General features: G+C 36.4%; 2 protein-coding genes and 3 pseudogenes across 2 annotated transcripts; all 5 read left to right on the plus strand.

Annotated features, from left to right (window-relative positions):
• Nucleotides 1–10,848: 10,848 nt before the first annotated feature.
• LOC116001130 (primary amine oxidase-like) lies at nucleotides 10,849–14,920 on the plus strand. Its single transcript, XM_031241022.1, has 4 exons — nucleotides 10,849–12,302; nucleotides 13,083–13,467; nucleotides 14,465–14,562; nucleotides 14,713–14,920. The coding sequence occupies exons 1-4, from the start codon at nucleotides 10,849–10,851 to the stop codon at nucleotides 14,918–14,920; spliced, it is 2,145 nt and encodes a 714-aa protein (XP_031096882.1).
• A 10,619-nt stretch (nucleotides 14,921–25,539) lies between these two features.
• Nucleotides 25,540–27,778, plus strand: LOC116001131 (flavonoid 3',5'-hydroxylase-like). Its single transcript, XM_031241023.1, is given in 3 exon segments — nucleotides 25,540–25,545; nucleotides 27,094–27,600; nucleotides 27,603–27,778. Coding segments are annotated over 3 exon segments (597 nt in total). The 3' UTR covers nucleotides 27,687–27,778.
• Nucleotides 27,779–34,892: 7,114 nt separating this feature from the next.
• On the plus strand, nucleotides 34,893–36,083 carry LOC116001132 (annotated as a pseudogene).
• A 2,564-nt stretch (nucleotides 36,084–38,647) lies between these two features.
• LOC116001133 lies at nucleotides 38,648–39,838 on the plus strand (annotated as a pseudogene).
• A 1,536-nt stretch (nucleotides 39,839–41,374) lies between these two features.
• LOC116002944 lies at nucleotides 41,375–46,692 on the plus strand (annotated as a pseudogene).
• Nucleotides 46,693–57,512: the final 10,820 nt, after the last annotated feature.

Below are 57,512 nucleotides of genomic sequence, written 5' to 3' on the forward strand. Positions count from 1 at the left end.
ATATATATATATATATATATATATATATATATATATATATATATATATATATATATATATGCGATGTTCCCGGTCGCCTAAATGCTTTTAAGGAAGTGTTAGTCTATAACATGACACAACATTGTCGCTTTATTCGTTTCTGCAAATTCTTCGCCAGCTTAAATTAACTTGTGTTTCATAAACACATACAGTTCATTCTTGTTTTTCCAGTTCGTGATTTCTCCACAAAACCCAACAATTAAAAGCATTTAGCAAAACAAGAATGTCTCACCAACCCAAACCCAACAGCGATGTTACCTCGGTCGAACCTCTTACCGGTGGGCTCAACTACTGGAGATGGGCTGCAAAGATTATCATGCTATTGGAAGCTCAAGATGTGGATTACATAATATATGCTGACTTTGAAGCTTGCATGCTGCCACCGGCCATTCCATCCATAGCCACTCATGTTGTGCAACCTCAAGACAAAGACAAGCAAGTCACCGAGAAAGAAAAGGGAGCCTCCGAGGAAGATAACCAAGTTACTGTCGTGATCACTCATCTGGTCCAAAAACGTCTGCGCCACAAACAGCTGCCATATGCCCATATCCCAACAGGTTAGTCCTAAACTTGAAAAGGATAATAAGATAGCCCGAGCCATTATCCTTCAGCGCATGTCAAACTCGTTATTTGACATGTTTTCTGGCCATAAGTTTGCCAAAGTAATATGGGACTTATTGCGCCACAAATATCCCACTAACGATGCCGGAAGAAGAAAGTATGTTGTGGGGCGATGGATGAATTTCAAAATGGTAGACACAAAATTCATAGTCGAACAAGTGCATGAATACGATAATCTAGTTGCTGATATGAATGCCGAAGGAGCAGAGGTAAATGATGTATTTCTAACTGATGCTCTTATTGAGAAACTCAAAAATAAAATGAAGCATGAGAGACGCAAGTGCACCCTACAACAGTTGGTCAATAGCCTAAACATTGAAGAGGAAAACCGCATAATGCTCAGGTCTGTTGCTTTCTCTGACAATGCCAAAGCTAACGTTGTTGAAACAGGTGTTGGCGTTGAAAGGCCAAAAACTGGTGATCAAAATAGACACAATAAAAAGAACTTCAAGAATAAATCCAATAATTATCAGCCGAGGAGTGGCAAAATCTAGAAGAACGGAAAAGATTCTGGGTGCTTTGTTTGTGGAAAAAAGGGCCATCGAGCTGCTCAATGCTACTACCGCAAAGGAATTGAACGAAACAATCAAAAACTCAAACACTGGAGGGTCCAAGAACTAAGCTCACCTGTTGGAAGACACGGAGAACACTGAAGTGGTAGCAGCGGTGATAAATGAAGCCAACATAGTGGGAGACCCAGAAGAGTGTATCGTGGACACAGTTGCGCCTCCCACTTCTGCACTTTCCCTTAAATTAAAGAATCGCTTTTGCGTATTAATAGTGATTAAGATATACAGTATTTCACAAGCTTTTAATTTCTGCTAGTGGTGACAATTCTTTTGCGTCTTTTTCTTTTGCATGCCTGTCATGATAGTGGCATGTGAATTGGCACGTGCTTCAAATTGACGAGGAACGGCTACTTGAATTGCTGCCAAGCAAGGTTACAACTATCATGTCTTTCTGTAGGGCAGTTACCCTTGTAATTTGTCTTATTTCTTGATTGTAATAAAGATTTGTTAATTATTTAATGAGTTTATTACTGAAATGGTCCATCGACTATTGTAAAATTATCAATTTATTTCTCGACAATTTTTCTTGCCCAATTAAGTTCTCGATTTTGAAAATTTTAACCAATTTAGTCCTCTGTTTATTTTGGTGTTAAACAACCGTTAAATCGGAATCAAATTAGTAATTTTGCTATAGTTAAAGGACTATTTCAGTAATTAATTTTTGACTGAAATGGTCCATTGACTATAATGAAATTATCAATTTGGTCTCAATTTAATGGATATCAAACGGTAAAATAAACGGAGGACCAAAATGGTTAAAATTTTCAAAGTCGAGGACTTAATTGGGCAAGAAAAATTGCCGAGGACCAAAATGGTAATTTTGCAATAGTCGAGGGACCATTTCGGTAATAAACTCTTATTTAATTAATATACTTATTACCTACTTTTAATAATTTTAAAACCTAGCTTTGAGATTTCAAAGTTTTTTTATTTTTATTTTTTTTATGGGATATATATTCATTTATAATTACGAAATTTACATATATGAATAATCACTAAAGTTCCAATATAATTAATAGTCTTATTATAATGCATTTTATTATTTGTGTTTTTATTTTATTCTTATTCATTGATTTTATTATTATTATTTTTTTAACAAAACTGTGCCATTTTATTACCATGTAACCAAAACGTTCATACAATCAAGGCCCAAAAGTGACCTTTCCTCGAGACTAATCAAAACCCAAGGCAAGAGATTACTACAAAGCCATGCTTTTTTCACATAAGCCCATGATCATCCTTTTCCCAATTCACACAACACATGCACAAGCTTGAAATAAGATAATGCTCCTTGCCCCATACATCAGGGTGAGACCGATGCTCAAGCGATTAGACTCAACTCCTACCCACCACCCTTAAAGTCCGGGCCAGCCCACTGAGTACAGATCTCTGCAATTCATTGATTAGTTAGTGATCCTAGGAGTTAGACATTTTTTTTTTCTTTTTAATGCAAATGAGAAATACACGAGAATAATACACATGGGAAGAGGCTTCACATATCACATATTATTAAGTGAGATCTTATTATTGGTTGTTGAAGACATATACATATACTTTTTATTTTTATTTTTATATTTATTTATTTATTCATTTTTTGTTTTGTTTTGTTTTTTTGTTTGTTTGTTTTTTGGGGGTGAATATGGCTGTACGCCTGTACGATTGGGGTGAGGATAAGAGAGCTGGGGAAATTATGTCTTTTGTGAGGGAAAAACATTAGGTACAAAAAGGTCACGAGAGTTGTTTTAGAATGGTTGCCAACTTGCCTAACTCACTAAAGTAATTGTGTAGATTTTATTATTATTATTATTATTATTATTATTATTATTATTATTATTATTGGATTAGAGGAAACCTATAGTAACTATTCGAAGGTGAGTATTGGATAAAATCTGCTCATTTGTAATGGCCTGCAAACTACATAAGAGGGATAAATCACACTAAAAAAGCTCTGTGAAACAATTTGACCAATCAAGATGATGTTAGCAAAAATTGAATTAGTGACCTTTAGGTACAAATTAAAGTTATGCTCCACCAACTCGACCACATTGTTTTTGGAGGGGTTGTGAATTTATAGGTCCAAAGATATTTGTTGATTAAGACAAGGACTCATCTTCGTAACCAATGAATTATGAGTTTCGTTCTCATTGAATGTATAACTGAAACTTAGTTAAGTTTTATGGATGTAACATAGAAAAAGAACAAGATATTATCAACTGTAGAAATGATGACGAATGGAGAAACGCTCTCGGTGACGAGGTCATTCGGAAGATCAAGATCTCCTTAAAATGAGCAAATCATTAGCTTAGAGTTAATAGAGCTTGAACAAATCATTAGCTTAGACTCTTAGAGTTAATAGAGCTTGGTTCTAATAAAGAGTTGAAGTTGAACCATTCCTGAGTTCGTTCTCTTAGGTTCTGAAAAAAGATATACACCTAACTTCATCATGCATTACCAACATAAGATATAGATCCTTGATGTTGTTGGAAAACATTCAAAAGCAAGGTTGAAAAAATCGTTAGGTGCCCTCTAGGCGGGGGCCTAGGGCTTTTTTTTTTTTTTTTTTTTTTTTTTTTTTTTTTTTTTTTAATATTAAGTGTTAATAATTGTAAAGTGTTTAATATTTTATGTCTTTTACACTTTAATAGTTAAATAGTTAATACTTAATAAGTTAATAATTATTACTTATTAAGTTATTAGTTATTAGTTATTATTTATTAATTCTTAGTGCATTACTTATTAGTTTAATTTAGTTATTACTTATTATTTTATTAAGTTATTACTTATTAATTATTAGAAAATTAGAGTATTATTTTAATACATTATAACATTAATAGTTTAAATGTTTAAGATTTAATTTTTTTTAAAGAAAAAAAAATCGCCCGGTCAATCGACAGCCTAGGCGCCCGCCCAAGCAGGCTAGACACCGCCTAGTGCCTAGGCACCGACAGGGACGGCGCACAGGGCCCCCAATTTTTTGGGGGCCTCTATTTATAAAAAAAATAATTAATAGTATATATAGTATATAACTGCAACTGCACAAGATGTCCGCACCTAGCCAAATTCTACAAATATTAGTAATCTTTTTCCTTTATGTTCACGCAATTCTATGTATTTATATATATATTATATGAATCTTTTTCCTTTATGTTCACACAAGGCATCCCTTTTCCACAGTTTCCTTCTGCAATTCTGCACCATTAGTCCATTACTCTGATCCCGTTAGCCTCTCGTCGCGTGCTCTGCTCCCACCATCGAGTGAGACGACAGACGCAGTTCGATAAGACTGAAGAATTCTTCTTGATCGTACAAAGTCACAAATTTTCAAGTTTTTCAATTCTCTTAACAGGTAATTAAAATTACTAAATATTTCACATTTTTTGTTCATTGTTTTATTTACATGACTTCATAATTCTTATTTCAGAATAATATATTTAAGAATTTGTTTCTTGATTAATTATTTGTTCATAGAGTTTCTAAATAAATTTTTATTTTTTCTTTAGGATTTTATAATTATGTCTTCTAGAAAATATTCATCTGGGTTTGAAAAGCGTAAAAATAAAAGAAAATTGAGCAACTAACTCAACCTCAAAAGGGAGCTCTTGAAAAATTCATTACAAAAGAAACTCAAATAGATCTGCAAAAAAATGATGCTTAGGAAAAATAGTTAAATGAAATTTTAGATTTATTTTTTATACAATATTTATATTTTGACTTTTTGAAACAACTTTTTGAACAACTATTATTTATATATACAAATTATTTGAAAAAGGGGCCCAATTTAAAATATTGCACATACCCCATTTTTTATTGGAACGGTCCTGGGCACTGATTAATCGGCGCCTAGGCGCAATTTTTGCAACATTGTTCAAAAGAGTGTTTGTCCCATATTACTTTCTAAAGTGTATTCTACCCACATTTAAAGTAGGGACACTTCTAGGAGAATTTGAAATGTTATGGAGGGAAAATAAAGGGAAATCACGCATGGATTTGATTTTTTGTGGCCATATGTTTATTTGTGTTACCCACCGGAAGTGTACCATGTTATATTTGTTGGCCATATGGTTATATGTGTTACCCACCGAAAGTGTACCATGGTATATTTGTTACCCATCAGATGTGTATCGCGTTTAAAGACATCACAATCTCTGAAAATCGCTTTTAAGGCAGTGTTGCATGCATGACAAAGATTTCCTTTTCTTTTTTTCTTGTTTTGAGCCAACCAATATTAACGTATTTATGATATGACATTTCCCTTTCAAATTCATAATAGTTAAAAGCGATTCCCTGAAAATGCAACCTTTGTTAGCAAGGATGTTTGTCAATCTCTCAAAAATCAAGCCTCTTAATTAATGGTCTGAACTATCATCGGTGGTGAATCAAAATTGAAAATCATTTTTGAGTCGATTGAGCTCGACTATGTCCTAATCACTAACGTTGAACGATATCAACCTTTTGTCTAGCCCAATATACTTGTTGACTCTTATTTTATATCATATTTGACCCACCGTAGTCTTACAAAAACGCACTTTACTATTTCCAAAATCCATAGCACAACCCTAACCCTTCTTAATTACTACCGTTAAGACCAACCTCAAACTTCATACCCCCTCCCATGGCCACCATGGAAGAACTTTCCATCATCTTGATGGAAGTGATGATGTTGTAAAACAGTGAGGCTATCTTGAAGAGTCGTCTAGAATTCCGAGTGGGACAATTGAAAAAAAAAAAACCTTAATTGAAAGAGTCCCCAAAGAGATTTCTAAACCTCAAGGTGATAATTTGATTCAAGGTGGAGGAGATGTGATGCAAGATGAAGAGGTAAATCAAGATGTAGAAGTTGTAGAATGGGATAGTGAGAAAAGAGAGGAGGTGGAAAGAAGAGAAGAAGAAAAGGTCGAAATGCAGGGAAGTGGTGACAAGGAGCCCATTAAAGGTTATCTTTACGAGAATGGAGTGCATGAATTGAATGAAAATGCTCCATTAATGGAGAGCATTTCTCTTTGGGGGGGGGGGATTTTAGGGAAGTTATAAATCCAGGAGGCATTGAAATTCTTGAGAATGAAGGACCACATTGGTTTATCTTCATATCTAACAATTCCCACTTCTTGTTGGTACATGCAGATGACCCAAGATTTTCATTGCTTGATAAGGATAAGAGTGACGTGGATAGTGGAAAGGCGAAAAGTCAAGAACACTTTCTATTCTAAGTGGTTCAGAAAAAGTCTTTGCCGAAGTTTTTGGTTGATAATGAAATTGGAAAGAGTGGAAGCAAATTCCTTGAAGTAGGATGATGCAAGATCTTTGAGAAGAGCACAATGAACTTTAGCTTCAAGGAATTTAATGATTGTCATCATTTAAAGGCATACTTGGAAAGGAAATTTGGAAGGATGAGTTGTTCTTTTTCTAGTCCAATGATGGTTGACACTTGAGAGGTTGAGTCGAGCTACCGACATTAAACCTAGCACTTTATGGGAGGCAATCCATGTTATCTTACTTTTCGAGCATCATTATATCTTGTTTAATTAATAGTCTTGTTAATAATGAGATCAATCATAGCTTTTTTGGTAAAGTAAATTGTGTTCCGATTGATTCTTATAGTGATATGCTAAAATATTGACTTGGTGAGAGAATTAACAAGTGTATTTATTTATGCAAAAGATACACCATAGGAAAGGTGATTGCTTGCTAAGTGCTGACAATTTGCAGGAGTAAAAGCAAGGAAATCAGAGAATTCCATAACACACCACACGAGCATGCACGTGTGGGCCGTGCAGGCATCTGTGTGAAAAATTCCACGAAAATCTGAGCACTAAGTTTTATGCATGGGCAGTCGCATGCTCATGCGGCACAATTATTATTGCATAAACCATGGTCTACACAGCTGTGTGCATCATAATTAAAAAGTATATTTTTAATATACTAAAAGTACATTATTTTTGTACATAAAGTATATTATTTTAGAGTACATTATTTAAGTAATGGAAGTACATTATTTTATATATACTATGAAATAATGTATCTTCAGTACAAAAATAATGTACTTTTTGTATAATAAAAATGTATCGTATATTTATGGTCCACACAATAATTTGCCCGTGCGGCATCCGTGCCGAAAGTGCCTCCCAGACAAGGAGTATTTTGTTTCCGCACTGGCGATTACACGCCCGTGCAGCCTGACTCCTTTGCGAGATTTTTTTAATGTTCTTTTTTGAAAACCAACGATAAGTGCATTAATTCAAATGGGAGAGGGGAGTGTTACATATGATAGGAGGAGGGTCCATGAACCACTCCGAACAATCTGACATAGAAACAGAATGCCTAGCTAAAAAATGGGCTACTTGATTCGCGAACCACGACTCCCAATATCCTTTTGGGGATTCTCCACCAAGGTGCAACAATCATAATCGTAGAACTTTTGCAGAAATGGGAGCAGTTCTCACTTCCGCAATACAACCCACAATCACCTCAACCACAAGTTCCAGCCTCACCTTCATCATCTTCACCTGCGTTACCTCCATCTCTGCTGCGAAAATCTCCAACCCCGTCACTATCTGCATTTCCAAGAAGTGTAAGCACTTGGTAGACTCACCAGAGCACGAGATAACTTATCGAATCATGCAGTATGCCCTTTATAGTGACCGTCCTCATGATTATTGAACCAAGATTGATAAGAAAACAAGGTCTTTTGTTTGGACTGTTATATGGATGATTTCCTTAAGGGTCCTTTTTATATGAAGAAACTGAGGATGTTCCCAATTTTAATTGGGAACAACCCCGAAATCCTGCTAAGCGGGGCGATATGATTAGACTAGTTTGAACTTCATTAGTACTCTGTATAGATACATGAATAGATACTTAATAATAAATGTAACGTACATATTTGATAATTTGTATGGATCAGAGTTTACTCAAAAGAAAAAACCCCCCAAAAACCTAAACCCTAAACCTAAACATAAAAACCCTAACACCCCAAACCTTAAACCCTAATCCTAAACTCTACTGTACAACTAAACTCATTTCTTTTTGATGACCCACATATTAGAGCATATTAGAGCTAGGATCAGAGCATATTTAAGCGCATTTCTCGTCGTGAGACTCTGGAGATCAAGTTTAGTTGATCGAAATAACACTGTTTTCCTTTCAGAAAACTCAACACTTATTTTCTTTTAGAAAATTCAACACTTCTTTCCTTTTAGAAATAATGGATGATACTGATTTCAACACTGATGACTTCTTCGTCAACCCCTATGGCACCCCTCCTGCTCTCCATCCCTAATGCACAACAGCTACTACTCTGATCTCTGTTCTTACTGCTGACTTCAACTCGTTGGGAATCCTTACCCTGGCTCTTTTTGATCGCTACTGTGTTAAGGTGAAGTTGTGTAACGATATGGTGATAGTGTATGTGAATCGCCAACTACTAAAGGACTTGAAATCGAAACTGATCATCAAGATGCCCCATTTGAAAAAGATGAACATGAAGATTGTCTATATGGATAGGGAAGGGGACACTATGAGCATTACCTCAAGGGTTATTGTAAGAGGTATTGGTCAATCTCTAATGTATAAAGCAATGCACATTTAGCTTCTTTTTTTAAAAAAAAAAAAAAACAAAGAAAAAAAAATCCTAAACCCTAAACACTAAACCTAAACCCAAACCCTGCAGTGGGTGGTGATGGAGACGAAGAAGATGAAGAGTGAGTGCAATTTCTGTCTAGGCTTCTATGCTTATACTAGAAAAACTTTGCTGTAATTTTGCAGTTTCTCTTGAGAGATATAGCTAAGGTTCATTTTGCAAGATAAAAAAAATTTAAAAAAATTTTAAATTTTTTTTTAAAAAAAAAAACCCAAACCCTAAACCTAAACCCTGAAACCCTAAAACCCTAAACCCTAAACCTAAACCTAAACCTAAACCTAAACCCTAAAGCCTAAACCCTAAAACCCTAAACACTAAATCCCTAAACCCTAAACCCCGAACCATAAACCCAAGAGATTCCCTGCTAATTGCTCAGCTCCTCTCGATTCCGCTGATTGCCCGTTGTGTTGCGCTGTTTTCTCCACCCCGACGTCGAATCTTCGCCTTTACCACCTTACTGGTGTCGATGGCAATTGATTTCTCTCTGAATGACATTGAGCTTTTTCAGCTCCTCAGCGACAAGATCGTATGCGCCCTTACACCGATTTTAGAAGTACCATTCGCTTACGAATATTCACCTAAGCTGTTACCATACTGGATTGACAATATGTTATACTACATACATGCGGTTCATTGTTATTTGTGTTTCCGCATTCAAGTTATAAGCGCATAAGGTTTTAATTAACATGTAATACACGCACAGTACTAATTCCTATTTGACAAATCTAATATATATATATATATATTTATTTATTTATTTATTTATTTATTTACATATTTATATATTTTTTAATTAATGAGTACTTGGCCCGCGGGCCGCAGGTGGGTTGCTGGTCAATTTCGGCCCGCCCCATTAGGCCCGCATTTTTGTGGGCCTATTTTTTCGTGACCCTAACCCACCCCACCGTGGGGCGGGTGCGGACCGGCCCGCGGGCTTCGGCCCACTTTGACAGTACTAGTTAAAATAGATCGAGACCATGTACGATAGGTCGGGAAATAATCCCTATCAGTTAAAATGGCGCACCTTAAGTACACAAACCACGCACTTTAAGCACACAAACAAAACACCTTAAGAACACAAATCACACACTTAAAGTTTTAAAATAGGGCATCTTAAGTATACAAATCACGCTGCACCTTAAGCACCCAAACAAAGCACCTTAAGAACACAAATCACGCATCTAAAGTTTTAAAATGACGCACATTAAGTTTCAACAACTGACACACCTTAAACATACAAATCACGCACCTTAGTAATGAAAATCACGCACCTAAAGCTTTAAGCTGACGCACCTTAAACTAACGCACCTCAAGCACACAAATTACACACCTTAAGAAGGAAAATCACGCACCTAAAACTTTAGATTAACGCACTTAAGTTTTCAACAACTAACGTACCTTAAGCCACTCAGTACAAAACCACGTACCTTAGGAATGAAAATCATGTATCTTAAATTTGTCTTAAATGCACAAAAAAGTAAAAAAAAAATTTAAAAAAAAAAAAACAGAATTTTTTTATTTGTTGTTAATCCTAGACTATGATTTAATTTAGGCAAGATCAATGGTGCAGAACTGCAGATGCAACCGCACAACCGCACCTGGGAAGGCTTACCCCACGCGAACACATTTCTTTATATATATACACACACATATATAAGTACATACATTTGTGTTGATCAATGATGGATGCCAAATTGCCAAGCACTCTCCACATGCCAGGGAATACGCAGTTTGTTTATAACTGTAGTGTTAAATTGGTCACAAATCACAACATTGGCATGCTTCTAATTAATTTTTTGTTTAAGATTCCCGGCCTGCTAAAATGCTGTCAAAAGAGTGCTGCTCAGTTGGATATGCATAAAAAGAACGCGGAGCGGAGGGAAATGGGAAAAGGAGGGGCGAATTGAAGCTGTGTTATTGTGCTAGCAGGATTCAACAGTCTTATAATACACACATAAAGAATTAATTCACAGTTTTATGAAAATGGCTTCATCAATATTTTGCTTGTTTTTCATCCTTATTTTTCTACAAGTGAATTCATGGCCACTGCTTAGGAATCATGGTTCTTTCGACGGCTATAATGCCAGTAAAAACAAGCTAGAATCTTTGTTCGGAATCCATGATTTCAAGATTCAGAATAATCACTTCCCTGACAGACCTATGCACCCTCTGGACCCTCTAACCATCCAAGAAATTGAGACAACACGGTCCATACTCTCGAGTTATCAACCATTTTTGGGCTCTTCTTTAAGAATCCATTCATTATCCTTAGACGAGCCCGACAAGTCCGAGGTTTTGAGATGGAAAAGAGGCAATCCTCTTCCAACAAGAAAAGCGTTTGTTGTTGTACTCTTGAATGGCCAAGCCCATTTACTTGTTGTGGATTTGGGCTCGGGCAAAGTGTCTAGTCACACAAGGAACCCTGCCTCGGGTTACCCTTCCTTGTCGGCCGACGACGCCTCGACTGCCTTAGAGGCCACATTCTCTAATTTGGTATTCAGAAAGGCGATTTCGGCCCGAGGGGTCGAAATCGATGACGTGATTTGTAGCGCGGCCGCGCCGGGATGGTTCGGGCCTGAAGAGGAAGGAAGGCGGATCACAAAAATTAAATGTTACACGGCCCAAAACACGCCCAATTACTATTTGAGGCCCATTGAGGGCCTTCTGTTAACAGTTGATCTTGATAGTGGAGAAGTGATTAACATTTATGACACCCATTCGGAGATACCGATCCCAAAAGCTGAAGGCACGGATTACCGACGGGACGGAGTAGAATACCGGGCTCCCGGAGTGGAGCCATTGAAGCCCATTTCCATGGAGCAGCCAAACGGACAAAGCTTCAAGGTTGAAGATGGATATATTGTGAAATGGGCGAGCTGGGAATTCCACCTGAAAGCGGACCAACGGGCCGGGATTATAATTTCTCGGGCCACCGTTTTTGACCCGGAAACGGGGAAGCGGAGGAGCGTGATGTACAAAGCATTTGCGTCGGAGTTATTCGTGCCGTACATGGACGTCGACGATGGGTGGTACTTCCGGGCGTACATGGACGCCGGGGAATTTGGCCTCGGAGCAACGGCCATGGAGCTGGTGCCGCTCAATGATTGCCCACGGAATTCGCACTACATCGACGGGCTGTTCGTGGACCCCGACGGCCGGCCCGTTTTCCAGCCAAACGTCATCTGCGTGTTCGAAAGATACTCCGGCGATATAGCTTGGCGTCACAGCGGCACCCAGCTCAACGACGATCTTATCAGAGAAGCACGGCCGAAGATCAGCCTGGTGGCGCGGACGACGGCCACGGTGGGAAACTACGACTACATATTCGACTGGGAATTCCAAACCGACGGTTCAATCCGAGTGACGGTAGGACTCTCCGGGATCATACTAGCCAAAGGAAGCCCCTACGAACACATAAACCAGTTCGAAATTCCAAGGTGCGTTAAAATTTGAATAGAGGCCAACGAATATTTAATTATACCACCCGTCCAAAAAAGCAAGGAGAGTAGTTAGAAAAATAATATAAAACTAAGGAATAAGGGCCAAATAAGTCATCGAACTACGCACAATAATGCAATTAGACTACTGAATTTAAAAAAATTACAATTGAATCTCTAAACTAACTAATTTTTACAATTTGTCCATTTGCAGGTTAGAACTTAGAAACAATTCACCCCAAATTTTAATTTATTAAAAGAAAAATAATTATTTTATAAAAGAAAAATAAATATTAAAAAAAAATAGAACGTCGGAGACGCAAGAAACTATTGGTCTCCGGCCCTGGTTTCTTGGTCTCTGGCCAGAGACGAAGAAACCTTCTTCGTCTCCATGGCCGGAGATGAAGAGTTTCTTCGTCTCCGGCGATCTTTTTTTTTTTTTTTTTCTAATTTTAAATAATTATTTTTAAGTTTTTTTTTTAAATAATTAAAATCTTGGTAACCTGTTTCTAACTTGCAAATTGAACAAAATATATAAAATTGATTAGTTTAGAGATTCAATTGTAATTATTTTAGGCTCAGACCTAATTACATTATCTTGAGTTAGTTCAATGGCCTATTTGACCCTTATTCTAAAATAAAACTAATAAAATTTATATGACAAAGTCTATATAACAACTAAATCAATCTTTTTTTTTTTTTTTTTTAAGAAAACAACTAAATCAATCTTAACTAGTTAAATTCTATTTTATAAAAATCTCAAATTATAACTTCTAAAAGATGGGACTCACCGGCGGGGTCATTGGTGTCGGAAAACACCATCGGAGTGGCGCATGATCACTTCATCACGTTTCACCTGGACATGGACGTAGATGGGCCGATCAACTCTTTCGTGAAGGTTGATCTTGTCAAGAATTACAACATAGCTGGGAAAATAGAGAGAAAAAGTTACTGGAGCCCCAAAAGAAAAGTGGCCAAATCTGAAGATGATGCAAAGATTAAGCTCCAGCTTGATAAACCTTCTGAATATCATGTCATTAATCCTCGTCGTAAATCAAGATTGGGTAATCCAAGTGGGTATAAGATTGTCCCTAGTGCCACTGCAACCAGTTTACTTGATCTCCATGATCCTCCCCAACTAAGAGCTGCTTTTACAAATAATCAGGTATAAATAACGACTTTGGAAATTTTACCATAGTAGTAAGTGTTAATTGTTGGGGTTGTGTTATATTGTCAGTAATTTGATTTATGGAAAAAGTTCTCTAGTCATTATTGGAATGTACACTATTATAGGTGAAATTCGCCGTTTGGCTCTAGCCGGCAAAAAGTTACAGAATATAAGAAAGTAAATCATATTTGGTTGTCCACCACGGTAAAATAGAGTCGAACTAGTGTTTAACAACTTGGCTATGGTACAGTAGTATTATCAATACTTATCCTTATAGTGCTGGTACAACCACATATATACCATACTTAGTTGTATCTAATATAAAAGGCACCAATGTTGATAAATACCTTAGAACAATTCATTTTAATTTATAATGGTTAATTTTTTTTTTGGGTAAAATAATGGCTATTTTAGTTTATGCTAATGTATGTGTGTGTCTATATATATATGTATATGTATATATATGGCCAGTGTTGCAAAAATCTCGCCTAGGTTTCGAGTCGATTAATCACCGCCTAGGCGCTAGGCGCTGGTCGACCGCCTAGCGTATCACCTTAAATGGTGGTCTAGGCGGCTAGCCGGCTAGGCGACCGCCTAGGCTGCCTAGACCTCCTAGGCGCCGACTAGATTTCCTAGGCACCGACCGATTAACTATTGTTCTTTTTTTAATTGGTTATTTCACACAAAACAACATCGTTTTGAGTGAAATAACTCTAAATTGTACAAACTCTAGATATTTTTTAGACTAATATTTAATATTAAATTATTATATACTTTGTAATTATTACTCTTTAAAAAATTAAGAATACTTAAACAAATTTAAAAAAAAAAAAAAAATACACGGACGCCTAGCCACCGATTAATCCCCGCCTAGGCATCCTAGGTGCTAGGCGCTAGGCGCTCGATTTTTTCGACCATGGCCGGATATGGGTGACTCCATACAATCGATCTATATATTGCTGATATACATTTTCTCTTATTTATTTAATGGTAGATATGGGTGACTCCATACAATCGATCTGAACAATGGGCAGGAGGGCTTTTTACGTATCAAAGCCACGGAGATGACACACTTGCAGTTTGGTCAAATAGGTAATAATATATGGAGTATAATATAATATAATAAAGATGAAATATTTTGTACTTCGACAAAATTTAATTGTGAGTACCATTTTTAGATATATTTTGAATTTCTTACTATATATTTTCTTGTTTAATTTAAGTTTGGTTGATATTTAATAGGAATCGTGGGATTGAGAAGCAAGACATCGTATTATGGTACACTTTAGGATTTCATCACCTACCATGTCAAGAGGATTTTCCGGTAATGCCCACAGTTACATCTACCTTTCAACTAAAGCCAGTCAATTTCTTTGAAAGAAATCCAATTATTCAAGCAAACCCTAATTTTGCTGAGGATTTGCCCATGTGTAGGCCAGGCAGACACTAGTTCACACTCATTTCTATCCTATTTTGTATCTTTCAATATATGCAATTTTAGTGTTGTAATCATATTTCAAGAAAATTGAAAAAGATTGAGTTTCTTGACAATATTAATCTCTTCGGTCTTTACCTAATGATTATGATAAATTATTTCATGCACTAGAGTTCATCTTGCATTGTGTACTCTAGTCCAAAATAACAATCATATTCTTTATCTGCAGTTAACAAGTTATATGTATGTAAATTAATTGAACGCACGTAATATTTTAACTGCAAGCACATATATAATAAGCAATTAACATATTATATGTGAATTATGCGAATGTAGTTCATGTTGTAAAAGGTTATGCCCGATGGTCTTTAGCTCCTATCCGGTGAGTTACAGTATTTGGATTAACAATATAATGGTAAATCATATTTGGTTGTCCACCACGGTAAAATAGAGTCGAACTAGTGTTTAACAACTTGGCTATGGTACAGTAGTATTATCAATACTTATCCTTATAGTGCTGGTACAACCACATATATACCATACTTAGTTGTATCTAATATAAAAGGCACCAATGTTGATAAATACCTTAGAACAATTCATTTTAATTTATAATGGTTAATTTTTTTTTTGGGTAAAATAATGGCTATTTTAGTTTATGCTAATGTATGTGTGTGTCTATATATATATGTATATGTATATATATGGCCAGTGTTGCAAAAATCTCGCCTAGGTTTCGAGTCGATTAATCACCGCCTAGGCGCTAGGCGCTGGTCGACCGCCTAGCGTATCACCTTAAATGGTGGTCTAGGCGGCTAGCCGGCTAGGCGACCGCCTAGGCTGCCTAGACCTCCTAGGCGCCGACTAGATTTCCTAGGCACCGACCGATTAACTATTGTTCTTTTTTTAATTGGTTATTTCACACAAAACAACATCGTTTTGAGTGAAATAACTCTAAATTGTACAAACTCTAGATATTTTTTAGACTAATATTTAATATTAAATTATTATATACTTTGTAATTATTACTCTTTAAAAAATTAAGAATACTTAAACAAATTTAAAAAAAAAAAAAAAATACACGGACGCCTAGCCACCGATTAATCCCCGCCTAGGCATCCTAGGTGCTAGGCGCTAGGCGCTCGATTTTTTCGACCATGGCCGGATATGGGTGACTCCATACAATCGATCTATATATTGCTGATATACATTTTCTCTTATTTATTTAATGGTAGATATGGGTGACTCCATACAATCGATCTGAACAATGGGCAGGAGGGCTTTTTACGTATCAAAGCCACGGAGATGACACACTTGCAGTTTGGTCAAATAGGTAATAATATATGGAGTATAATATAATATAATAAAGATGAAATATTTTGTACTTCGACAAAATTTAATTGTGAGTACCATTTTTAGATATATTTTGAATTTCTTACTATATATTTTCTTGTTTAATTTAAGTTTGGTTGATATTTAATAGGAATCGTGGGATTGAGAAGCAAGACATCGTATTATGGTACACTTTAGGATTTCATCACCTACCATGTCAAGAGGATTTTCCGGTAATGCCCACAGTTACATCTACCTTTCAACTAAAGCCAGTCAATTTCTTTGAAAGAAATCCAATTATTCAAGCAAACCCTAATTTTGCTGAGGATTTGCCCATGTGTAGGCCAGGCAGACACTAGTTCACACTCATTTCTATCCTATTTTGTATCTTTCAATATATGCAATTTTAGTGTTGTAATCATATTTCAAGAAAATTGAAAAAGATTGAGTTTCTTGACAATATTAATCTCTTCGGTCTTTACCTAATGATTATGATAAATTATTTCATGCACTAGAGTTCATCTTGCATTGTGTACTCTAGTCCAAAATAACAATCATATTCTTTATCTGCAGTTAACAAGTTATATGTATGTAAATTAATTGAACGCACGTAATATTTTAACTGCAAGCACATATATAATAAGCAATTAACATATTATATGTGAATTATGCGAATGTAGTTCATGTTGTAAAAGGTTATGCCCGATGGTCTTTAGCTCCTATCCGGTGAGTTACAGTATTTGGATTAACAATATAATGGTAAAGCAAATAATAGACAAGATCAGAGATGGAGAGGGAAGGATTCCATTTCATCAACATCAACCAATACAAAGTGTTACATCATATATATAATTTACAAGTGTAACTGCTATACTTAATGGTAACAATGCGACCGTTACAACAGTTATAATTTACAAGTGTAACTGCTATACTTAATTCTAGTTGTTGTGGATTCTTATTTTTCTATATCAACGAATTTCGCGCACTTCTGGCGAAAAGGAGTATCGATATATATATGGTCCAATTTGGGAAATATGTATGGGACCTAGTCACTCTTTTTATGAAATAGATTTATTTGGTAGATACATTTGATATCTTTCTGAACTTCCAGTTTAGTCTAATTAGTGCGTAGCTTTTTGAAGATCATTTCATTCCATGAAGTTTCGCGGCATTCCATTTAAATTTGATCATATCTCCCCCTAATGCCGTGAACCGATCTTCATGCAATCAGTGTATCCATTGTGTCTTTCAGAGTGGCAATATTGCAAACAACATATGGAGGTTTAAAGGTATACTATATATGGTGGTTATGTAACAGATTGGACTGCATTAATAGAATCACAGATTTGGGAAATGTTTGTTTCAAAACTACATATTAGATGTAAGGGGGGAATAAAGATATGCAGTGAGTGTGCCAAATTTTTTTTAGAACTAACGTAGCAGCATGAAGACTGCATTTTCCCAATAAGTATCCAGCACATTAGAGTTTTGAAAAATAATGTAAACTTATTTAAGGAGCTAAACCATTCTGGTGTGTACATAAGGTACATGATGTTCCACTTTAATGCACAATCTCATACAAAATGGGAAATTGGGCGTTTTCAAGTATTAATCATCCATTCGCACATGTTTAAATTACTGACTCATATTCGGTTCTTATAGTTTGTGAAATATGAATAACACATGTGATCAAGGTAGGGTATTTCTAGTTAAGCGCAAACCCATCGTAAGTTTAGTGCATGGAACTTCAGGTCAGATTGTTTTCTGCCATTAACAAAATGGGTTATGATAAGGTGTTTGAAGTTATGAATTCTTTATATATAAAAGAGCAACTCTACCGGAACCCACCAAGGAAACCTTATCAATAATGGCAGGAAGAAGTTAGTGGTTTGCATAAAGATCATCCAAAAAGAGAACATCACTAAAAGGATGCTGAATGATCAAAAAGTAGGTTATCAATATTACCAACAAGAACATTTTCTTCAGGCAAGGCTACATGGTTAGATTCAATATTGTGCTTTAGGGTGTGACACGCACATGAGCAGTGCCTTTTACACCCATACATGAAGCATAACTTGATGTTGGGCCAAAGTTATGACTTTATCGTTATTTTTTGTCGAGTTGAATCATTTTTTCTTTTTATTCAGGTTCCAAGACTGATTGTTAGTACTACCTCGGCCATACCTCTTTCCAGTCTTCTTTCGCAACCCCTCTTGGTGTTGCACTAGTAAGTGACATTTGTGTGCTTCGAGCACCGGTGCAGAGCCAGTTGGGCATGCATTATATATTTGCATCAACATGTGGTTGTGCGTCTACACTTACAGGAAGGAGGGTGGTGTGGAAAAGAAGAAAAGGTCTTGACAGTCAAATTGTGATTTTAGAAAGGACCATTAATATTTGCTAGCTAAAATTTATCCTTGTCACAATGAAAAATTAAGGTTTAGCAACAAGTGCAACCTAACAAAACCATGTCATCGTTTTGTGATATGCAAAACCCAAAAATAAGATACCAATTCTTGTCAATATATTCTAGAAGCTCACTTCATGGCCTATAGAAAATAATTATTATCAACGAGAATATCATGGTGGTTTACATGGCCACAAATTAAAGTAAATTTGAGCAAATAGATGTTTTCAAATTTGAACAAGAGGATGTGCATTAAGCAATTGTGAGCTAAAAACGTGGGTGCACCTCTTCATAATTCGCATAATCAAATATAAATTATGCTACATGATAGAATATGCATACAAATTCATATGAAACAAATAAATTGCACAATAATAGCAATTTAAGTTATGAGCATACTATAGTTAAATTTAAATAATAGGCCCAAAATAATTTGTACATGCATATGTTTAACTTCGATCGGTTATTTCTCCTTGGTTAACCATTCGTGAAGTAACCATTTGGGTTACCACCATTTGGTCTATACCGATTCGTATATTGTGCACTCCTCGGGTTATCATGTAGAAATTCCTTCTCGAGGGTTTCACAAATTGTTGTACATCCTTTCCTTTCGATTGGCTTGTTGTTTGTGGTGCCTTTCCCTTTTCAACAACTGTCACTCAGTGTGGCCGGGTTGTCTTGAGATTGATTATTCCTCATGAATCTTTTGAACATCCTAAAGCAAATTGTTCATCAGATAAAAATTCAGCAGGGTTAGAATTTGACCTTGACGATGTGGATGGTTGCTAACTTGCAACCAGTGCCACATTCATTGTCTCGGGTTCTGCTTCATGTATGGATTCACACTCAAACTCATATGCCTTCAAGTTACTGAAGATTTGCGTGGTATGAGTGACCTTGAGATCTCGATGATCTCTCATAGATATGACCTTCATTCCCCATGACTTGGGAAGGCCTCGGAGAATCTTCAGATTGATCTCCTTCTGTGTCGACTCTTTGCCTAGATCAACCATCTCACTAAGCAGCTTCATGAATCTGGTTTCCATTTCTACGATGGACTCAGTTGCTCTTATCTTGAATTCCTCAAACTTCTTCATGACAATAGTTAGCTTGTTTTCTTTTTCTTGCTCATCACCTTCACCTATGAGCATGAGAGTCTCCAAATCTCATTTGTAGTCTTGCACATTCTCACTCTTGGAAACAATGTGTTGTTAAGAGTCATGTAGAGAATGTCTCTTGCAATATTGTCCAGGTTGCTATGAGTACTGAAGAAAATCTGAAATTCTTTCTTACAAAATATGGTGTGATTACAGCAGTATATATTCAACTAACAACCTACTCTAATATAGAAAATAACTAATTAGCTTAATTCATCCCTTAAACAATGGTAACTGAAAAATCAAGATGATGATTTTTAGGAGATTGAAAATCACCCTCAATCTCTCCATTATTCCTAAAATATTTTCCTAAAATAAATTCCTTAACTTTGACTCCCTACTTTCAACACTCCCCCTCAAGCTGGGGAATATATATCATGTAATCCCAGCTTGCAAATTAAGTCTTCAAAGTTAGGTCTTGGTAGAGCCTTCGTGAGAATGTCTGCAGTTTGTTGCTTGGTAGGAATGTAGTTCAATTTAATAGTTTCACTAGTCACCTTCTCTGTGATGAAGTGTCGATCAATTTCAACGTGCTTAGTCCTATCATGATGAACTGGATTCTTTGCTATGCTAATAGCTGCCTGATTGTCACACGTCATTAGAATAGGAGATGAACTCACTTGTCCCAATTCACCTAGAACCCTTTTTATCCAAATTCCTTCACAAATTCCTTGTGCTAGTTCTCTGTACTCAGCTTCTGCACTGCTTCTGGCTACCACTGATTGCTTCTTACTCCTCCATGTAACAAGATTACCCCAAACAAAAGAACAATATCCAGAAGTTGACCGTCTATCACTGATGTCTCCTGCCCAATCAGCATCTGAGTACATCTCAATGTCACGATTTTCAGTCTTTCTGAAAAATAAGCCTTTCCCTGGTGTCATCTTCAAGTATCTAAGAATTCTATAGACTGCCTCCATGTGTCTCTCTGTAGGACTGTGCATGAATTGACTCACAACACTCACTGCAAAACCAATATCTGGTCGAGTGTGTGAAAGATAAATCAAGCGTCCAACAAGTCGTTGATACCTCCCCCTATCTACAAGTGCACTTTCGCTCTCAATTCCAAGTTTATTTTGACTGTCCATAGGAGTATCAACTGGCTTACACCCAAGCATGCCAGTTTCCTTGAGAAGATCTAAAATGTATTTCCTTTGAGAAACAATAATGCCTTGCCTTGATCTAGCCACTTCCATCCCAAGGAAATATTTTAGATTTCCAAGATCTTTAACCTCAAATTCTTTTGACAGACACTTCTTCAAACTCTGTAATTCTTCCACATCATTCCCAGACAGAATAATATCATCAACATAGACTATCAGTATTGCAATTTTTCCTGTATGAGATTTCTTAACAAACAGAGTATGATCAGACTGACCTTGTTTATAGCCAAGCTTCAAAATCACCTTCGTGAATCTATCAAACCAGGCTCGGGGTGATTGTTTAAGGCCATACAAGGACTTCTTGAGTTTGCAAACTTGATTCTTTGCCATACCTTCTTTGAAACCAGGTGGGATTTCCATGTAGACTTCCTCTTCAAGGTCACCATTTAGAAAAGCATTTTTTATGTCCAACTGTTGCAAGTACCAATCTTGGTTGACAGCTAATGAGAGAAGAATTCTTATAGTGTTAAGCTTTGCAACAGGAGCAAAAGTTTCTTGGTAATCTATCCCATAGGATTGTGTAAATCCTCTAGCCACCAACCGAGCCTTGAATCTCTCAATTGATCCATTTGCTTTATACTTTATGGTGAAAATCCACTTGCACCCCACGGGCCTTTTCCCAACTGGCAAATCAGTAATAGTCCATGTTCCATTCTTCTCAAGTGCATCAATCTCATCTTGTACTGCTTTCTTCCATTCTGGATTCTCTAATGCCTCTTGAATTGTGTTGGGAATCTGAATATCATCAAGAGAAGTAACAAATGCTTTGTAAGATGGTGACAATCCTACATAAGTAACATAATTCCCAATTGGATGACTTGTACATCTCCTAACACCCTTCCTCAATGCAATTGGCATGTTAGAGTCATCTATAATAGGACTGGGTAATTTTCCACCCTTATCCAAACCCATGTTTTCCTCAAGAGGACTTGAAGTCGAGTCAATGCCTTGGCCACATGTTGGCTGTGATCCGTGCTCTAACTCCTGTCTTTTCTTCTTCCTAGTGTAAACTTGAAAATTTTCATTAGCAAGTTGTGGAGCCACAGAAGAAATGGGTACGGGAGACTGAATAGGTACCGGAGAAGAGACAGCAAGTGTGGGTGACTCTTGTGCAGAATCAATAACCACCATAGGTTGAGAAGACATGGGTTGAGAAGAATTTAGTGACTCTGAATGGGCAAAGGGTACAGACTCTGGAAAGGATTCCCAAATTTGATGTTTATTAATGCTCTCCCCCTGAACATGAGATTTGGGATAGAATGAGATATGTTCAAAGAAAGAGACATCCATAGTGGTGTAGAACTTTTTGGTGGTTGGAGAATAACACTTGTATCCTTTTTGTGTTGGGGAATATCCTAGAAAAATACACTTATTGGCTCTAGGATCAAATTTGTTACGGTGTTGGGGATACACATGAACAAATGCGGTGCAACCAAATACCTTGAGTGGTAAATCAGATGAGACTGCCTGTATGTGAGGAAAACACTGCAAAAGAAGTTGACGTGGGTTTTTAAAATTAAGGACTCTAGATGGCATACGATTAATGAGATAAGTGGCTGTGAGAATGGCTTCCCCCCAAAAACAATTAGGAACATGAGAAGAAAACATAAGGCACCGGGCAACTTCCAAGAGATGTCTATTCTTTCGTCAGCCACCCCATTTTGTTGGGGGGTGTTGACGCAAGAGCTTATATGGATAATCCGATGACTTTGTAGATAGGTATTAAGACTACTAGTGAAGTACTCTCTAGCATTGTCTGACTTGAGTATCTGAATCTTAGAGTTATATAGGTTTTGGACCATAAGATTAAAGGTTTGAAAAATTTTCCCAACCTCTGACTTGTCTCTCATAAGAAAAACCCAAGTTACCCGTGTATGATCATCAACAAATGTCACAAACCATCGAGTGCCAGAAACATTTTTTATCCGCGAGGGACCCCACACATCACTATGAATCAATGAAAAAGCAGTGGAAGGTTTGTATGGAATTTGAGGATAAACATTTCGAGTATGCTTAGCAATCTGACAGATTTCACAATGAAAAGATGCTGGAGTTTTATTGATGAATAGTTTTGGAAACAATTTAGAGAGGTACACAAAGCTAGGATGACCAAGACGATAGTGTAACAATATGATTTCACTATCTTTATTGATATTGGAATTGGACATAAGAAAGGATTCTAACATACTTTGAGATTGGGCACAACTTGCTTGAGAAACTTCAATTGAAGATCGACAACTTGAGAAGAGATAGAGCCCGGAGCACAGTTCAGCACTGCCAATCATCTTTCCCGATTTCAAGTCATGAAAAACACACAAGTTTGGATAAAATTTAGTAACACATTGAAGATCACGAGCCAATTTGCTAATGGACAAAAGATTACAATCTAAGTCTGGAACATGTAGGACAGAGTCAAGATGCAACTCTTTAGTAAGTTGAACAGAACCTGTCCCGACAATTTTTGAACCTGAACTATCAGCAATACGGACAAATGATTGACCACTGCTTGGCTTGTAATTTTGGAGAAGAGAAGCATCTCCTGTCATGTGATCAGAAGCACCTGTGTCAACTATCCACGGCCTCATTCCTCCTTTGTTAACCATGAAGGCTGTATGTGGATCTGTTTGAGCAACCATACCAGTCCCAGTAACGCTACCATTGCCAACTTGACTAAATAGTTTTTGCAGCAAATTCATCTGTTCTTTGTTAAATGGGCTAAGCTCAGGAACATGAGCATTATCAACGTTGGAAACCACATGTGCTTTGTTGTCTCTATCAAACCGTGGCTTTGGTTTCCAGTCAGCAGGTTTACCATGGAGCTTCCAACAAGTCTCTTTGTAATGGCCCAATTTCTTACAATACTCACACCAAGGTCTTTCTTGTTTCTGACGACCACCACCATTATTGTTTGATGAACAGACAGCAAGAGCAGAGGAATCCAATGTTGAGGCAGGTTGTTCCTTAGATCCCATCATCACTTTCTTTCTACTTTCTTCACGCCTAACCTTTGAAAAAGCTTCCCTGAGACTAGGGAGTGGTTTAGTCCCCATGATTCGACCCCGAACATCGTCTAACTCCCCGTTAAGCCCTAAGAGAAACTTGAACAGTTTCTTTTGTTCCATAATCTGCCTATATTTTGCTGCATCTTCTGGACATTTCCATGAGTGAGTCTCAAATAAATCAAGTTGTTGCCAATACCGTGTGAGAGTATTGTAATAGAGTAACAGATTGCTCTCCTTGGCGGAAATCATGGAGTGTTGATTCAACTCGAAACAGCTCTGAAGTATTTTCAGAACTAGAGTAAGTTTCTTTGGCTGCATCCCATATTTCTTGTGCAGTCTCAAATAGCAAAAAATTTTCACCTATGTCATTGTTCATGGAATTGATAAGCCATGACATGATCATACTATTTTCAATCTTCCACTTCCTGAAACCTGGTTCTGTAGTCTCTGGTTTGGCTGCTGTTCCTCTGAGATAGTCATCCTTTCCTTTACCACAAATGAACAGCAACACAGATTGTGACCACTGCAAATAGTTTTGGCCATTCAATTTGTGTCCTGTGATGAGAATGGGAGAGGAATCACTGCCACTGAGGTTTGGAGTTTCTGAACTGCCTCCTGCTTCCGTTGTAGTGATGTTGGAAGTTTGTGATGAGGCTATTCCGTATTTTGTCATGGCTTGAGAATTGAGAAAAGAAAGCCAAGAAAAATTGGCCTGAATATACTAAGGTTCAGAAACCTAGCTCTGATACCATGAAGAAAATCTGAAATTCTTTCTTACAAAATATGGTGTGATTACAGCAGTATATATACAACTAACAACCTACTCTAATATAGAAAATAACTAATTAGCTTAATTCATCCCTTAAACAATGGTAACTGAAAAATCAAGATGATGATTTTTAGGAGATTGAAAATCATCCTCAATCTCTCCATTATTCCTAAAATATTTTCCTAAAATAAATTTCCTAACTTTGACTCCCTACTTTCAACAAGTACGTTCCTGTGCAACGTAGGAGTGTTTGGGCTTGGGGACAAGTTCTGACGCAATTGGTCCTTGTGCAGGTCGATTAGGATTTTCCAACATGATTACGATGGGTCCGTCAGCAATGACGTCCCATTTCTCGTCTTGAATAACAGTTAAATGTGCTTGCATTCGAACCTTCTAATCATCAAATTTTGACAAGTTAAACATAAGATGTTTAGAGGGATGATGATGATCCAATTTGAAAATGATCGTGCAAAGTAAAATGAGATTTTTGAATTTTGAAAATGAGATCTCCAGGCAGTACACACAGAGTGTTTACTAGTCAAGGAAACTGCTCTGATACCACTTGTTGGTCCCGAATGAATAGAGGAGTGAGTCTAGAGGGCACGGGGGTTGAATAGACTCACTGGCATTTTGAAAAATTCTTCACAAACCAATACTCTTTCTCAAGAGATATGAGTAAGGATTCAGTCAAAGGTTTGCAGCGGAATATGTAAGAACTTGGTTGCTTTTAAATTGACTTTGCACGCTTTGTTTGTTTACAAAAAATGTTATGGCTTGGTCGATATGATAAGATGCAAGTAGTAAGTAATGCAAGTAAGTAAAGAGAGAGAGAGAGAGAGATAGAATTTTTATAGTGGTTCGGCTGTTAAGGAAATCTAGTTCACTCTTCTTCACAACTCGTGATGGATTGCACTAATCCTTTCGTACAATGTCACCACCAAGTCTGCCTCCTTGATCAGAAAGCCGGATCGCAAACTTGCACCAACAGGTTTTCCAACTCCTTGAATTTACTCTGCCTTTTTCTACTTCTCCAAGTCGAGAGTGTTGTTTGAAGAAATGGTTTCTTCTTTTCTCAAACTGAAATCTTGGTGTAGATGAATCTGAATATCAATCGTTGAAACAACTCAAGATTTCATTGAGTTTTAGATGTGAACTTTGAAGCTTATTCTCTCTTCTCAATCACTGGTCAGTTTGTTACTTGTAAACTTAAACTTTTTGAAATCTCGTATGTTCTTAAAATGACAAGCACCTTCTTCTGAATAGGAAAGGGATATTTATAGGTGAGGAATTCTGTCCCGTTGGAGGGAAGACAAAATTTCAAAGTAATAACGTACCGCTGGGTATTGAGTCCATGGGTGTCAATACTTTTTAGCCATTTTATTCTTAAAGCATGCAAACCTTTTGTCCTATAGTTCTGCACAAAAGGACATGGCATTTCGTGAAAGTTGAATTTGGGATCTGTTACTAGGACTCGGTTTGTCCATGAAAAATTATCCCACACTCAAAGGCTTCGGATAGAGAATCACTTAGAATGTTTCTGGCTTGTCTAATCGAATCGTGTAATGACTCATGCCTTTGGTGCTCAACAACAAATGATTGACTTTATCTTTCGTCCCAAAACTCCTCGAATGATCGTTCTTTATCATTCGGCTTTGATGAACTTCAAGATGTAGACCCTTTCACGGCTCGATCTTTTTTGCAACCTCTTGGCCTTTGTCTTCTGTTCTTCAGGTTTTCAAGTCTTCGTCCTTCTATAACTCGTTCTTGATGTCGAATCATTGAAGACTAACAACTCGGGTTAACTAAAGTTACCACGAGGTGATGCTTCTTAGTACTTGTTGTCTTCTCTTCTGGTTATCGATTCTAGTAACGAACTGTTCAACTTAAGAACTCGACTTGACAAACGAATTGGGAGTCTAAACTCCTATGTTGGGTATCATCAAAATCTAAGTAGAAGGTGTTCCTAACACATTGCTCTATCTTTTCATTGTCCTTTTACTTTTATATTCTTTACCCTTTAATTACTTGCACTTGATTAATTTCTACCATTAGAATAAATAGTAATTCCATCAGGTATTGATCGAATCAAAGAAAAAAGTACCGGCAAAACAACGTGCGAATTAAAATCGGAGTAGACCCCACCGACGTAAAACAAAGTTTCACAGCAGTTGTGTGAAGTATTCGGTACTGAGCTGTCTGGTTAGGGACTTAGGGATATGTCGTGTTCCAGGGATACAGACATACAGTACAAGAAATGAAAATATTATAGAAAATAATATCTCTGTGCCTTAGCTCTCCCACTGTCAAAGCTCTTCAACCATGTTTCAAGATTTGATTAGAGCACTCCATGATTCTTTGTAGGCTGCAACTTTCAGTTATGCCCTGGCTGAGATCATGAATAAACCACAAGTCATAAACAAATTACAAGAAGAGGTGGATGCATTGGTGGGAAAAGACAACATTGTTGAGGAATCTCACATTCATCAGCTTCCATATCTGTATGCTGTAATGAAAGAAACACTGCGCCTGCATCCAACTCTCCCACTCTTGGTGCCTCACTGCCCCACCCAAACTTGCCTCGTTGGGGGATACACAGTCCCGAAAGGATCTCGTGTTTTTGTGAATGTCTGGGCAATACATAGAGACCCTTCCATCTGGGAAAATCCATTAGATTTTCGTCCCGAGAGATTTTTGGACAACAAATGGGATTTCACTGGGAAAGACTTCAACTACTTCCCTTTTGGTTCTGGGAAAAGAATTTGTGCTGGGATGGCGTCGGCTGAGAGGATGTTCATGTATGCACTTGCCTCAATGATTCACTCTTTTGACTGGAAAATGGCTCAAGGAGATAAGTTAGAGCTTTCAGAGAATTGAAGTTTGGGATTGTGTTGAAGAAAAGAATTGCTCTGGTTGCAATCCCAACTCCAAGATTATCTCATCCAACACTCTATTAGTAAGCTACAAGCAAAACATCACAGGGGATTCTGCAATGGTACTTCATGTTCTATTGCTTCCCTTTGATTATGCAATTGTTTATTTCAAGAAAGCTGTCATAGAAGATTTGTTGGCATTCTAAATTTCTGATCTGGCTTACAATTTTGACGTTGTAATTTCAGTATCAGAATTAAAATTAATTGGTATGAAGTAATAAAATCTAAGACACTAAAAATAAAAAATTCTAGTACATGTATTTTTATTTCACTTTCGAGTTAATTCTTTTTTTTTCCCAGATTTATAAGTGACAATCACTTTTAGTCTTTTTTTTTTTATTAGAACATCTACATTTGATCCTAGTAGTATTGTAACATGACCATTTCTGATCCTGTATCAACAAAATAGTTTTAATGTCGTTAAATACAAAGTCATTTCGGTCTTCAATTATGAAGTTTTCCAAAAAAATAAACATAAAAATATAACCGGGACAACTCACTTTGTATAAAAATAATTAAAATGCATTTGTATTTAACGACATTTCGACGATTTTGTTGACAGAGGACAAAAAATAGTCATACCACAATAATAGTAAGACCTAATATAAATATTCTGATAAAAAAAAAGAATTAAAAGTGGACTTTCACATGTAACTCTAAAACTAAAAGTGGAATTAACTCTTAACTTTCTATTTCAAAAAAAAAAAAAAATATGTTGATTTAAGGGGCGGTGTGCTTATTTATTCTCTTTATTTTCTTGTTTTTTTACCTAATTTTAATTATGACTATGTATTCTATGAACACTATAATTTATTCTCCCTCTCCTCGTATTATTGAGATTTAAGAATATATCAGTTAGTTCATGGAACTCTTTGTATTCTTATGAATACTTATCTTCATCTACTTTAAATACAATGGATTGATCAATAATAAGATCATTCTCAGAACTTTTGTTCTCATCTGTATCAGTAGACCAAATGATCCACGACTACAAACCTTACAAAAAAAACCACCACCGCTGATGCCGACCAACGACACCACCTCCTCTTTTTGCACCATCACTAATATTACCTATCCAACCACAACCCCGATAAATACCCTACAAACAACCCAACACCTCCATTAAACTTACTTGCTCAAACTATATGTTCTGGAAGACTCATCTTGTTCCATTTCTCTGCGGTCAAAATCTCAGTGGATACGTTGATCGCACGTTATCGTGCCTGACTTCATTTATTAAGGCTTCGGGTGAGTGTTCTATTGTAGCCAATCATGTGGTAAAAAATTTGATCTATTAGGATTCTTTTATTTTGTTCATGCTCATCTCGTCTCTGTCCGATGAAGTTTTATATATTGTAGTGGGGCATGCCATGTCTCGGGCTTTATGGCAGACTATTGAAATCGCCTTTGTGTCTTCTTCTCGGGCACGATATTTGAATCTGCATAGTCAGCTGTAGGTTTTGCGTTAGTGGGATGTCACTATGAGTGAGTATCTTGGTAAAGCCAAGGTTTTAATTGGACTTCGTGTAGAAGCCGGCCAACCAATTAGTTTGGATGATCAGAATCTCTATCTATTCAAAGGTCTTCACCCTTCTCATTGAGCACTAAAGAACATGTGATAATTGATCAACTCAATAACTACTATTTTGTTCCTGACAAAGTAGCATCCAAGGAAATACAAGTAAACTACATATCCACAAAAAGACCAATTGGCAAACATTTTTACCAAACCACTAACCATAACAATGTTAAATGATATAAGGGACAAGCTCAATATTCTCTCTAGAGAAACTTGGGTGTATTGGGACTCTGTATTCTAGGCACAATAGGGGCATGTTACTTGAGGAAATTGTTCTATGTCTTCTATTTCTCTATTTTTCAATTTTCATTTTTTGTTTTCTATTCTCTGTTTTCCTTTAGATCATTCTCATAACTATTGTTCTCAACAACAGTTAATATGATACAACTCTTAAAAGTATAATCACATTTTTGTCAAGATTTATTTACTAATCTATATATACTATTAATAAAAACAAAATCCTCAATTTTAACTTCCCGCCCAAAACACTCATATACTATTAAGGTTTCCGTAATATTGTAAAATAGGGTAATACAATTCCTATTCGTAATGCAATTGTACATTAAAATACGGTAATACAATTCATAATAAAATATATTCTTCCATGGATGCGTTCCTATTCGTTATACAAGATTAAAATTACTAATCGTAATAATACAGTATATATATTTTCCTGCAATGCAATGTATACTATTAATACAAACAAAATCGTCAATTTTAACTTCCCGCCCAAAACACTCATATACTATTAAGATTTGCGTAATATTATAAAATATGATAATACAATTCCTAATAAAATATATTCTTTCCTACGTTCCTATTTGTAATACAATTCTAGATTAAAATTACTAATCGTAGTAATACAGTACATATATTTCCCTCCAATGCAATCTATACTATTAATAAAAAACAAAATCCTCAATTTGTACTTCCCCCCCAAAACATCCCTTTACTATTAAGGTTTGTGTAATATTGTAAAATATGGTAATACAATTCATATTCGTAATACAATTGTACATTAAAATATGGTAATACAATTCCTAATAAAATATATTCTTCTCTACGTTCCTATTCGTAATACAATTCTAGATTAAAATTATTAATCGTAACAATACAGTACATATATTTCCCTGCAATGCAATCTATATACTATTAGTAAAAACAAAATCCTCAATTTTAACTTTCCGTCCAAAACACTGCTATACTATTAAGGTTTGCGTAATATTGTAAAATATAATAATACAATTCCTACTATAATTGTACAAAAAAACAAAAAAAAAAAATCCCTGTCCAATGGTTGATGTTACGAAAATTTGGCATAACTCAACCCGCAAGTATAGGCGCCAATTTTCGAAACAACACGAGTCAAGCCTTTTCAATTTCATTTTGGGATTTGATTTGCCCCCCCCCCCCCCCCCCCCCCCCCCCTGCCCCCGCGCGAGAGAAAACCTCTATGCTATACAATTCAAAAAGCCATAGAAAGACTCTTGTATAAGTAATGGTGCAAACCCACTTCCCAAACCAATGTGGGATAAAAGCTACTTGAAAGTTTTTTCTAACTCAAATGGGTCAATTTTGAGAACCAATTTCTCCTTCAGCCATTATCCATTTTGAGCGTACAATATATCAATCTTTTCGTATAACTACGAAGAATCCGAATCCACTTTGATCCGACCCAAATCAAAAAGGGACTCCACATATATTTGTACTACAATATAGCCACTAAAATGTCATTTTATGCTATTTTTTTTCAACAGTTATCTGTCCAGAGAATATCAATGCTCTACGGTCAACCAACAATCACTCAACTGATTATCCCATTACTTCCAGGTGAATTTTTATCTAATATAGTTATACTTACTGAATATCAAAATATAAGTGTACTTCAAGATCTTGCAATAGCTAACCGACAAGTAATTAAATTAATGATATATAATGCAATGCAAATTATCTACATATTGCATTTATACATTTATTTTAGAACACTGAATTTTTGTGATATTTGTTGCATGCAAGGAAGACTCATACTATAGTTTATTTGTCGATTCTTATATGTTATAAATCATAATATCATAAGAAACAGATACTTTATGAAATATGAATCATGAGTAGTCTGCTAATCAACGGTTATGAATATCGCATTTCAACAGTTTGGATGGGCATCATTCCAAAAAGCCATACAGTCCATTTGGTAATCTGTAGTGAAGTTCGGATTAACATATTAGATATATGAATCATACATTCTGATATATTTTTGTTTATTGCTGATGCCAGTATGATTATTTGAATTTTGAGAGCATACAAACAAACTTGAAACATGCTTATATGCTTGAATGGTCTTACTTCAAAATTACTACCCACTATCACACAATGCTTTATATGTTGTATGTTAGACTCAAGGTTACTAACTTCTCACAATAGTCAGAGACTTGCTTTGTATGTATGAAATATTGACAAAACAATTAGGCTTTAGATGTGAGTTTTAATTATATATACCTGGGAATCAATCTAAAACATTTTGAAATTTAGTGATTGGTAAAATCAATATGTTTTACAGTTTGACTATCAAAACTAATTTTATGGAAAAAATCACAAAATATATACATGTAGATTATAAAATTAAAATTTCAGTGTCAATATTGTTATGACTCAATGCTTTAATTACATTAAAGTGATTTTTTAAAATTTCAAGCTCAAGATATAGCACGCTTGATGAGTCGCAGACTTTAGATGTCGTTGATCAAATTAATCAGTACATGTGCAACATGAATATTTCAAAAGGACGAACATATTTAAGTTGTAACTTTTTGTGTAAGGCAGAACGAGACGGTGAAAATCTATTAGAAGGACATACTCCTAAATTCTTAAATAGTCTGAGATTGTATGATTTTCTTAATCATTCATTGACATTAATTAAAGGTCGATGCACATGTTATGTTATTACGGAAGATAGGCCATTCTCTTGGTCTTTATAACGGTACGTGGATCATCATCACGAGATTGGCAGATCAAATTGTAGAAGCAAGAATAGTTAATGGGACACATGAAGGAACCAAAGTTCTTATCCCTCGAATGTCTCTCGTTCTTTCTGATACGAGATTGCCCTTCAAGTTCCAGCATAAATAATTCCCATTGATGCTTGCATATGCCATGACTATTAACAAAAGTCAGGGCCGAACACTAACTCACTGTGGTCATTGCTAAAAAACTAGTTTTAATCACGGTCAATTGTACATGACTTTCTCCCGAGCCTCCCATCTTGATAGCCTGAAAATGTTAATTAGTTCTAGACGAGGATGGACAAGATTGTGTTGCTACTACCAATGTTGTCTACAAAGAGGTTTTTAATAATGTGTAAATACAACCGGTGATATTATGTTTTTTTCCAAGATGGAAAAATTGTTATATATCTACACAAAAATATATCTTCCATACATATGAATTAGAATAGCAATTGATTCCTATAATTGAGTTACTAGAAAACGAGCTTATTTGTCCAATTTAAAAAAATCCTAAACAATGATATATAAAATCTCTAAAGTTCCAGCACCGCATACGTACATCTACACATTAGCTATTAATTAAGCAATTATTTGCTAGAATTTAAACAAGGATAACATCAGAAAACATAATCGATCCAAAACATATCTCCATTGCACTATATAATATTTGATGTTATAATTTATATAATTATATATCGATCTAAATATTCTTAATATATTATAACAAATCCATTCCGTGCATCGCACTGGTGAAAATACTAGTAACAAATAAAAAGTAATTAAAGATTTTATAGTATGGTTTGATTGATAAAAGATTTATTTTATCTCTATACCACCAAAGAGAAAATCTATGAATCTATCAAGTATTTGATACAAAATAAAAAGTAATATAGGAATTTTCATGAAGTCACTCCACTATTTAGTGTATTCTTCATAATTGTTCGAAATAAAAATCAACTACCAAGTCTCTTTGATCTTCACTGTAATTTCCTTGTATTACTCAGCTGCCCAACGTTCTTTCTCTCAAAAAGGCTTGATGAGGTGGTGACAAAACAACATAATTCGAAGTGAAAATTAGAGTAGGTTTGATTCATGAGTTTACACTCTAGGAATGAGAATCAAAATCATGGTTAGTGTTTGGTTGACAATTTTTTAAAACACAACTATGAGAATTGATTACACATTCAATTAAATATTGCATCCCTTAATTAAAAAGGTATATATCATTCCATCTTATTGGTAATATGATTTTTAAGATTGGATTAGTGATTTTAGATTTGTGTTTTGATTTTTTTTGTTCATATGGGTGCTTTGGATGTCATTATATTATGATTAATTGCCTTTATTATTATTATTATTTTTTTTTTTTGTATTTTTAAAACTTTTATTCTTATTATAGGTCATACATAACCAAACATTAATATTCTCTGAGCTTGTGCTTTGTTTAGATCTTTCTACGCTTGCTTCCTGATCATCTTGGCGTTTGCAAATTCATGCTCTGCTAACTCAATCTGCCTCTTTGTTTAATTTGTTGCCTCGCTTCCTCCGCATACGCTTTCTCTGCCATGGCAAGCAGTAGTGGCTCCCTTGTACAGTCCTTATTACTCGCGACCGCGATGCCTCTAAGCCCTCCACCATACATACATGCATACATACATACATACATACATACATACATACATATATAGGATTTGGATCTAGTGAGATCACCTCATTTAAATTATATCATGAGATTCAATCCTGATAATCTATCTATTGTCTTATTTTGAATGATTCAGATTTGATAAGATTTTTAGTTTTTTTAGGTAATTATAATATGGAGAAGGATTGTTTAGTCTTTTTGTAATTTAATGTAATTATTACCATTTTAATTTAGGAATTTTTAAAATTATTTCCTTTATTTGATTGGTGTTTCATCTTCCTAGCCCGTATCTTCACATTTTGTTGTCTTTTTATTTTATTCTCCACAGACCACATTGTTCGTTGTCGTTACATCTCCACCAGGCCAGGAGCGTCGGCTTTTGCACCACAAAGATACTCCTTGGTTGTTTCGTCTTCAAGGCGGTCGAAGCGGATTCGAAGGAGTTCGTCTGGTGTTTTTCCATGTATTTTTTCTTTTTTGTTTTGCGTGGGTTTAGGGGTTGTCTGCTTTTCTGTTAGACGGGGTTTGCGGTAGTGATTGGTGTTACCGGCGGAGAGCGGTGGTTTGGTGTAGTGGGTATGGTGGCGGTAGAAGTCAGGGGTGCTGCGAGGTTGCGCGGGGCTGCGTGGTTTTTTTTTCGGGTTTTTGTTATATGATTTTGGGTTAGGGTTTTGATGGTTTAGGGTTTTGATGATTTAGGGATCCTGAAATTGATAAGGTTTCCGCGGCAGGTTATTATACACCGTCTGAATGTGTTTGATTGCAAATTCTTCCCTGCAAAAAAAAAAAAAAAAAAAAAAAAACCTGAAATGCATATATGAATTTAGTCTGAAACACAGTTGCTATTCAAATATGTATGGTATAAGCTGCTGTAGTAATTTTTTTATTCTTTTTTTTTTTTTAGCTCAATCAGTGTGCTCCTTCAATGAATGTGTTTGTTGGGAGTTTTAGTGACCCCAAGGATCTTTTTACTAATTGTTGGAAATTTGATAGGTACATAATAATGGATGATACTGATTTCTAACACTGATAACTTCTTTGTCAACCCCTATGGCACCCCTCCTGTTCTCCATCCCCATGGCACAACAGCTACTTCTCTAATCTCTGTTTCTGGTGCTAACCTCAAACCGCAGGGAATCCTTCCCTGGCTCTTCCTGGTCGCTACTATGTTAAGGTGGAGTTGGTAACGATATAGTGATGGTGTATGTGCAGTGGATCGACCACTGCTAAATGACTTTAAATCTAGACTGATCAACAAGAGGCCCCATTTAATGAAGATGAACTTGAAGATTTTCTATATGGATAGAGAAGAAGACACAATGAGCATTGCCTCAGGAGTTACTGTAAAAGGTATTGGAAAGTCTCTAATGTATAAAGCAATGCACATTTAGCTTTTTTTTTTTTAAAAAAAAAAAACCCTAAACCTGTGGGTGACGAATCACGCAGCGTCGCAGCCAGAGAGAGAGCATCGCAACCAGCGAGACCGCCGATTAATAACACGGCGGTAAATCAGTCAAAAAGGTCTCTATTACATGTGGAGTAACAGGCCACTGGTGGACTTACGAGAAGACTTTCAAAGGGGACGATTATTATCAGGAAGGCAAACACGTTTACCGTGAACTGGATGTTCTTGAGGCTTTTCAGAAAGCTTTGACGACATGGTGAAGATGGATTGATGCCCATATAAATCCTGCAAAACAGTTTATTGCCTTTAGAGGTTATTCCGCATCTCATTTCCTTGGTGGTCAGTGGAACTCTGGCGGGGCGTGTGACCGCGAAATGGAGCCTATAAAGAATGGGACTAACCTAAAACCATATGTACCTATGATGGAAGTCTTGGATAGAGTATTGAAAGATATAAAGACTCCAGTCTCTTACCTTAATATCACAAGAATGACTGATTTCCGAAAGGATGCCCGCCCATCAATGTACCGGACCCGAAATATGACAGCTGAGGAGCGGAAAAATTGGTTTATACACCAAGACTGCAGCCATTGGTGCCTGCCCGGCGTGGCGGATAACTGGAATGAGCTCCTGTATGCAGAACTACTTGTGAACCAATACCAGAAGCAACAACAAAGCAGCAGATCATAGGTAAAATGACACAAGCCAGGCGGAGGCCTGAGGTTTTGTACTTTTATTTCAGTATTTTGTTAGTTTGAGAATTTTTTTACCAATAAAAATACTTTACTATTCAAAAAAAAAAACCCCTAAACACTAAATCCCTAAACCCTAAACCCCAAACCATATTTTATTTTGTTAAAAAAAAAAAAAAAANTCAGGGCCGAACACTAACTCACTGTGGTCATTGCTAAAAAACTAGTTTTAATCACGGTCAATTGTACATGACTTTCTCCCGAGCCTCCCATCTTGATAGCCTGAAAATGTTAATTAGTTCTAGACGAGGATGGACAAGATTGTGTTGCTACTACCAATGTTGTCTACAAAGAGGTTTTTAATAATGTGTAAATACAACCGGTGATATTATGTTTTTTTCCAAGATGGAAAAATTGTTATATATCTACACAAAAATATATCTTCCATACATATGAATTAGAATAGCAATTGATTCCTATAATTGAGTTACTAGAAAACGAGCTTATTTGTCCAATTTAAAAAAATCCTAAACAATGATATATAAAATCTCTAAAGTTCCAGCACCGCATACGTACATCTACACATTAGCTATTAATTAAGCAATTATTTGCTAGAATTTAAACAAGGATAACATCAGAAAACATAATCGATCCAAAACATATCTCCATTGCACTATATAATATTTGATGTTATAATTTATATAATTATATATCGATCTAAATATTCTTAATATATTATAACAAATCCATTCCGTGCATCGCACTGGTGAAAATACTAGTAACAAATAAAAAGTAATTAAAGATTTTATAGTATGGTTTGATTGATAAAAGATTTATTTTATCTCTATACCACCAAAGAGAAAATCTATGAATCTATCAAGTATTTGATACAAAATAAAAAGTAATATAGGAATTTTCATGAAGTCACTCCACTATTTAGTGTATTCTTCATAATTGTTCGAAATAAAAATCAACTACCAAGTCTCTTTGATCTTCACTGTAATTTCCTTGTATTACTCAGCTGCCCAACGTTCTTTCTCTCAAAAAGGCTTGATGAGGTGGTGACAAAACAACATAATTCGAAGTGAAAATTAGAGTAGGTTTGATTCATGAGTTTACACTCTAGGAATGAGAATCAAAATCATGGTTAGTGTTTGGTTGACAATTTTTTAAAACACAACTATGAGAATTGATTACACATTCAATTAAATATTGCATCCCTTAATTAAAAAGGTATATATCATTCCATCTTATTGGTAATATGATTTTTAAGATTGGATTAGTGATTTTAGATTTGTGTTTTGATTTTTTTTGTTCATATGGGTGCTTTGGATGTCATTATATTATGATTAATTGCCTTTATTATTATTATTATTTTTTTTTTTTGTATTTTTAAAACTTTTATTCTTATTATAGGTCATACATAACCAAACATTAATATTCTCTGAGCTTGTGCTTTGTTTAGATCTTTCTACGCTTGCTTCCTGATCATCTTGGCGTTTGCAAATTCATGCTCTGCTAACTCAATCTGCCTCTTTGTTTAATTTGTTGCCTCGCTTCCTCCGCATACGCTTTCTCTGCCATGGCAAGCAGTAGTGGCTCCCTTGTACAGTCCTTATTACTCGCGACCGCGATGCCTCTAAGCCCTCCACCATACATACATGCATACATACATACATACATACATACATACATACATATATAGGATTTGGATCTAGTGAGATCACCTCATTTAAATTATATCATGAGATTCAATCCTGATAATCTATCTATTGTCTTATTTTGAATGATTCAGATTTGATAAGATTTTTAGTTTTTTTAGGTAATTATAATATGGAGAAGGATTGTTTAGTCTTTTTGTAATTTAATGTAATTATTACCATTTTAATTTAGGAATTTTTAAAATTATTTCCTTTATTTGATTGGTGTTTCATCTTCCTAGCCCGTATCTTCACATTTTGTTGTCTTTTTATTTTATTCTCCACAGACCACATTGTTCGTTGTCGTTACATCTCCACCAGGCCAGGAGCGTCGGCTTTTGCACCACAAAGATACTCCTTGGTTGTTTCGTCTTCAAGGCGGTCGAAGCGGATTCGAAGGAGTTCGTCTGGTGTTTTTCCATGTATTTTTTCTTTTTTGTTTTGCGTGGGTTTAGGGGTTGTCTGCTTTTCTGTTAGACGGGGTTTGCGGTAGTGATTGGTGTTACCGGCGGAGAGCGGTGGTTTGGTGTAGTGGGTATGGTGGCGGTAGAAGTCAGGGGTGCTGCGAGGTTGCGCGGGGCTGCGTGGTTTTTTTTTCGGGTTTTTGTTATATGATTTTGGGTTAGGGTTTTGATGGTTTAGGGTTTTGATGATTTAGGGATCCTGAAATTGATAAGGTTTCCGCGGCAGGTTATTATACACCGTCTGAATGTGTTTGATTGCAAATTCTTCCCTGCAAAAAAAAAAAAAAAAAAAAAAAAACCTGAAATGCATATATGAATTTAGTCTGAAACACAGTTGCTATTCAAATATGTATGGTATAAGCTGCTGTAGTAATTTTTTTATTCTTTTTTTTTTTTTAGCTCAATCAGTGTGCTCCTTCAATGAATGTGTTTGTTGGGAGTTTTAGTGACCCCAAGGATCTTTTTACTAATTGTTGGAAATTTGATAGGTACATAATAATGGATGATACTGATTTCTAACACTGATAACTTCTTTGTCAACCCCTATGGCACCCCTCCTGTTCTCCATCCCCATGGCACAACAGCTACTTCTCTAATCTCTGTTTCTGGTGCTAACCTCAAACCGCAGGGAATCCTTCCCTGGCTCTTCCTGGTCGCTACTATGTTAAGGTGGAGTTGGTAACGATATAGTGATGGTGTATGTGCAGTGGATCGACCACTGCTAAATGACTTTAAATCTAGACTGATCAACAAGAGGCCCCATTTAATGAAGATGAACTTGAAGATTTTCTATATGGATAGAGAAGAAGACACAATGAGCATTGCCTCAGGAGTTACTGTAAAAGGTATTGGAAAGTCTCTAATGTATAAAGCAATGCACATTTAGCTTTTTTTTTTTTAAAAAAAAAAAACCCTAAACCTGTGGGTGACGAATCACGCAGCGTCGCAGCCAGAGAGAGAGCATCGCAACCAGCGAGACCGCCGATTAATAACACGGCGGTAAATCAGTCAAAAAGGTCTCTATTACATGTGGAGTAACAGGCCACTGGTGGACTTACGAGAAGACTTTCAAAGGGGACGATTATTATCAGGAAGGCAAACACGTTTACCGTGAACTGGATGTTCTTGAGGCTTTTCAGAAAGCTTTGACGACATGGTGAAGATGGATTGATGCCCATATAAATCCTGCAAAACAGTTTATTGCCTTTAGAGGTTATTCCGCATCTCATTTCCTTGGTGGTCAGTGGAACTCTGGCGGGGCGTGTGACCGCGAAATGGAGCCTATAAAGAATGGGACTAACCTAAAACCATATGTACCTATGATGGAAGTCTTGGATAGAGTATTGAAAGATATAAAGACTCCAGTCTCTTACCTTAATATCACAAGAATGACTGATTTCCGAAAGGATGCCCGCCCATCAATGTACCGGACCCGAAATATGACAGCTGAGGAGCGGAAAAATTGGTTTATACACCAAGACTGCAGCCATTGGTGCCTGCCCGGCGTGGCGGATAACTGGAATGAGCTCCTGTATGCAGAACTACTTGTGAACCAATACCAGAAGCAACAACAAAGCAGCAGATCATAGGTAAAATGACACAAGCCAGGCGGAGGCCTGAGGTTTTGTACTTTTATTTCAGTATTTTGTTAGTTTGAGAATTTTTTTACCAATAAAAATACTTTACTATTCAAAAAAAAAAACCCCTAAACACTAAATCCCTAAACCCTAAACCCCAAACCATATTTTATTTTGTTAAAAAAAAAAAAAAAACCCCAAACCATAAACCCAACAGATTCTCTGCTAATCGCTCCGCTCTCCCCGATTCTGCTAATTGCCCGTTGTGTTGCGCTTCTTTCTCCACCTTCGACGCCGAATCTTGGCCTTTACGACCTTACTGGTGTCGATGGCAGCTGATTTCTATCTGAATGACATTGAGCTTTTCCAGCTCTTCAGCGACAAAATCGCATGCACCCCTACACCGATTTTAGAAGTACCATTCGCTTACGAATATTCACCTAAGTTGTTACCATACTGGATTGCGAATATGTTATACTATTACTGTTTCACGGACAAGAGCCAATTCTCGACTAGTAATTGATATATATTGGAAGGCAATATGGCTCGAAGTGGATTAAAATATAACTTGATGAAGTCATTATTTTGGACGAAAACATTAAACTTTTAGGACTGAAAGCATACAAAGTGCATTACCGAAATAAAAAGAGAACAGGTTGGGTCTTGTGGGAATACCGTTACTCCCACATGGTACCAACCAAATCTCTTTTGAACTGCAATTCAATTGATTTGGAAAACTTTGTAAATATAAAAGTTTAATTCAAAGCTAATTTAGCTGATCCGAGCTTGAGCGGCTGTCCATCACATTTGAAGAAGTTGAGGATGTTCCCAATTTTAATCGGGAACATCCCCGAAGTCCTGCTAAGCGGAGGAGATTTGATTAAACTAGTTTGAACTTCATTAGTACTGTATAGATACTTGTATAGATACTTAGTAATAAATGTAATGTACAAATTTGATGATTTGTACAGATGACTCGTACTCTTCACCTACTCTGCTGGAGGATAGCTCTACACAGGGTGATGCTAGTTCTGCAGCTCCTACATCTTTGGGACTGCAGACACTAGTTAAGGGACAAGGGACTGGTTTGTGTCACTTGAACACTGAGCAGGCCACCATTCCTACGGTATCTACAGCTGCTCAACACACTAAAGCTCCGGTGGCAAAATGCACTCGGAGAACTCGGTCAACGTCGGAGCAATCCAACGTTACGGGGTTCTACCGAGAGGCGTATGATGATGATAGCGATTCTTCCGATCTGTGGCTGGTAGAGTGGCTATATTTGAATTTGCGGGACATCGTAGGGAGTTTGCGGGGGGCCACGGCTCGCCCCCTAAGACTTCTCAAGTGCCATTTGGTGGCAGGATCACTAGATCTCAGGTATGTAAGGAGTAGAGTAGTGCGACAGTTGGCATGCCTATCTCTTCTCAATCCCCTTCGTTTTAATGATGCGATTTCTTGTTTGGAATGTGCGGGGGATTGCTTCGCGTGGTTCTTTTCAAAGATTGCATGTGTTGCTCAGAAGACATATGCCTTTTATCTTGTGTCTTCTTGAACCTTTCTATGATAATGTTAGGTTGGATTCCTTTAGACTATGACTTGGCTTTGACTCTACTTTTTCTGGGGTAGATGATAAGTTGTGGTTCTTTTGGAATTCTGACCATACTTTGAATTTTGAATCTGATTCTGATCAATCTATTTCTGTTTCATGCATTCATGCTACTATTCCTACTGCATTCTGGGTTTCATTTGTGTATGCTAAAACTAGGGAACGCTTAAGGGATTCTTTATGGGCTGAGCTACGCTCAGTTTTAGACAGGGTCCCTTCTGGTGTTCCTTGGTCGGTAGTGGGTGATTTTAATTATTTACTAAGTGTGGATGAGAAAAAAGGTAGCCTTCCTTATCCTCATAGGAAGACTACTAATTTTCGGGAGTGTGTCAGTACGTGTGACCTTAATGACTTTACTACCTATGGTTCCTGCTTCACTTGGTGGAATGGGAGGCGTAGGGAGTCTGCTATCTGGATGAGCTTAGACAGGTTTCTTTACACTTCGGTGTGGGAATCATTGTTTAGGACATCTGTTCAACATTTGTCCCGGGCCACGTCTGACCACTGTCCTTTACTTGTTACTTCTGAGGTCATATTTGCTCAACCTGTTCCTAAGCATTTTATCTTTCTGAATGTGTAGACTAAACATGAGGATTTCCTGTGTGTGGTGAGGGAAAGTTGGGAGGTTCCAATTGAGGGTGTACCTATGTATATTTAGCCACTAAGCTTTGCAGGTTAAAGAAGGTTCTTGCTCCCTGGAGCAAGGAAACCTTTGGTGGTATTTTTTCTAAGTTGCAGGAACTTGAGGATAAAGTGCTGGTTTTAGAGGAGGTGGGGCAACAGAACCCAGATGATGATAGGGCCCTCATTGAGTATAAGGAATGTGTGGCTCTGTTGTAGAGGCAGGTTTCTATTGAGGAGGAATACTGGCAACAAAAGGCTCACATGGTGGCTGTTCAGGAGGGTGATAGGAACTCTAAGTTTTTTCACTCGATGGTAAAAGAGAAAAGGAGGAAACTTTACATCAATAAGGCTAAGGATGACACAAGGCACTAGATTGAGGATAGACAAGTGATAGCACAACAGGCTGACTCTTTTTTTGAGGGTATGTTCACAGCAGAGGTAGGTAATTTTGATTTGTCTAAACTAGACTGCGTTAAGCGTCTAGTTACTGATGAGGATAATGCCTGGCTTACTGCTGTACCTGAGGAAGAAGAGGTAAAAAATGTTGTGTTTGCTATGAATTCTGTTAGTGCCGCTGGCCCTGACGGGTTTAATGGAGCATTCTATAAGGCTTGTTGGGATATTGTTAAAGGGGATGTGGTTGATATGGTCAGGAGTTACTTCCTTGGTAGGGAGTTCACCAGGTCTATTACCCACACCTCCATTGTCTTGTTGCCTAAAAAGGCCAATCCGGAGACATTTGCTGATTATAGGCCCATTAGCTTGTGCAATTTTAGCAGTAAGATTGTTACTAAGCTAATGGTTTTCATATTAGCTTCTGTCTTCCCCAGGTTATTGTCGCCTCACTAGAGTAGTTTTGTCTCGGGGCGGTCAATCACTGATAATATTTTACTTGCTTCTGAGATGTGTCATGGTATAAAGCTAGGAAATAAGGATATAGCGCTGAAGCTGGACATGGCTAAAACCTATGATCGGGTTTCTTGGTTTTTTCTTGTTTCTGTGATGCGCAGAATGGGTTTTGTGAGGCCTGGATTAACCTGGACTATCGTGCGGTTTCTAATGTCTAGTATATTGTTATTGTAAATGGGGTCAAGGAGGGTTTCTTTACCTTGTCTCATGGTCTGAGGTAGGGAGACCCTCTTTCCCCCAGTCTTTTTGTCATTGCTGCAGAAGTTCTGTCCATGTTCATCGCTCAAGTCCATTTGGACGAGAGTATCCCTAGATTCTCGCAGGCTACTAGTACTCCTCACATTCATCACTTAGCGTATGCAGATGATGTTATTATTTTTAGTACTGGTAGGCAGGGGCTATATGCAGGGTGATTAGGGCATTAAAAGAGTATGAGGGCATTTCTGGTCAGATGGTTAGCTTCCCTAAGAGTGCTTTTTATATGCATCCTTGTACCTCAAGCAGTGTTATTCGTAGGATAAGAGATGTGACTAGGTGCATTCATAAGCCTTTCCCGTTTACATATCTTGGGTGCCCTATTTATGTTGGTCGGAAAAAGTGTGTTTATTTCTCATCTGTGGTGGACAAGGTGAAGGCTAAGTGCCTTGGGTAGCAACGTAGGTTGTTATCTAAAGGCGGGAAGGCGGTATTAATCTCTTCTGTTTTGCAGGCTATTCCCTTACACCTTTTTGCAGCTTGTGCTCCTCCTAAACAGGTTATCCGGGACCTAGAATGATGTTTTGCAGGCTTCTTTTGAAGGCAAGCAGGGGGTGCTCATTACAATTGGGCGTCATGGAAAATGCTAGCCCTTTCCAAAAAGGAGGGTGGTGTGGGGTTCCTTGATCTAGACTTGATGGTACGAGCATCTAGTGCGAAGCTGTGGTGGAATTTTCGCACAGTGTATTCTCTATGGGGAAATTTCATGAGAGCTAAGTACTGTAGTCGTGTTCACCCGGTGGCAAAGCTTTTGCAGTCCTCAGATTCGCATACTTGGAAACGCATGCTTAGCATTAGGGATGAGGTGGAGGCGGTCTTGGGTTGGCGGCTGACTCATGGAGATGTTAATCTCTGGTGGGACAACTAGTCAGGACTTGGCCCGCTAGGGCGCCTTTACCACTTCCCTAGCGTTGAGTACTCTGGTGATTTACTGTCCAGCTTTATTCAAGATGGGGAATTGAATTTGTCCACCTATGATGACCTTCTGCCAGTGGGTTTGGAGGCGGACACGTCCCGCTTAGGTAAGATGATTGTTGATATACCCATTTGGCGGGTAGCTTGAGATGGTAAGTTTTCTTTCTCCTCTGCAAAATCTCTTTTAAGGACTGAACTTGTGAATTTTGATCCTCTTTTGAGTAATTGCTGGCACAAGCACTTGCCCGTTAAGGTGTCTTTCTTCACCTGGCGGGTGCTTCACGGGCGTTTGCCCATGGACGACGCTATGGCCAAGTTTGGACACGTTATAGTTTCTAGGTGCTGGTGTTGCCAATCCCATGTTAGGGAAACTATTGATCACATTTTCTATACAGGGGATACAACAAAGGCTGTGTGGCGGTTTTTTAGGCAGTCACTGGGCCTTCACTTTAGTCATCATGGTCTCCGGACCTTGTTGGCAGGGTGGAGGCGGGTGCTTGCTCGTAATCATCTTGTTTCCTTTGTTGTTTGCAGGTTACCTTATCTTATCCTTTGGGAGTTGTGGAAACACAAAAATGCATGCATGCATGGTAGGGGATCGCCTAGTGTGCCACGAGTGGTGTATGGTGTGGCAAAGTGGATGGTTGAGTGTCTTTAGGCGGTGGCCAAGGGACCACATTCTGCCGCCGAACTGGTCTGTCATTTTGTCTTATATGGACTCGCATGTACCTTTGTGCATTGTTCATGTTATTAGATGGGATCCTCCGCCAGCTGGTTCTCTAAAGATCAATATGGCATACTCTGAGTCTTTGGGTGGAATTGCTGCCTTGGTGCGTAACTAGGGGGGTTGGGTTTGCTATGGCTTGGCCATGTCAGTAGTTGATGGGTTTCGGGATATTTTTCGAGTACTGTTCTGTTGTCTTGAATGGTGTTTAGCCTAGGGATTTACATCTTTGATTTTAGAGTATGCGATGTCTGAGCTTAAGGGATATGTTGATACCTCTTTTCCCATTCCTTGGTCTTTGGATTCCGATGTGTCACTGCTCCGTTTTCTTTGTTCCTGTGCCTCTGTGTCAGTTTTTCAATGTCTGTCGCAGGGTAATTTACCCGTGACTGCCTTAGCAGATTGGGTTAGGAGTAAAGATGGGGAGTTTAGGTTTCATACTGTGTCTGCCCTACCTCCGAGGGTGCGTTCATTGATTGTTCATGATGATGTCCCCTCTGTGTTCTTTGAGGATTATGATCTACCTTGATCTGATTTTGATAAATGCATAAGATGCCTTTTAAAAAAATTGGAAAATGAGAAAAAAAGAAAAATGAGAAAAATGAGAAAAAGTGAAAAAAAATGAGAAAAAAGAAAAAGAAAAAAGAGAAAATGATGAAAACTGAAAAAAGGAAAAAGATTGTGAAAGAAAGTTGGTTCTGTTGGTTGCTTGGTTTAGAGGCGATGATGGCTTGGCTTTATGCTAAGTTTAGCCTCAACAACGCAGGTGTCGGTGGTAGAAGAGACACCCTAGTCCGAGCGGTGGTCGTGCAGGATTTTTCAAATCTGTTGACCTAGTCAGGCTTGCTGCTGGCTAATAGTAGCTGAACCCCTTCTGGGTTCTGGGTGGGGTTGGCTATGCTTGACGTGTTTACTTTTCGTTCGTGTCTCGTTCTTTTTTTCTGAACAATTTTTTATTCATTCATTCAATAAGTCTTTGTTTTCTACTTGCTAGTTTATTTTATTTTATTTTATTAGAGGTGTGCATTGTTCATGTTCATTATATGCATCTTTATTTCTCTTTGGCCTTCTGAGGTGTGTTTGGTCTACGAGCTATCTTGGTTTTGCCCTTGTGGGTTTTTCTTTGAATGGACCATGCCTCAACCTCGGTGCTTGTGGTAAGAAGTTCCACCCTGGCCCGGGCTTAACGGTGGACGGGTAGAAATTTTTCAAATCCGTTGGCCGGTTAGTCCAGGCTTGCTGCTGGCCCATAGTAGCTAATCCCGTTGGGGTTTCTGGTTCTGAACTGCTCTCTGGTTTGCTGTTTGCTGGCCTGCGTGCCGATGTTTTTTTAGGCTTGCTGCCACTTTTAGTTTATGGTGGATTTTTCTACTTATTTGTTATGATTTCATCTTGTTTTCAGAGTGGCCTGTGTGCCTATGGGATTGGTGGGTTTTGGTGCCTTGTGATGTGCTTGGTATGCATTACAACTGTTTTCTTAGAAATAGGTGTTATGTTGCCGGATGCGGCAGGACGGGGCATGGTGCTTAGCTGATACGCAAGGTGCTTGGTTTAGTGCTTTGTTCTGGTTTTGGTGTGTTTGGCAGCTGTTTAGTTTCTGGGATAGCCCCTAAAATAGTCGTTATGCTGCCGAAATTTTGACAACGTACTTGAAGACTTGGGCTGCTCACAAGCTTCATGCATTTATTCATTTCATTATTTCTTTATTTCTTTATGTTAGGGCTACAATTAGCTTGAGCAATTATTTTTTAAGTTTTCATTCTTTAGACTTGGGCTACTATTTTTGGGCTTGGGTCCATTCTTTAATTTATTATTTCATTAGTTTAGGTTGGGTCATTTCTTTTGGCCTTATTTGATTTATGGTCACTTTTGGGCCATCTTTTGTAAGACATTTATTTTTGTATATTAATAAATTTTTATTTTGAAAAAAAAAAGTCTATTCTACAACTAAACTTATGTTTTTTATGACTCACATGTGACAGTAAATCAGAGCATATTAGAGCTAGGATCAGAGAATATATAAGTGCATTATTTGTCGTGAGACTCTGGAGATCAAGTTTAGTTGATCTAAATAACTCACCTTTCATTTTAGAAAACCCAACACTCATTTCCTTTCAGAAAAACTCAACATTCCTTTCCTTTCAGAAATAATGGATGATACTGATTTCAGCACTAATGACTTCTTCGTCAACCCCTATGGCACCCCTCCTGCACTCCATCCCAAGGGAATAGCAGCTATTGCTCTTATCTCTATTCGTACTTCTAACCTCAAACCGCAGAGAATCCTTTCTCTGGCTCTTCCTGGTTGCTACTGTGTTAAAGCAGAGTTCGGTACCGATATGGTGATGGTATATATGGATCGCCCACTGCTAAAAGACTTGAAATCCATATTGATCAGAGGCCCCATCTGAAGAAGATGAACCGGCTGTATTTTCGTGCTGGCTGCGCACCACAGGAAGGAAAATTTTGTTCTCCGTTCATCATCAATGGTCGAGATTGAACTGAAGACTGCTCCAGCTGAGTTTCGATTCCCTACAACAAACCAGACTAGGCATTGTTTCACAAGCTACGTTGAGTTTCACAGGTGTGTGGCAGCTAAAGGTGGGGAGGCTGGTAACTTTGAGAAATTCGCTAGGTACTATTGGGCACTTTGCCCAGGTGAATGGGTTGAAAAATGGAATGAACAGAGGGAGAGTGGGACTTTCCCAGGGCCACTTTAACTTGATGTGGATTTAGACAATGCTCATCTTCTGAAATTTGACCTTTTGGTTTCCTTTTGAATGTCAATGGATTAATAAGCATTCTTGGAATGTCTTCTTAGAAACCTCCCTCTCATTATTTCTGAAAAGTTTTCTTGGTTTGGGAGTTCTAAAACAGTTTAATGTTGTTACCCTCTTTTCTCAGAACTATTGGCCTCTAGTATATAAAGATTCTTTGTTTTTGTTAAATAAAAAAAAAAAAGAAAAAAGAAAAAACCCTAAAACCCTAAACCCTAAAACCCTAAAAACCTAAAAACCTAAACACTAAATCCCTAAACCCAAGAGATTCCCTGCTAATCACTTCACCCTCACCCGATTCCGCTGATTGCCCGCTATACTGCGTTGCTTTCTCCACCCCCGACACCGAATCTTGGCCTTTACGACCTTACTGGTGTCGATGGCAGCTGATTTCTCTTTGAATGACATTGAGCTTTTTCAGCTCCTTAGCAACAAGATCGCATGCGCCCCTACACCGATTTTTGAAGTACTATTCGCTTACAAATATTCACCTAAGCTGTTACCATACTAGATTGAGAATATGTTATACTATTACTGTTTCACAGACAAGACCCAATTCTCGACTGGTAATTGATATGTTGGAAGGCAAATGGCGGGAAGTATATTAAAACAGAACCTGATGAAGTCATTGTTTTAGACAAAAGCAGGAAACTTTTGGGACTGAAATCATACAAAGTGCGTTACCGAAATAAAAAGAGAACAATTTGGGTCTTGTGGGAATACTCTTACTCCTACATGGTACCAACCAAATCTCTTTTGAACTGCAATTCAATTGATTTGGAAAACTTTGTACTTATAAAATTTCAATTCAAAGCTGATTTGACAAATCCTAAGCTTGAGCAGATATCCATCACACGTGAAGACACTGAGGATGTTCCCAATTTTAATCGGGAATATCCCCGAAATCCTGCTAAGCGGGAGATTTGATCAGAGTAGTTTGAACTTCATTAGTACTATGTACAGATACATGAATAGATACTTAGTAATAAATGTAACGTACAGATTTGATAATTTGTACAGATCAGAGTTTAATCAATAGAAAAAACCCCCGAAACCTAAACCCTAAACCTAAACATAAAAACCCTAAAATCCATAAACCCTACTGTACAACTAAACTCATTTACTTTTTATCACTCACATCTGACAATAGATCAGAGTATATCAGAGCTATGATTAGAGCATATTAGAGCTAGGATCAGAGCATATTAGAGCTAGGATCAGAGCATATTTAAGCGCATTGCTCTTTCAGCTTCTTTTGATTTCAAGACATTTTATCATTTTATGACTCCGAATCTTGGCTTCTCGACACTGTTTTAATTTCCTATTTGCTTTTGATTTTCAATTTCTTTAATTGCCTCTACTGATTCTAAATGGAAATTAACACAGTATTGGAGAAGAGTTTCGTCACAATCGCCGATAGTTGCCCTTCGCTGTTCATCGCAGGTTGCCTCCATTGGTTTCTCCGGCCAATCTTGGTGCTTGAGTTAAGGGTAGTAGTTGATCTCAGTGACCTTGAGTTTCTTGAGCTCTTAAGTGAAAAGCTTGCTTGTGTCCCGACTCCAATCCTTGAAGTTCCATTTGCATTCGAGTACTCTCCTGAGTTGCTGCCTTATTGAAGGAGTATGATGGCAAATGGCTAAAATCAGAATCTGAAGTCATAATCCGCGATGAAGCCAGTAAACTATTGGGGCTTAAAGAGTGCAAAATCCATTACCGTATGCAGAGAAGGACCGGGTGGATAATGTCGGAGTACTGTTACTCCCACATGCAAACAACCCAACATCATTTAAACTCTCCCTTCCCCTCAATTGATTTGGTTCTTCTTAAGATACATTTCCAAGCTGATTTGAGGGACCCGGATCTCGAGGAACTAACGGTTGCACCAGAAGATATGGATGCTCCCGATTTTAGTCGGGAACATCCACGAAATGCTGCCAAGCGCAGGAGGTTCGAATAAAGACGATTGGATTAGACTACCAAGCGCAGGAGGTTGGAATATAGACGATTGGATTAGACTACCAAGCGCAGGAGGTTCGAATATAGATGATTGGATTAGACTAGATACTTACTAGTATATAGTATAGATACGATCTACAGATTGTGCAGACTATTCGATCTAGTATACTTAGTATCTGACTATACTAGTACAGATTTGATGTACCTTTCTTACATTTTATACTACATTTTATACCTGCATTTGAAGCTTGAAAAAAGAAAAAAAAGAAAAAAAAAAACCTACACACTAAATCCTTAAACCCTAAACCCCGAACCATAAACCCAAGAGATTCCCTGCTAATTGCTCCGCTTCCCTCGATTCCGCTGATTGCCCGCTGTTCTGCGCTGTTTTCTCCACCCCGACGCCGAATCTTCGCCTTTACGACCTTACTAGTATCGATGGCAACTGATTTCTCTCTGAATGACATTGAGCTTTTTGAGCTCCTCAGCGACAAGATCGCATGCGCCCCTACACCAATTTTAGAAGTACCATTCGCTTACGAATATTCACCTAAACTGTTACCATACTGGATTGACAATATGTTACACTATTACTGTTTCACGGACAATAGCCAATTCTCGACTGGTAATTGATATGTTGGAAGGCAATATGGGGGAAGTGGATTAAAACAGAACCTGATGAAGTCATTATTTTGGACGAAAGAAGGAAACTTTTGGGACTGAAAGCATACAAAGTGCATTACCGAAATAAAAAGAGAACATGTTGGGTCTTGTGGGAATACCGTTATTCCCAAAACCTAAACCCTAAACCTAAACATAAAAACCCTAAAACCCCAAACCCCAAACCCTAAACCCTAATCCTACCAACCCCATCTCTCTCCGCACGAACGCACGAAACCCCATTTTCTCTCTACAAAATGTTCTCCTTCCTGAAGACGCTGGTGTCCGCTAAATCTCAAGTCTAAAATCAGTACGTGTATTAGATATATACTTCTAGAAACTTGTTTTGGATCTTTGATCTAAAGTCTATACTGATATACTTCTAGATCCGATCTATTAAATTTTAAAATGATAAGTGTATGTACTCTCACATTTTCCCTTCGCCTGGCTAATATTTTCAATAAATAACCTTGTTCTTGTTAAAAAAAAAATCCTAATCCTAAACCCTACTGTACAACTAAACCCATTTGTTTTTTGATGACTCGCATCTGACAGTAGATCAGAGTATATCAGAGCTATGATTAGAGCATATAAGCGCATTGCTCGTTGTGAGACTCTGGAGATCAAGTTTTACGTGAACTAAGCGTATTGCTTATGCTCTTCTATAACCCCTTTATGCTAATGTTAGTATCTTTCATCATGAACACAAATTCATTGTAATCAATGTGCTCATCCTTGAGATAATAAATGGCAACAGAAAGCGGAACATTATTGAAATAAATTCGAAAGTGGAAGTGAAGCTGCCTAGAGGTGAAATTGCGAAAGTGAATCCGAAAGTAAAAGGGAAGCCGCTCAAAGTGAAGCTGCCCAGAGGCGAAATTGCCGAAGTGAATCCAAAAGTGGAAGTGAAGCGGCCCAAGGTGAAGTCGCTGGCCTACGAGATCTTGTTTTATGTTAGACTTCTCCTTTTGTTATTATGCTTTTTGACTTGTATTATTGTTTGGCTTGTAAGCTTATGTGTTTTGGTTGGCCTGTGTGTCTTTGTGGTGTGTTTGATGTGATGGGCTATGGTTTTTGTGGTTCTGTCACTTTAGATAGTCCCAAAAATAGTTGTTATGTTGCCTAATTTTCAGTAGGATGGCGCATGGTTTCTAGATAGGTAGGCTGCTTGGTTTTGTGCTATATTGTGCCTAGTGCTATGTTTGGCAGCTGTTTTGGTGTTTCTGTCTCTCTGGATAAGCCCAAAAACAGCTATTATGCTGCTGAAACGTCGGTGCGTAGTTTTCCTTCTTAAGGTGTGTGGTTTGTGTGTTTAAGGTGCGTCAGTGGTAAAACTCAAGGTGAGTGAACCTAAAGCTTAAGGTTTGTGGTTTCCCTTTTTAACGTGTGTTGTTTTCTTTCTTAAGGTGCGTGATTTGTATGCTAAAGGTGAGTGAAGGTGAGTGAGTTGTTGAGACTTACTGTGCACCATTTTAAAACCTTAGGTGCGTGGTTTGTGTTCTTAAGGTGTGTGATTTGTGTACTTAAGGTGCGTGGTTTATATACTTAAGATGTGTCGGCCTAAAGCTTTAGGTGCGCATGGTTTGTATTTTTAAAGTGTTTTGTTTCTGTGCATAAGGTGCGTGGTTTGTGTACTTAAGGTGCGCCATTGTAATGTTTAAGGTGTGTAACTGCACAACCACACGGGAACCCTTCCCCGCACCTGAACCTTCCATATACATATACATATATATATATATATATACATATATATATATGTATATGTATATGTATATGTATATGTATATACATATACATATATGTATACATATACATATACATATACATATACATATACATACATATACATATATATATATATATGTATATATATATATATAGATATATATATATATATATATACATATACATATACATATACATATACATATACATACATATATACATATATATATATATATATATATATATATATAATTAGTCCATTGTATAAATGATTTGTTATTGGCTTATGAATTAACACATTATGTATTTGATTATTTATTATAATTTATTATTGTGTTAAAAAATTACAAATGCATTACTATATGTTTAAACTATCCAAATTATTTTAGTATATACTTATTACTTTTTTATATTAATTTAAATTTAAACTAAAAACTTTTAAAATTTTGCGGGCCCCCGCCAAGGCCCGCGGGCCGACCTCCCTTATGCGCCTGTATTTAGTGGGCTTTAGCGGGCCCAACCCCACTGATCCATTTCGACAGCTCTAGATGTAATAGAGAAAAAATATAGTATTATTCTTAAATATAAAAATATTGTAGGAGAACAAAAGTTATAAGGGATGAAGAATATTTTATTTGCTAGTGATAGTGATACTGCACGATAGAAAACAAATACTCAAGTGGCCTATATACAAAGTCAATAGGCAACAACTATGCTATTTATAAGACTATATGTTTATCCTAGTAATATATACTTTCTTACTTTTAAAGAAAATATTACTTTCATATCATTATATTTACAATGTTAGTTATCACTATTTTATTTACGTCCTTATAATTCTAACTCATTTTTAATAATAATAATAATTACTTCGTATAAAATTTAATTAACAAAAATAAATCAATAAAAGGTATAAAGGTTGCCATTTGTACGGCTTGCAAGGATTTCAATATTTGAAGCCTTGCATGCCACATAAGCACAATATATACCTTAAAAAACAAGGCATATCATTGCTATGTCACCTAGAATTAGTAAACTAACATTCCCCTTTATGATCTAAAAAAGTGACTTTGAAAAAGTTTCATATTTCAAAGGTTTCGTGAAGGTTAACTACTTTCTAACTCATTTATTTTCTTTTCAAATTGGTATCTCAATAACTAATAGTATACGTTAATGTAGTGCTTGTTTCTTCCATTCTCATGACACTTGTTTGGTGACGGTATTTTACTTTTATTTTTAACTTTTAACACGTTTTAAAGAACATAAGTAACACATTTTTTAGAACCTTCATTGATATCCACATTCCATTTCTACTTGAATTGCTTCATCCCTTCAAAATAAAAACATAAATTGTTTCTTCAACAAAAGTTTATCACTCTTTGTCAAATGATTGAATAATTTGTCGATGTTGTTTTTCGTATACTCCCTCTCTGTCGCCATCGTTACCGGTGTTCTTCGTACACTCCCTCTCCATCGCCATCGTCGTCGGTGTTCTTCGTACATCCTTCCCCATCGCCGTGTTCTTCGTACACTCCCTCTCCGTCTCCTTCTTCGTACCCTCCCTCTCGTAGTCGCTATCGTCGCTCTTCTCATTGCCATGGTTGCTCTCCCCATCGCCATCGTTGCCGATCTTCATACAGCAAAGTAAGGTCGCCGGGTTCGCAGGCCGCCAGTCGCGAAGGTCTCCGTTTCTTCTTCCTCAAACGTCGTCGGTCGCAAAGGTTGCCGTTTCTTCTTCCTCAAAGGTCTCTGACGCAAAAAGGTATTAATCTATTCAGATCTATTACCCTTTCATTTATATACATATTATTGTATGGAGAGAAGGGAGAGAGATATTGGGGCGATTAGTATAGTATCTTGATTGAAAAATCTGCAATTTCAGCCATATCCGCTTGCATTTTGCATTCAAAATTTTGGGACAAAATCCTATACTCTGTTGTTCTTTAATTATTTTGAAGGTTTCTCAAAGCTGATATTTTTTAAAAATTTTGCAACACATGAAAGAAACAAATTTTGTCTAAATGTTTCTATATTGGATATCAAATGGCTTCTTTTCTAGAGTAAATAAAACTGTCTAAAATGATATTCTTCATATGCCCCGGCCAAGTTCAAACGTCTCCACATATGTTAACATGGTATGTGACACCTTAAAGAATACTATTCCAAAAGCTGTTGTATATTGCCAAGTTCGCAAGGCTAAGAGATCATTGTTGAATAAGTTATATTCTAATGTTCGAAGGGGAGAGGTAAAACTGCACTTTGTCTAGTTAGAGTATATGCGAATAAGTTTTAACATGGTAAAACTACAAAACGAACATGATTTGGTGGCAATATTATCTTCTTATGTTTCATATTCTTATGCCCATATATAGACCTTAGCTTATATTCTATTTTACAGTTCTTATGTAGTTCTCATGGAAGATAATGAGTGAGAAATTTCAGGAAAATGATCATTTTTAATGAGGCTACTGTCTGTTTGTTACCTAGTACTGTCTGTTGTCAGTTATTTCTGGCAAAATGATCATCTTTCTTTGTTTGTAGATTTTTTAATAAATAATTTTTTCAGCACTTCTATTATAGTACTGCAGCAAAATGAGTGTTGAAAATAATTGGAGAAACTATACAAATTAATCCAGTTCAAGCCTCCAATTCAACAAGTGAATTTGCTTGCATAGGTTTTAAGCTTGAGACAGACAGATTAATTTGATATATTGTTTTATAGTCATGGAGCTTGCACTTGCCTTGGAGAAGTTGACAAATGAGAAGCTTCTGAATTTGCATACTGTAAGAAATACTTTTGGGGATGTATTTCATGTGTGGTCATATAACAAAGCTAAAGTGGCATCCCGCACCATAAACCATTCCCAATTATTCATGTCGCACTCTGATCTTTCAAAATGTATATTTAGATCCATAAACTTTTTTTTTTTTTTTTGCCTAGAAGTTTTTTGCCTAGGCGTTTGTTCCACACTAGGAATAGACGCATATCTATTATTCTTTTTAAACTTAATGCGAATAGGCGTATGTTCCTCATTAGGAACAAACACAAAAGGCTAACTTTATGTGTCTATTAACAACAAACGCATAAAGAACCACATCTGTGTTGATGGTATATGCGTCTGTTGTACAACAAACGCAAACTGCCTTTTACAAAATATGCAAACTGCTCTTTTTGTACTAGTGTTTATAAAAAGATTTAAAAATTTTCAAGTACTCTTTAGTTATAGAAAAATGCACAGAAACATTCACGTAAACTGCACAGGAACAATTTCGTATCGTCGGTTTCCTTCACCGACGGTGTGCAATACTCCGCCTCGCAACACCTTCTTCACAGCCGTCTTGTATGGGTGCCAGTTCCCTGTCCACAGCAGTCCCACCGCTCCGTGTATCGGGTTCACCGTCCGACCACAAGCTTCAAATAGCAGTGATTGTAACAACGCTGCATATATATGTATATATATACATATACATATGTATATATGTATATATGTATATGTATATATGTATATGTATATATGTATATGTATATATGTATATGTATATGTATATATGTATATATATATATATATATGTTTGTATATATATATACATGTATATATATATATATATATATGTTTGTATATATATGTATATGTATGTATGTATATATACATACATATATATATATATATGTATATATACATATATATTTATGTATATATACATATATATTTATGTATATATACATATATATATATGTATATGTATACATATACATATACATATGTATATATATACATATACATATGTATATATACATATATATCAACTATACTAATAAGAGTCAAAGAGAGTTAAGCCTAAAATGGGTAGAAAAAATGGCAGTCAAATTATTTAATCAAATGGATGGTTCAGATGAATTATTCATCAAATAGATGGTTAAGATAATTTAGATTAATATTATTAATAGAGATTACCTAATTTAACCTTACTTTTATGATTATCCGTTAAGTTTTCCGTTACATATTCTCTTCTCCGTTAATATTCTGTTAACTTTTAACTTATCCATTAATTTCTATAAGAAAGGTCTTAGGTTCGAACCACATCTCAATCAAATTTGACATAATTAAGTTTCTCACTCTATTTACTCTTATTAAATTAAATAAATTAGTAGCTACAACAAAAAATGATACATATATATTTCTTTAATTTAGAATTATGTGTCTACAATACCTTTATTTGAAAAAATTATTCATTATCAAAAAATTAAATTAAATAAGAGAAATAATTTCACTAGTTATATTGTCTTTATTTTCTCTCAATGCAAAGATTCTTTACATTCAAATTTATCAAATGATATTCATTACATTGTCCATTATCATATTTTTACAATATCTTGTAATTAAATATCAAAGTAATAGTACAAAATAATGTTATATATTTATTTACCAAGTATTTTATTAATACTATGACAAAAAAAATTTAAAATAATTTGAAGCTAATTATATTAACTACTTGGGGATTGGTTGACAAAGAGAGTACTCAAATAACCCAACAAATTGAAGCGGAATCGCTCTATTTTACTCTTATTGAATTAAATAAATTAGTAGTTACACCAAAAAATGATACATATGTATTTCTTTAATACCATGTAAAAAAATAAAAAAGAATAGTTTGAAACCAATCATATTAACTACTTGGGGGATTTGTTGAAAATGAAAGTACTCAAATAACCCATTACCCAGCAAATTGAAGCGAGAAACTACCTTTTAATATCTTTGGAATATATAATATTTTAAATTTTTAAATTTTTATTAATTTATTTAATCTTTTTTCTTAAACTAAGGATTTCTTTATCCACAATAACTCATTCAACAATAATGGTTGAACCAAATGAACCCCAAGCAGAACACCTAAAGGAAAGTCCATAGCTCCTATATCATAATCTCATTCCATGACGTTGTCATCTATGCTACCAACAATAACCGAATTGCTAATAACACACTACCAACAAAAAGGAAGAAAACAAATAGTAAAGATGAAGACAATGACAATGTTACTCAAAAGAGAATTAAGAACACTTAGAAAAAAAATAAAAGTAGTATTTATTTAGACTATCATTTTTAGACCAAATATTTAGACTATCGATTTTACAAGGTTGCAAACATTTATTTTAGTAATAATTATAATGAATTTTCTATATTATCTTGGATTCATATACTTTGAGTTAGATATTTAAATAAAAAAATTCGACATTCAATTACCCATGTATAAACTTCTCCTATATAATCTTGCATTGATATACTTTCAAATATTTATTTAAATATAAACATTGGGCATTAACCCATTCGCGCAATGCGCGTATAAAACTATAGTAATTTTATATATTATATATGTATATATACATATATTATATATACATATGTATACATATATATGTAATATATATGTATATGTATATATATTATATAGTACATACTATATATGATTATACATACATATTTATTATTATATGTATATGTATATATGTAGTATTTATATATATGTAGTTATATATACATACATGTATATATACAATATATATGTATGTATATATACATATATATATATAAAGGTATGTATATATATGTTATATATATATACATATCTACTAGTTT

The sequence above is a fragment of the Ipomoea triloba genome, chromosome 13 (assembly GCF_003576645.1).
Source record: "Ipomoea triloba cultivar NCNSP0323 chromosome 13, ASM357664v1".
NCBI classification, from domain to species: domain Eukaryota; kingdom Viridiplantae; phylum Streptophyta; class Magnoliopsida; order Solanales; family Convolvulaceae; genus Ipomoea; species Ipomoea triloba.

Coding starts and splice junctions, on each gene's coding strand:
- LOC116001130 (XM_031241022.1), top strand. CDS start 10,849: ATGGCTTCATCAATATTTTGCTTGTTTTTCATCCTTATTTTTCTACAA. Junction 12,303..13,082: donor AACCAGTTCGAAATTCCAAG/GTGCGTTAAAAT, acceptor AACTTCTAAAAG/ATGGGACTCACCGGCGGGGT. Junction 13,468..14,464: donor CTGCTTTTACAAATAATCAG/GTATAAATAACG, acceptor ATTTAATGGTAG/ATATGGGTGACTCCATACAA.